The sequence below is a fragment of the Petromyzon marinus genome, chromosome 20 (assembly GCF_048934315.1).
Source record: "Petromyzon marinus isolate PM22_M1 ecotype Great Lakes invasive population chromosome 20, UKy_Petmar_22M1.pri1.0, whole genome shotgun sequence".
Lineage (NCBI taxonomy): Eukaryota > Metazoa > Chordata > Hyperoartia > Petromyzontiformes > Petromyzontidae > Petromyzon > Petromyzon marinus.
The window spans coordinates 2,497,539-2,569,627 of record NC_133686.1 but is presented as its reverse complement, the minus strand read 5'-3'; the positions used below and the strand labels follow the sequence as shown (position 1 = coordinate 2,569,627).

Genomic DNA, 72,089 nt, shown 5'->3' with positions numbered 1-72,089 from the left:
ACATCCCATTGTTTGCCCCCAGCCCCCTAAAGCGCGGCGACCGGGGCTCTCGCCCCCGATCTCGACGCAGCCAAGGGACGGCTCTGCCTATCGAGTGAGCGGTGCAGCGCGTCACCGTCTGGCCCATAGAGCTCGGAGCTTTATTCTCAACATTGGGCAACATCGCTTGGCGAATATGTAGATGGAGCTAAGTTTGAAACAGCCGCACTTGAGAGACAAAGGCGGACCGGGCGTAGTGCTGGTCACATTACGCCCCTCTGTGTACACGTTCCGGCGTTCATAGGTGCTCGCTAACATTTAACAGACTGTTGGGGCAAGTAGCTATGAAGGCGGGCACGGTACACAAAGCGACACCACGCTCGGCCGCCTTTGTCTCCCCAGTGGTGATGTTTACAGGCCACACCAGGTACCCATTTGAGGCTAAGCCGACATTAGGAGAGGCCTAATACTCGTTCAGATAATCGTCACTGGTATTGGCCATGAGCGGGATTCGAACTCGGCTCCTCGAGTTCGTAGCGCAGCGCACTAACCGCTACATTACCGCTCCCCCTAAACGCACACCCAGATATATAAACACTCTTTCCACAGTCCCCACCGCCTCCCAGCGTGCTGCATCCTAGAGTCCTGCATACATCGATCGAACGATTGAATGATTTCATTGATTGATCATCCCACCAACACCACCCTGTTAGCGGCATCACGTCTCGCGAGTAACGCCTTCGATCAACACCGCTCGTGATCCACACGTTTATCTATTTAAGTCTTACGTGCATTTAGTCAGGAGATTGAGCTCAGGGGTCCCACGTGGTGGCGCTTTGTCTGTAATGCGGCAAGCAGGGAGGCCTCACGGCAAGGATCGCCTGAGGTAGTTAGTGAGATGTCAACTACCTTGCCTGGTACGCAGGCAGTCATGGGTTCGATCCCGTCCCTTTCTCCAGTATATTTGAAGTTTGCGTGTCTCTCTCCGGGTCCTCCGGGTTTTCACTCCTCATATAGAATCAACATGCGTATGTGGCTGCTATAAATTTCCACGTGAAAAGCCACTGCGTTCAGCTATCATCTTTAAGAGCCAGGCCATTTTGGAAAAATAGCTTTATAGCTCGGTGGGCCTCACTTGGTAAAATAATAAATAGTTTTTGTTTCGTTTATAGAGAGTGAGCGGATCGCAATCGGCAGTTAAAATATCCTCGATAGGTTTGGGGGGGGGTTAACTCAGCGGATCATCCTTCCGGGGGGGGGGGGGAGGGGCCGATAAAGCGAGTACCACTGTGGGAAAACTCACCCATAGCTTGCCTTTTATAGAGAGACTCGCACCCACATCCTTCCTCGCCGCCATAAGAGTGCGGAATTCCCGTCGCTGGCTCAGGGCTGTACATGGGGAAGTAAGGAGCCCAACAGCGCTGCTTCGAGTTCCGAATCGCCGTGACACAATGCAGGATTGGGCTCTCCAGGAAGATGACATCGCTGTCAAAGCGAGACGGAACGCAGCGGAACAAAGTGGTGAGTCCGCGGGGGAAACTTCGAGGATGTTTTTTTAAGCCCTGGCTGATGTTGATGGCAAGAAAGCAACTGATGACCATTTACCGCTCGTCGGATGAATCAGAAATTGGACGAAGAAGGTTAAATGGATTTGAGGTCAATTTCCCGGCGTTTCTTGAGTGGAGATCAGATTCAATTTTTGCTCGTAATTTTTCTTTTTTTGGCAGAGACGTTTACGTGGCGGAAATTATTCCAATTGAGAAGTGGATTGGGAGATCTGTTTTCACTTCCACCCGGATATCCATGCCATCGCTCGCTCTAGAAGACAATTATTATTTGTTCAGCCGGTGAGGCCCCAGCATTGGGCTTAACAACTCTTATGAAGGCAGTCACAGCCCAGGACGGTCGCCAGCGGTGGCAGTTAATGGATATTGCAGTTACATAGAGTTTAATAGAGAGCCATAGACTAACATAGAGATCAATAGAGATCCATAGAGTTTAACAGAGAGCCATAGAGTAACATAGAGATCAATAGAGATCCATAGAGTTTAACAGAGAGTCATAGAGTAACATAGAGATCAATAGAGATCCATAGAGTTGCATAGAGAGCCACAGAGTTACACGGATATCCATAGAGTTACACAGAGATGCATAGAGTTACACGGGGAAACCGCCTCGGGCCCCGCACCCCGTGCTTTAGTGGGGGGTGCTTCGACGTCACGATGTCAGAGAGTTTGAAGGCGTCGCGGTGTGGGGGCACACACAGTTTTATTTTTTCGAAGGCCCCGAAACCCCCCCCCCCACTATGGACAGCAGTGGATTGACCATCCAGCAGTGGATTGACCATCCAGCAGTGGATTGACCATCCAGCAGTGGATTGACCATCCAGCATGCAGATTGCTGCTGCTGATGGCGTTATCTTCAAGAAAGCCTCAACCACAACACAAGGGTCGCGAGACTCGCGTGGCATTGGCAAGAGCTCACGGAGCCTTGTTAACACGACGCCGCGCGTGAGGACACGCGGCCGCTCAAGATCAAAGGGCGATGATTCAACCCCTCGACATCATCAAAGTGCTCTTACGGTACTCGCCCCCCACCCCCTCCCCCTCCACCCCGTGATTAATATTCGGTCGCACGGCGATTCCCTCGCTCGTCAGTTTCGAATGTTTATTTTTTTCGCTCTCACTTTGGCCAACATTCGTAAAGATCCATCATTAATGAGAATGAGAATGTGTGCGCACTTGTGCGTGCGCGTGTGTGTTGAACTTCTGTCGCACCTTACGTAACTAACCGTGCTCTATGGTGAACTTCTTTCGCACCGTACGTAGCCGAACGTGCTCATCGGAAGTGCCGGGGAAGGACAATAAACAAAACAACAAAAGCAGTTCTAAATAAATTATTTTTTCACTCTAGATGATGTAAAAGTGCACAGTTTCAGTGGCTTCCTAATATCGGAAGGAAAGAGCGTTCCAGACGGCCGCAGAAGCGCATCTGAAAGCACGGTGAAATGTTAAGAGCCGATGCGAGTTGCCCGGTTACCGAAACCGGCACTGGGGTTGTCTTCACGAAGAGAAGACCTACGACCGGATGGTGGGATCTTGTGAGGGCACATCTATGGATTTCTGTGTGAGCCTATGGGTCTCTGGGTCTAGAGGTATCAGTGTGAGTCTCTACGAGGATAGATGTAAGTGAGATTATGTGCGAGTCGGTGTGTCTCTGTGTGAGTCTATGGGTCTAGGGGTCTCAGTGTGAGTCTCTGCGAGGCTAGATGTAAGTGAGACTCTGTGCGAGTCGGTGTGTCTCTATGTGAGTCTATGGGTCTAGGGGTCTCAGTGTGAGTCTCTGCGAGGCTAGATGTAAGTGAGATTCTGTGCGAGTCGGTGTGTCTCTGTGTGAGTCTATGAGTCTCAATGCGAGTCTCTACCTTTCTTTCTCTATCTGCATGTACAGGTCCCCGTGAGTATGCAGGTCCCCGTGAGTATACACACAGTACTGCATGTATCAATATGAGTCTTTGTCTGAACCTAACTCTATATAGACATCGAGTAGCATCGGGAATCGAACTCAGGTTTGATCGGGTTTTTTGTTTTATTTTTACAGACGACAGCACAGTGTGTGGCTCACCAACCACTGCGCCATCCGCCGCGCAACCAAATCATGAAATGAGTGAACGCGATTCGCTACGCAGCGAAATGCAAGTTTACAACAACAACCACCACCAAAAAAATACTTTACAAAAAAAATATCTCTGCGTGACTGACGAACGTCGAGTCAGCGAGCGGCCCAATTAAAACAATCACCGGGGTTTTGCCCCCCCCCCGCAACTCCACCCCCCCCCCGGCCTTTTAATGTTGTCGCTACTTCATCCTCTTGGCTCGCGCCGCCGCCCGCTGAAACCGGCAGAACGTTGGCGAAAGCACGTCTCGAGATGCCGTCGGAGCGGTGAGAGGAGCGCGTGGAGAGGGGATGGAGAGGAGGGGAAGGATTGGGAATGGGAGGTAGTGGGGGGGGGGGTCATTGGGAGGTGGGGGGGTATAGCGAGAGGGGGGTCAGAAGGCGGATGAGAAACTCCCCAAGGGGGGGAGGGAAGGCAGGTCCCTACATTTCAAGCCTTTTAAATAGTGGCCTCATTCTATAGATTTTCTTTATTTAATGCCAGTAAAATACCAATTTTCGGGATCTCAAGGAGAGGGGGCGGAGGGGCGGGGTGGAGGGCAGCTTAGGGCCCCCGTCGCTGCACCCGCCCCCTACGTTTTGGTGAAGGGTAGTAGTTGCAGCCACGCCCGGCCGCCTTTGTATCTCCCAGTGATGGCGTTGATCATACCCGCAAAAGGTAATATTGTTTTCTTAATGGGGAGGCGATTCGGTGGTTGTGTATCATCATCACGGCCACAATCACTGCTGGATGAGGGAGGGCCTCCCCACCCCCCTACCCCCGTGCCGAGGGGAGGGGGTGTTTCGAGCATACTGCACCAAGACGCTCTGCCAGTGCGTGTTGTTAAAGGCCGGGTACTCAGCAGACTACAACAATACATGTGTGCAGGGGCGCCACGGTGGCGAGATGTTAACTCCCTCGCGTGGTACACAGGAGGTTCGTGGGTTCGATCCCGACCCTGACGCCTGCTGCTCTATATTTCGAGTTTGCGTGTCTCACTCTCCCCGCGGTCGAGTGGATTATTTCCTCCGGGTCTTCGGTCTTCCCCTCCACATTGAAAATCAACATCACGCGTTTAGAGTATTTGGGTTGCTATAGCTTTCCACGTGACGATGAGCCACTTGGTTGAGCTACCTTTGTGATAGCCAGACAGCTTCTGAAAAATTCTATACCGTATAGCTCAGTGGGCCTTACCTGGTCAATACAAAAAATTTATGAAAGTAAGAAAATTAAACCCGTTGCTTGCTGTGAACCTCGTCCGTTGCAGCCTCGAGCACCTGTCTCTCATTACGACGCAGGCACAACGCCTGCTGAGATTCCGAGATCTGCCTTAACGTGATCGGGCGGAGTCGCACGTGATTTGGTGCTCACGGGCATTGATTCTGGCCCCACAGTAAAACCGTAGAGAATCAGAAATCGTTCTCTTGGTTTTTTCCTGGAATAATCCAATGAGCTATGAAGCTCGTTTTCGCGAATGTGCAGGACTGCATAACAGATGTTATATTTCAAAGCTATTTCTCCGGCTAGCTGGGACCAATAGATGGACATATCCAAAGCACGCGTGCGTTGCTAATAATTTATATCCATATATAAATTAAACATTTGCCATTAACACTTCACAAGCACATGACGAAGGACCATTACTCGCAACGTGCCATGTTACATATTTATTTCCTATTAAAGCCACGATGCTATTGACACATATGTGAATTTTTATGTTGTTATTTGTGCTTCTGAACCACTGCTGCCAACGCAGCACCATCACCAAAACCACGAGTTGCATTGTAACAGACGGGAGACATCCCCACACTTTACCTCGCCACCAACAGCAACAACACTCCCGTTCGACTTTTAAATTTCACTCGCAACAACAACAACAACTAAAAAGTCGCCAAGGGTGGTTGATAAAGACATCGGTTGACCGAGTACCTCGCCCCGGGAGAGTGACGCAGACTCACGGCACAACAGGGGGCGATTGTAAGTCCGAGTATTTGGGGTATTTAAATTCTCTTTGCGTGTAATTCCTACAGCGCGTGGCCCGCTACTTAGATTTGGCAAGCGTGGCTTACCCCCTGGGGCAATTTCGGTTGAATCCCCAACAACGGCCTGATCTCTCTTGACGGAATCTATTTCCCAGATTTGAAATGATTTACTTCCGAGGAAAGCACTCCACCCCCACCACTCCCCTCCCCCCCTTCATCCTCCACTCCCCCCACCACTCAACCATCCACCCAGCCTTCATCCCCCTCCGCCCAATCCCCGAACAAATATTTCCAATTATTTACTGACAAGGGATGGCCACCCTGTTCCGCCTCCAATCTACCCCCACCTCACCGAGTCACTGTCACCCCCCGCCCCTTCATCCTCCACCTCCCTCCCCATCATCCGCAACCCCCTCCCCATCACCCCCTCCCCATCCCCCACCCCCTCCCACACATCCCCCACCCCCTCCCCATCATCCCCCACCCCCTCCCCATCCTCCCCCTACTGAGCCCCAGCTGTTTTTAAGGTAATGGGACATCACCGTGGTAAATAATTAATTAAACGCCGCTCTCATTAATTACCCAACCGCGTTCCTTCATCGCGACGCTCGACCGAACCTTATGGTGACCCGGCAACTCTCCTCCGATTGCCTTCGTTGGCGTTGAGGCTGCTCTGCAGAAGGCTTATTGCCCGAACCGTCAGTCGACTATGCATTCATAGGTTAAGCAAATCATGTTGGTAATGCTGCTGCGCGTGATACTGCTGCGTTGGCAGTGGTGGACACACACACCACATCTCAACACATTTGTCAATAAGATTGTGGCAAGCACAAAAATGTATCATAGGCGACGGTTCATGTAATGCCCCTTCTTCATGACACATAATAGAGGCATTTTGTTTACGTGCAATTAAGAAGGGACATAGCCTATTATATATTTATTATTTTTGCAATACATACGCAGTGTTATTGACGAGTTCGCCAAAAAAGACTTGCCCCTACATCATATGCAGGTTATACGGGGAACTTTTATCTTTGTCTCTGTTGCTCAGCGGAATCTTATAAGAAGAATATAAGTAACAGGCTCAATAAACAGACCATATACCTCCTTCATAATAAAGATTTTTGGGTTTGATCGCGTTATTTATAAATGTGTCGTAACCCTCCACCACCCGACACGGCCAAACAGTAAAAAAGTGTCACGTTTACAAGGGACAAATAGTTCACTACTTTAGCCCAACGGTGTGTGTTGACGTTTCGCTTGTAATTACATCCAGCTTAATTCATAAATAACGCCATCTAACCCAAAAACCTTTATTATGAATAATATTGGTCGCGAAAGCCTACGTGTTAAACTCATATACCTTCTTAATATATCTCTCACTCCACGTAAACAAAAAAAATAACCATTTTAATGTACACATCCCATCAGCCGTAGCGCGGCCTTCTGGGAAGCGCATAGTTTCAGCAGCATTGGTGCAGCACAAGCAAACTCTCGGTCGGTTTCAACACTCAGCGCCTCGTCAGCAGTTAGGCGTGCTCGGTTGCTTCAACTAAGGCTGCTGAACTGTCATCGAAATTCTGGTCATTGCCTGCATTCCACCAATCGCTGCTAAAAATTTCGCACTCCCAGAAGGCCGCGTGACTGATAGCACGCGTACAAGAAAAACATATATTTAAAACGTTACTTTGCATTATTGTTTATATTTAATGTGGACGAACAGCCATGCGAAGGGAGGGAGGGTGGTTGTCTATCGTCCGCTTTTTATGTTTTGCCTTCTCGCTTAATGGGCTGCCTTGGCAGCTTGGTGCGAAACATGTGCGCACCTTGCTCGACTGCCAAAGGCTCCAAAAGTCACCCCCATTAATTGACAATGCGACGTTCCCTCCCCCCGGCTCGGAGTCTAACTGACTGAGAACACCAAAGCCTCTGTTGAGTCGTTCCTTGACAAGCGCCGGCACTACGTGGATGCTCGGGGAAAAAAAAATCGATAGCCTTTGCCGAACACGGGGGGGGGGGGGGTGCGGGGGGGTTGTGGAAACGCAATGTATGGCTATGTTGTTCGACGGCCGAGCCAAAAAGCCGCTTATGCTGCTACTGCTGCTGCTGTGAGGATGACGACTTGAGCTCGCGATCAAGTCTCGTAGATGAGTCCCGTTAGCGCGTATAGGGTAGAGAGCAGAAGCAGTTCCCTTCCATTGCGGCGACAAGCGCTGTTAGCGAGCACCTGTTAGAGGTCGGAAGGGCGCACGAGGTGGCGGTGTGGCCAAGGGGACCGGGGCCTTTGCGTCGCCCGTGACGGGCGTTCAAAACAATGGACTGAGATTGTTTTGTTTGTTCAGGGCTGGGTCAACCTAAGAGTGACCCGTTCCCGGACCGGTTAAGATATCACTGATATCAGCTGTGGATGTGACAACGAACTCGGGTTCGTTGGGTTTGTAGTTCGAGGTGAAAAAACACACCGTGTCACCGCTCCCCGCACACTTACACGGACCGTACGGAGCCAACCGTGCTAATCGGAGGTGCGGGAGAGAGATGAGTGGAAGATGCACTGCCCGTGATCCTCACTGCGCCATTGTTCTGTATTTTAGTTGTCCAGCGTTCTGCTCGTTGTTGCGAGCGTCCCTCCTCCGCCCTCCGATATTTCCAACTGCTCAGTAGCGTCCATCACGAGCCTCCTCCACAGATGCCGATCATGACACCGCTGGTTCCAGTCATCGGTAAGTCAAATCAGCTCCGTCTCTTCTCTAGCCCGTGCCGCGCCCGTTTAGACCCTCGTTATCCGGCCAAACAAAAGCGGCTTGGGCATGCGGTGGCTGGGCATGCGGGCTACATGACCCAGCCAACGCTTCGTTGCGTGCCAGGGGAGCTCACTCATGGGATTTTGTCCAAATATTCCAATGATCTATGAGCTCTCCACACGATCCAATCTGGATAGACCGTTTAAAATATACAAGTTTACCCGGGCCTACATGAATTTGTACACAAAGAGAAAAATATCCTCCGTATAGCCTTAACAGACCGTTGGGGCAAGTGCTGTTCGCGAGCGAATATGAAAGCCGGCAGGACACGTGAGGGGGAAGGTGGTCAGAACCTCGCCCGGCCGCCTTTATCTCCCTAGCTGCGATGTTTACACACTGCATCAGCTACTCATTTGAGGCTGAGTAAATCCCGGGAATGCCCAGACCGGGTTCAGGTAATCATCACTGGTGTTGGTGGCCCTGAGCGGGAAATCGAACTCGGGTCGCCGGCTTCCTGGCGCAACCCGCTAACCTCTGTGCCACCGGTAATCATCAGAAAATACAAACAAAGACAAGGATCCCCCTTATAGCCTCACATACTGTTTTGGGCAAGTGCTGTTAGCGAGCACCTATGAAGGGCCGCACGGCACACGAGGGGGTGGGTGGCCAACATCACGCCCGGCCGCCGTTGTCTCCCGAGTGGCGATGTTTACACACCGCACCAGGTACTCATTTGAGGCTGAGTCGACCTAGAGGAAGCCCAGGACCGGTTCAGATTATAGTCACTGGTGTTGGCCGTGAGCGGGAATCGAACATGGGTCGCCAGGTTCGTAGCGCGGCGCGCTAACCGCTACACCACCGCTCCCCACACCACAAGAGACACACACACAGACACACACACACGAACCTCTCACCCCACCACCCGCGCACACATCCAATTGCCCCCCGGGCAAAATTCGCTGTCTATGAATCCACCATGCCCCCCCCCCCCTTTGTTTAAAACACGGAGCGGGCATTGCCCGCCAGGCATCCCCTGTAGATCGCCCCTCGCGGAGATTTACACCGGGATCAGAGGGTGCCGGAAGGGGTCGAGCAAGGGAGTTAGTTCTACCGCTGATGGGGGGTGTGGGGCACGGATTGGTCCAATGGGACCCCTACCCCCTGTCTTGCGATCATGTTTAAAATTACAGCGGCACGGGGAAGGGGGGCGGTGGTTCTGTGGGACACGCACGAGGGGCGAGGGGGGTGAGGATTGCGGGGGGGGGTAGCGACGCTCACAACAACAAGCGGAGGGCCAAGCGGATAAAACGCAACTTGGCACAGTGGGGCGCATAGGAAGTGCATCTGCCAATCATCTCAGTCAGTCAACCTTTCACAATCTCTGTGTCTGTCGCGTGACCTCCTGCAAACAATATTCCTTAAACTTGACGTGCCTTCAAGGTGCACCTAGCCTGGCACCAGGGCTATGGTTACGTTAAAATCCACTTCGTTGCGAATGACGGTTGTTGTTGTTGGTGGTGGTAGTGGTGGTAGGGGCTATCCACGAGGGAATGGGATACGCATCAGTCACAATGCAGGATTATCAGACGAAACCATCGGACACTCGAGTGGTAAAGTTGTGAACCTGTCAAAAAAATCACCGTGTTCCTTAATGGTAGTGGGCAGAGTAACTGCTTTCACTGCGGGCATAGGTGAGTACGCATCATTATTATTAAACTAAAGTATTTCTTGTTTACCAGGTAAGGCCCACTGAGCTGTGAAGCTTTGTTTCAGACGCGACCTTGCCACAGATGAGAGCTCAACAAAGTGGCTTATCACGTGGTAATCTATAGCAGCCAAATACTCTAAACGCGTGTTGATTCTAAATTGTGGGGGGAAAAACCGATGGACCTTTAGAAAAAAAATACACGCAACCACAGGGAGAGAGACACGCAAACTGCAAATATACAGGCGTCAGTCGGGATCGAACAGACGACCTTACTGTAAACTAGGCGAGGTAGTTAACATCTCACCACCGTGGTGCCACTTCGTTGAGCTATCATTTGTGGCCAGGTCTTGATTTAATGTTTAATTATTGTCGCGTAATTAATGGATAATAATAATATTTTGCATTTGGAACGCGCGTTTCATCCGTGCGTGCCGTTTATGAAGTGCAAACAATAAACAGAACCTGCAGGGTGAGCGGCCAGAACCAGGTAGGGTGTATGTGTGTGTCTCTGTGTGTATGTATGTGCGAGTCTATGTATATATGTGTGTGTGTGTGGGGGGGGGGGGGCGGTAGTATAGCGGTTAGCGCGCTGCTCTAAGAACCTGACATCCCAGATTCGATTCCCGCTCACGGCCAACACCAGTGACGATTATCTGAACCGGTCCTGCGCCTCCCCTAGGTCGACTCAGCCTCAAATTAGTACCTGGTGCGATGTGTAAACATCGCCACTGCCGGCCTTCATAGGTGCTCGCTAACAGCACTTTCCACAACAGTTCTATCACAGGCTATACGGGGGATCTCAGTTTTTGTTATTTTGTGTGCATGTTGAGATTCTAACAGTGCTCATCGAAGATGCGGGGCGGAATGACGACCAACTCAAAGCATACATTGGGCAATGAAAGCTCATTGTCGCTGGGAACTTGCGATGGGAGTCAGTGGGTCCCTTTCCAAGTCGACGCGCCTGTATTCGTCCATTGATTGGCACGTGCCGTGCGCTCGCGTACCTCTGGCGACAATTCCTTTATTCGCCCTGATCCTTGAAAAAAAAAACGGAGGCTCCCTTAACGGCCTGTGTTTGGCGGCTTGCGGCAGTTGTTATTGTTATGGATGCATACCTTGCAATGCGGTCTAACGCCCATAGATAAATCACCGCGTGACCCTCCCGACCCCTAACAACAACGACCGCCACCCCTCCCCCTCTCACCCCACAATCCACACCTCCCCCACCCCTAGACCCACCTTCCACCCCCTCCCACAACCCCCACCCCCCCTGACACACACCCTCCAATAAAACCAATATCACTCCTGCCACACCGGGGGGTGGAGCGCAAGGATCGGAGAGACACGCGCCCAGAGAGAGAGAGAGAGGGGGAGAGAGAGCGGGGAGGGAGATGCAACGGAGGTGAGGGAGGGAGGGAGTGGAAGGGAGAGAAAGGAGGACGGGGAGAGGATAGGTGAGGGAGGGCAGGTAATGAAGGGTAGGGGAGGGAGGGAGGGAGGTGAGTGAGAGAGGGAGGGAGGGGAGCACGGGAGCGCCTGGAGTCAAGTGGAGTCGAGGGAGGAAGACGAATGGGGTGGGGGGGGGGGAATCAGATGGAGGGATGAGCGGAGTGGATTAGATTACAGCTGGCTATCCGTATATCCAAAGTGAATGTTTACATTTGTCTGCTATGAAGGGGACGGTCCACTCGCAGAGATGGAGCGACGGAATGAGATCGCGTGAATGCTACGGCTTGGGCGGGACCTTCATCCAGCAGCGGATTGATCATGACGTATGCTAAATTCGCATACTGTAGCAAGACTAGCAAAGGGAGCCGTAGTTTAGCGTAGACTTACATGGAGACCCACAGACTCACACACAGATTACAGGAGGTGACCCAGAGTGTGAGTGACCGTGCAGCGGCCGTGGGGGTGACGGCCACGGCACACGAGGGGATGGAGTTAGACGAGACAAGAGGACTACACGAGGGGGGGGGGGTGGACAAGGCCAGAAAAAATAAGAGAGAGAGAAAATAATCGATCATTACTCGCCAGATTCCGTATGCATATATCGTGAGTTTAAAGAATCGATTTTAAATCGATGCGTCGTCTCTCGACCATTGTTTGTATGTATAGACGTTCAACTTCCTTCGCGCCGTACGAAGTCAACCATGCTAACCGGAGATGCCGGAGGAAGTACAACAAACTTAAACACAAAAAGCAGTTCTAAAGAAACTAGATTTCAATATAGACAATTTAAAAGTGCATAGCTGAAGTGGCTTCCTAATGTCGGAAGGAACAGCGCTTTATTGGCACGAATCTTAATTCGCCCCGAGCGAGCGACGCGAAGACGCGTGGTGATCAGGGCAGGGAAGGAAGGGGGCAGTGGGGTGGAGTGGGGTTAGAGAGTAGAGGGAGGTGGTGGGGAGGGGGTGGGTTGGGTTGGGAGGTGGTGAGTGGGGGGAAGTTGTGGGTGGGTGCAGTGCAGGGAAGTGAGAGCAATACGAGATGGAGCCAAGAGTGCAAATCGTAAGGCCAGACTGCACAATGACCAAGGCCAGGGCCATGGAATGAGGCACTGGCTATACAGACACGGAGTATCCCCGTGTCTCCGTGTTCCCTGCATCTCGATTGCACTGCCCCCCCCCCCCCCCCATTAATGTCCCGATGTCCCGGCATCGCAGTGACTCTGCGTTTCGTTTCTCTCTCCACGTCCTCGTGTCCCCGTGTCCCCACTGCCCCCGTGTTATCCGTCTCCTTTCGTCACCGCGTCCTTCTGTGTCCCATGTCCCTGTGTCCGTGTGTCTCCCTTGTCTCAGTGTCCCCAATGTTTCACGAACGTCGCCTCGTGTCTCCATCCCCCTCCTCCCCCCCCAGCGTCCCTGTGTCCCCACGTCCATTGAGGGTGGAATGGGCCAGCTCGCTTCGCCGGACTTTCAACGCAGAGATGCCATCTACTTTCGACTTGATTCTCCCGGCCGCGCCCCACTCTTCCCACGACGTCTGGTGAACGTTGGAAGAGCAGGCCAAATGCGTTTCGCGCTAGAGCTCGCCTCTAGTGGCGTCGGCGAGCAATCGCAGGGCCGCAATCTTTAATGCTTGCACGGTATCATGCAAACAGTATGCTGATACTCCCGAAAGGCTGAATTTGAATGGCCGCATGAATATTAATAAGCGTCGCTCTGTGACGTCACAAGCGCGTGGAGTGGACGGCGTTGGGGGAGGGGAAATCGATTAATCGGTCCACCAAGAGAGGAGTAAAAAAAATCGAGGCGGTTATCAGTTTTGCGCGATTGAAAAAAAGTATTTTTTGTTATTTAAAAAAAAAATGTGCAAGCCTCTGTTAATAAATTTCCACTAATTAAATTTTCTGGCTGAGCTATAGAAACCTCGTGCTGGGCTAATTTTTTGTTAATCACGAATGACACTTAATTATTTGCTTTCACCGATCTCCCCCCAATCCCACGCTCCCCCCCCCGGTTCTATTAGGAGATTAATTTAAAGGCGTCCATCTGTGCCACGGGTCCATCCGATTTGTGGTAGAGGAAAACATTTAGTTGCTTCCCATATCGCTGTAATTGTACAGCCTTCTTTGGATTATAAGGCTATCCAGAAAGTAAGACGCACCCCCCGATTTACCCCAGCCCCCCATAAATAAATATATAAACCCGTGTGTTCGGCGTTAATAAACTTATACAAGTACAAGTCTGGTCTGTCACACACACACACAGCGACATGGAAACCGGATTATAAGACGCCCCCCCCCCCCCCCCCCACAGATTTTGCTTTCAAAACACATGGGAGGGGGCGTGGTTATTCTGACGTTAAGCGTGGGCCAATAGCGCCTTCAAAACAATACAAACGAGACGAGATAGATATTGAAAAACGAAACAACGCGAGACAGAAACATCGATCGCAACCCCACACCAATTGTCGAACCCCAATGAACAGCCACATCGGCAAGTCGCCAGATCTCGTCAAGCCTCGGAAGCCAAGCAGGCTGGACTCTGGTTAGTCCGTGCCCATCAGCGCCTCGCGGCTGCGACAGACGTGCGGCTGTCACGTGGCCAGGTGATGACGACGGAGGATGACCCCCTCGTTTAATGCCCGGTGGGTTTCTCTCTCTGGGTTCTTGAATATCTCGCGTGCTGCGTATCATAAAGCGTTTGCTTCGAACTACGGCTCATATTTCACATGGGGGGCGAGGGGGGGGGCTAGACTATCAGCATCCAGCAGTTCACTAGCAATGCTTCAAGCAAGCCAATCGATCTGCTGCTGAGCTATCAGCAAACTACTCTGGACTTCATGCGACACTAAATGTCGAAACCGCGACCAGAGGGTTGTTTTCTTCTTCTTCTCCTGTTGTTGTTGTTGTTGCACCAAACGCTGCTGAAATTGCGCCCTTCCGCATAAAGTCGGCCGTGCGGCTGACGGGATGTGTCTATTTTTTGTGTACGTTGAGTTACAGACACGCGAACGAATCCAATGGTGTGCTTAGTGAAGCGTGTCGCTCGTGTCCTCTGCATCGAGCCGCTAACAACTCCTTGGTGTGCAGTCCTGCAGTAGCTTCTGCATCGCCCCACCCGCCGTCATCCCATCCCACAAGGTGGTGCACGTGTCGCTGCGAACGCAAATCCCTTCGTCTTAATGATACAACGGCAACAACGCCACGAAATAACAGCAGCAGCAGCAACAACGACAACGACTACGCGCAACAGTGCAGCAGAGGCGCAATGGGAATACAATTAGGGCGAGATGGACAAAACACACACACACACAGCCAGAGCCACGAGTGTGCCATGTGTCAGACGCTGTGACACCGTCCGTCTCACTTGGCCCATCGTCGACTCGTGATTAATGCAACCATTAGTGCCTTCTCAGCTCCCCAGGGATAGCGGGCCCGGAGGGGGGAGGGGAGGGTGGGGGGAGGGGCGAGAAGGGGGCAAGCGAGGGGAGGGTGTGGGGCTGTGTGGAAAGCTGTTGAGGAAAGTGGAGTTGGAGGAGCTTTAACGCATCCACCCCCCCCACATCATAATTCCCCCATTCGGAAGCAACCCCTCTCTCTGTAGCGTCTTAATTGGACGTGCAGAAGCGAACCCTGACAATCCAATTAACGCGGCGAGATCGTTATTTAATTAATCACTCCACCGTTTCTGTCGTGTTTTGCCGCTGTCGTGAAAGTAACCTCGCCGTGCCGTGAGGGGAAGACGGCTGTTGGCGTCGCAGGTTCGCGCGGCTCCATGCCCGCGGTGCAAGCGTCAAAATCTCGGAACGGACGTTGTGTTGGACCAACAGGTACAATGCTACGACCGACACGGCGCTGGGGAGGCCTTCGTCGGGCGGTGGAGACATCGTGGTTGATTTTACGATGATGCCGATGGTGGTGGTTTCAAGAGCCTACGCGCGAGTGGCAGCGTGTAGCAGTCAGTGGCTGCACAATACGAACGCAGGTCGATTCGGTGGTTGTCTATGGGGTTGGAGAGTCACGCGCGCGTCGAATGGGCCGCGTTGGCAGCTGGTTATGTTGACGATGCTGTCGCTGCAATCAGGGCCGGATCAAGGCGTGGGGGGCTTTAGGGGCTGCAGCTCAGGGGGCCTCGGCCAGCTGGAGGGCCTCCAGAGATGAAGTGAAAAGTTTGTGAATGCTGACTTTTATTTGTTGTTAGCCTTGTTAAAAAATACATTTAAATGTTCTTTAACTTTGTTTTCCTTTTGAAAATATTCCTAGGGGCCTCACATGACCTGTAACTCGGGGGCCTGCACAATCTTATTCCGTCCCTGGCTGCAAACAGCAACAACTCAACACGTTCCGTGTCAATGTATGTTGTCTACAGCAACACGATGGGCGTGGCCTTACAAGGCAAGATGTAATAGGCGACGTTTCGAGCAATGACCCCCCCCCCCATCCCAACCCCCCGCCTTCTTAACGGCACACAAATAGATAGGCTTGAGAGATAGGGTGGATAAGGGCGGAGACTTTACTCAACACCAAGTGTGGATCGAACCATCAGTCGCGCGGCATGAGTGCGCAATTTCAGCAGCATTGGTTCAATACAAGACAAACTCCGGGGCAGGTTTCGACATTCAGTGTCTGATCATGAGAGTCGGGATTGCTGGAACCGCGTGAAGAATTTTTTTTTGGGGGGGAGGGGGTTAGAGATCGCGTAAGTTAATTTGTGTCGTGCATCCACCTACACCGACACAACCAATTAGTAAGGGTTATCACGTGAACAAAGCGGGCCAATGCGTGATTACTTAAGCACTCCTGTTACGTTTGAGAGCAAACAACTGTTTGGGGAGGCCTTCATCCAGCAGTGGATTGATCATGGCTGCTGCTAATGCTGGTGATGATTAGGCTACTGCGAATTCTATGTTGAACCGGTGTGCTGTTGATTAGAGGCGCAGAGCAATGCATCTCGCTGTGTGTTGGGGTAGGGGAAGGAAGTGTGGAGAGGTGTGCGGGGGGATGGTGGTGATGGTAGCAGGTGGTGGTGGTGATGGTAATGGTAGTTGGTGGTCGTTATGATGGAAATGGTACTTGGTGGTGGTGCTTGTGGTTGAGCCACTTATGATGCTTGTAGTGGGGGTGATGCTGATTGTGGTTTAGATAGATAGATTGGACATCAATACAATCCCCACACACAAACGATACATCTCAGACAAAGACAACAAACCCCGTATAGCCTTAACAGACTGTTGGAGCAAGTGCTGTTAGCGAGCACCTGTGAAGGCCGGATCGGCGCACGAGGGGGGGGGGTGGGTGGCCAGCACCACGCCCGTCCGCATTTGTCTCCCCAGTGGCGATGTTTACACACCGCACCAGGCATTCATACCTCGGCCGAGTCGACCTAGGGGAGGCCCAGGACCAGTTCAGATAATCGTCACTGGCGTTGTCCGCGAGTGTGAAACGAACTAGCGTCGGCGGGTTCGTAGCACAGCGCGCTCACCGCTGCACCACCGCTCTCCGATGCGCCTCGCATTACCACACACACTCTCTGGCCAAAGGATGAGATATCAACTAATTACCCAGGGTATTAGTGGCGACACAATTGCAACAACACCAATAACACCACCAACAATAATATCCCGAAGGGAATTCCTCGAGTCGCGCAGGGTTTTAGTTACACGATGACTTTATTTGATTCACACCTTTGTATCTCTCTCTCTCTCAGAGTCTCACACACGCATCGCAGCATCGTCATCATCATCATCTCGAATTACGCCGTGAGAACACTTTAGACCACAACTTTTGCTTCGCGGTTCTTCACGCGGCGCGAGGTTTCCATGCACTTCTGCACCCTTCTCGTGGTAGGGGGGTGAGGATGGGTCGAGGGAGGCGGTTACGACAATTACCGCATTCTCCGGATATAATGAGACTCTCCGGGGACGAAAAAAACGAGTCGCATAATATGACTTTTGTAACGATCTCCCGCTGTACACGCGAGCAATGGGGGCGCCTCGTGCCCTCGTTCACAAGCCCTGCAGAGACAGTGGTGGAAATTCCACATTCCTATGGCGGGGTGAGAATAGCGGAGGTGGGTCAGTCACTCAATAACACAACCACTGTTTGGCTTCCCCCATATAGTGGTACTCATTTTATCCACCCCCCCCATCTAGGGGAATGATGGGCCGAGTCAACCCACAACCACTCTCTCAACCTTTTTCGATTGCAAGCCGCTCGCTCGAACAGCGGATCCCACGTTGCCCGCTGGTAAGTAAGACGCACCTCCACAACTTGTGCCCGGCGTCAATAAAGTTACACAACTCTGATCTCACACAGACACACAGAGACACGCTGGATTATGAGACGCACCACCAGCTTCTCCTTGAACAAAAAAAAAGGAGAGGGGGTACCACTGCGTCTTATATTCCGGAGAACACGGCAGATGTATTTAATTGCGTTTAATAGTAATTATTTCGAAGCGAGAACCCCTTTCTCTGCAAGGGACAATGAGACAGCTGTCATCGTGCCCATGCTTTTTTTCTCAAAATGCTCATTGTGCTCGGAGCAATAAACCTCAACTGTTCTATACCTAATATATTTAGGGATGGTTTTATTTACATAGTTTTTTTAGGATGTATATAATAGCATGGCGAAATAATAAGGACATTAACAGGAGCACAACTAGGAACGCTGGAGAACGTTTACATGAGCAGCGGGCAGTCTCCTGTGTTCGTCAAGCCCACTTCTTCCATATCGCTATCGATCATCATCATCATCATTAGTATTACAGTATTATGATTAGACGTCTTCCGAACGTCTTCTACCGCCGTTTCACTTCAACTTAATGCTCATTTGTGACACGGGGAATCACGCGTAGCCAGTTACCCAGCTATAAGTTCGGTGTCAATGGCACGCAGCAGCGACTAACTACGACAACGAAGTTAGTGATGGGGTGGTGGACAGGAGCCCAGCCGGGAAACTCGAGGCGTAGATTATTTATCCGCAATTATTATTTCAATCGTAATGATTATTTAAATCACGTAGATTGTTTAAACGGTAGTGATGTCCCCACATGCCGGGAGACTTGAGGCACAGATTAGTTATCGGTCATTACTTTTTTATCATAATGATTACTTAAATCATTGATTACTTACATCATTATGTAAATGATGCAGAGCATCAGACGATGCTTTACCTTGGTGATTATTTTACAATCACGCTATCCGCGTGATTGTACAGCCTCGTGTGTCAATCCACTGCTGGATGAGCGCCTCCCACTTACCCCCTTTCAATGCCGTGGTGGGGGGGGGGGGGGTTGTTTTTACCATACTTCACCATGCTGGACAGTGGCCGGTTAATGGCAGTCGGGGAGCAATTGCCGTGGCAACATAGAAGTAGCGTACAACAGCAGCACTTGCCCTCTGACTGTCCACACATAGTCTGGCGCCAACATCGCGAGTTATCATCGACTGTCTCACACACACCATTCTTGTTTACATCGAGAAGAGATTTATCAATGCGCGGGTTACATCCTCCGGTAGTTATGTCAAGAACATTGAGCCCACGCTGCTTTGATCAGCCACGGCAAACACCACGCGTAATGATTGCTCCGAAATGCTGCCTCGTCAAGACCCTCTACCACCCGGCACGGCAGCTTCGAATTGAATCGATGCTAGTGACACAAATGTGGCGAGATCATCACGTAGCCTTACTCGCAAATTAGCAATGAGCCGCCTTAATATTGACTGCGCAAACTTAGCACGCGGCTTAAGTGAATCACCACCACTCCCGTTGCTGCATTCAGCTGTGATCCACTTTCACCACTACCCCCAGAGCCCCCCCCCCCGAACTCGCATTCACACCACCCCCCTCACCTCCACCCCCTCGGGGGTTAAAGTTTACCTTGGTGGAAATAACCGCGGCGTGGAATGAATAAAGCGAGCGTACTTATTGAAATGATTCTTCCCGCAAAGGGAGAAGCGACAGAGAGAGAGAGAGAGCGCGCACGCTATATACAGAGATGGGGCAGCCACGTGGTCGCTATCCACCCCGTCTCTCTACCCCCCCCACCCAACCCCTAGAAGTCCACCCCCCGCCCCTCCTCCCACGGGGTCCGCACACGTGCGATGAAGGTGCGCGCGACGAAATCGCAAACCGCTTTGTCCACCTCTGAGCGCGCCGTTGCGCAATCCGAATCGCCGTTTGAAATCGCGCGCGACTCAATGCGCCCCCAAATCCGTCCCGACCGCACCCGTGCGAAAGGTTTGCTCGAGAACAGAAACTCAAACAGCGCCGCTTTCAGGAGTCTAACAACCGAAGCATAGTTGCGCAAATGTTGCACGTGATGAAACGCGTCGCCATAAACCGTTGAACATACCGCTGGTTGCAGGTCTCCACCAAACCGCGAGCAACCGGTTGTGCAACTGGCCGCAACTGGAATTGCAGAGACATCCGCGTACATTTTAAGCGATTCAGTTGCTTGCAACCAAGTTGAATGCGAGTGATCGCTCAGGTGTGAACTCTTTGGAGGACATCGAACCCTAACCCTTGCTCGTACGAGTCATGAACAGAAGATCCACGTCCGGTAAGCCACCGATTGCGCAACTGCTCGCATCGATTTGCAGAAGAACGTCCACTGGATTGTCGACCGAGTTGAAATAAATGTCCATTGGCTGAGATGTGCACCACCACGCCATACCAGTGGCACACACTCGCACACAACAACACTGAGCTGTTGCCTGTTCATCACTTGTCGCGTTTTGTGTTGTGTATCCGTGTACAGCTGCGTTATATAGCGGTGTGGGGAGCGGTGGTGCAGCGGTTAGCGCACTGCTCTACGAATCCGTGTTCGATTGCTGCTCACGGTTAATAGGAGTGGTGACGTTTTGAGCCAGTCCTGGACCCTCCCACTAGGGAGACTCAGCCTTAAATGTGTACCTGGTGCGTAAACATCAGCACCGGTGAGACAAAAGCAGCCGCGCTGTCGGAGCTCGCTAACAACACTTGCACAACCAGTCTGTTGAAGGTTATACGGGGGATCCTTTGTATTTGTTCCACAGCTGTGTGCTGTGTTCACATGTTAATTAATCCACATTCACCCCTTCCAAATAATAAAACGCGACTATAAGAGACTATTGTTGTACTTACGAAGGAAGAAGTAGCTACAAATTATCCGAGCAGATCGATGCTTGAGCGTCTCTCCTTTAAGTGTCAAAGAACACGCCTACGCGCAGCATGCGAATAAAAGAATTCACCACCAACAGGTGCTGATGAACTGCATAGCGTTCTGTCTTGTCTTGACTTAGGAGGTCACCGAAAAATGAAAGTGAAGCACGTGTCACCGACTGGAAGCAGCAGGGATGAAGACGCAGACACCCGTGGCCCGGTTCCGTTCCTCTTGGGAGTCATCGGCACGGTACGGTCACAGATGCTCGCTGCTGTACAGACGGCCACTTGGAACTGCGCGGACGGAGTCCCCTCTGACACGCTAATGGGACCCATGGTTTTTTGTTTCGGTTACCCAACCAGTTCCGCAGACGGTGACTCTACTGATGACGCAACCAGTCGCTCAGGCGCAGAAGGGAGGAGGCGACGGTAACTTACAACTACGACACAACTTTAGAGTCTTTATTTTTTTTTGCGTGCGTAAAGTAACCATTTAGGAAGCTTGAAAACTCATCCAGCAGTGGATCTGGCAAACCGCGCCGAACATGTTTCACAACAAACAAACAAAAAACTTCGAGGACTTGCTGGGACGGACAGCCCTCTTTAGTGATGGGATTGCCTCTTGTTTTTAATTAGTTAATTTAAAGTGCGAATATCACGCTCTAGGTTGGTTCTGCGATGCTGGGACATCTTGAACAACACGGGAGGATAAATCGTGTACTCCCCGTGCAGCGAGTACATCTATCGCTATCAAAGGAACCAAAATTCCCTTCAATAATGGATTACATATTCGGTATTGTTTTTTTTTTAAACGCGTAAGCTGTCGCTGATTATGCATGATGTATCTGCCGGCGAAACGTCGGACTACCGGATTGTTAAGCATTGGCCAAGTTTGTTCACCACGTGAAAGCTTTATGAATTGGCTGTGTCAGGTGGTGGAGGGTTTACGACACAACAACAATTTAACTTGCCCGATGCGACCCCAAAAATGCGCAATTTTAATTGAACAATTATTAATCGATTCCTTTGCAACTTTGCGACGAAAGTAGCGGTGTCTGGCGGCTGCGGGGATCACGCAACAACAAGAACAAGAACCGGTCATGGTCGGAATCCGCCTCATGCGCCACGATCGGCCCACTGCTGGATGAAGATTTTCGCGAGTCGCAGATGAATTTTAAGTTATTGATAATTACGCACGCGCGCACGACGAGCTTAATACGTCGATATTATTTCGATGATTTCGACGCTTTTTGTTGCACCACCCCTTGCGGTTCATCGTCAGCAGGGCGCGGCTGAATGTCACCTCCAGTGTTAAGCACTGCACAGGTCACTGAGCGATGAGCGTAGTGGATTGCATGTGTGTCTGTGTGTCTGTGTCCGCGCGAGTGTTGGTGCGATGTGCAAACATCGCCACAGGAGAGACAAAGGCGGCCGGGCGTGGTGTTGGCCACCTCAACCCCTCGTGTGCCGTGCCGGTCTTCATAGGTGCTCGCTAACAGCACTTGCCCCCAACAGTCTCTTAAAGGCTATACGGGGGATCTTTGTATTGATGTATATATGTAAACTGTATAACGTTGTAAGGGAGCGGTGGTGCCGTGTTTAGCGCACCGCGCTACGAACGCGGAAAATCCGAGTCACACCTCTAGGGTCGACTCAGCCATAAATTAGTTACCGGTTGCTCCGCATGATTAACATGAGCAGTAGGGGGAAGACAAAGGCGGCGTGGTTCCGCCCACACCCCCACCCCACCCCCTCGTATGTGTATGTCTCTCGTGCCTGCATACATAGGTGCTTTCCGCGAGCAGCATTTGCCCCAACAGCCTGTTAGAGGCCACACGGGGGAGGTCAGGGCCGTCGATCGGGGTGTGGTGCGTAGCCTCGGGCAAGTCGCACACCGTGTGCCCCTCCCACCCCCCAAGCGCAGGACCTGGGGCGATCGCCCAGATCCGCCGGCGTACCCTTCGGAGCGGCTCCGCGGGGTACCTTTGTTTCTCCGTGTGAATTTGCGTGAGAATCCTTGCGCACGGTATGCGGGTCAGGAAGGAACAACGTGGAGACGAAGCTTTCACGACAAACGCGCGCGCGGGGAAAGGGGGCTGATTAAGGAGGTCGCAAGCATCAGTGTACAGATACGGCATAGCATCCTATTGACATAGCCTCACTACAATTGGACGCCTATGGTTAGTTATTCATAGCTACTGACATTATGGAAATACTTATGTTCCATAACGCGCTTGCGTTCAGCTTGTATGTGTGTGTGTGTGTCTTTGCGTGTGTTTCAGGCCGTGGTGCTGGCCACCCATCCCCTCGTGTGCCGTTCCGGCCTTCATAGGTGTTCCCTAACAGTTATTTGCCCCAAAAGTAAATTGAGGCTGTACGGGGGATCTTTGTCTTTGTGTTTTTCTGTGTGTGTGTGTGTGGTATCGTAGTGATTAGCCGCATGGCTCTACGAACCTGGAAACGTCGGCTTCAGTTCCCAGCACACGACCAACAACAGTAGCGAATGTTTGAACCGATCCCGGGGCCTCCGGAAGGTCGACTTTAAACGAGCACCTGGCGTGGTGTATAAACGTCAGCACTGGGGGGGGGGGGGGGTCGAGGAGACAAAGGAGACCGGGCGTGGTGCTGGCCACCCACACCCCCACTCATGTGCCGTATCAAACCTTCAATGCTGCAATGCGCTAACAGCACTTGCCCCCAAAGCATATATGAGGCTATACAGTTGGGGTGTCTTTATCTGTGTGTGTGTATGCCATGCATATGTGCTTTTTAAAATGTATTTAATCCATGTGCATACGAGTGCCAGCGCGCGCGTGTGTGTGTATGTATATATTCCCAATGTGTATTTCAGTCTCTTGCGCGCACACACACACACACGTGTGCGCGCGCGCAAACACGTCTGTCGCCACGTCTTCGCCGTGCGCGCCTTCAAGACAACTTGGTCCGAAATAGTCGTCTTCGAGCAGAGTTCCCGCTCAGAAAGAGAGCAGCGATGAATCATCAACAGTCTTCTCGTCGGCGGAGGAACAACAAAAAAACAAAAAAACATTCGCTACGATAATCGCAATTAATTACATCCAAAAACGACAGTAATTGCTTTTTTTTTCTTCGCTCGCAATCACCCACCCCCTCCTGTTTATGATTTAAGAAAAAATGCAATGTAATCATAGCAAAAATAATTAAATACATATATCTCGCCGTTCGCGCGTGCGGGGAGAGGATTGGAGGCAACTGATGGGCATGGAGTTGATTTGAAAATAGTGTGGCATGCGTGCGTGTGAGTGTGCGTGTGAGTGTGTGTCCGTGTGCATGTGTGGGTAAGTGTGCGTGTGCATGTGTGAGTGTGTGTGTGTGCGCGTACGTGCCGTGCTGGCCACCCACCCCGTCCTGTGCCACGGTGCCGGCCTTCATAGGTGCTCGGCGACAACACTTGCCCCAACAGTCCGTTGGGGGATCTTAGTCTTGTGTCCCTTCGTTCAAATTGTCCAAATGTGAAAACAAATTACTCGCAAATTACTCAATGTGTAAACACGCAGCAAACCCCCCTGTTTGTGAAGCTATAGCTGACTATACCCACGCCATAGCATTGCCCTATAAGAAGGGCGCAAGCATCCAAATATAATGAGTTGTTTCAAACTCAACGATGCAAGTGATTGCGTCTAACTATACATTATCACAGTGTCACTTTCCGTCGAAGCCCGATATCGTAAAGTGACAGCGCGTGCTTGCCTAGAAACGTCTGCCAGTTCACCAGCATCGATTGAAGCAAGCGAGTCTGATTACTGCTGCTGACGAGACACCGCGTGTTGAAACCGGTCCAGAGTGTTTTTGTTTTCTCGTCTTGAAAGGCCGCGTGGCCGGCTGATGGGATGGGTAAGAAACGCTTTGATATTTGGCACTGCGTCGAGAGGCGGGATCGGCGAGATGGAGATATTAGTGTCCGCTTATGTAATGTGTTATTTACATACCCCACTACGACGCGAATTATTAATTTGAGTCGAGGTCGGAATTTACCTGCCCTCTGTGTGTGTGTGAGAACGTGTGCAATCTGTGTGCGTGCACGTCGTGTGAATGTAGCGGTGAACGCGCTCGCTACGAACCTAGCTACGCCGAGTTCGATTCCAGCTAACGACTGTATATGTGGTGTTTTAATAAACACGTATGAGAATAGGTGCATCATTGTACACGCGTGTCTGTGTATGGGAGTACGCACACACACGCGCACATAGATCTGCGTACATTCATGGCTTGCCACTTCACGTGGCTCGCAAGCGCACTTAGCCTGGCACGGGCGAACGGGCGGCTGTTGTTGTTGTTGCTTCTGCTGTTGTCGTTGTCATCATTGTTGTGCATACTTACGCACGTGTGTGTACGTGTGTATGTGTAGACGTGTGTGTGTGTGTACGTGGGTGTGTGTGTGCGCGTGTTTAAACCATTCACAAATCTGCGAACACAATGCGACTCGACTCAGTCCCACAGCCAGCGCCAATCCCCATCGCAATGCCGCTGGATCCACCCTTGCCCCCCCCCCACCGTCCTCCAATAGAGCCCCCCCCCCCACGGCTCTTCTTGCCCCCCCCCCCGTCTCCGCCACCCCTCCACCACCCCCTCTGCCTTCGGATCTCCCACGGGCTCCGGCGGGTGGTGGGTCGGGGGGGGGTAGAGAAGAGGAGGCGGTAGGAGGCTGGCGGTAGGGACTAGCAGATGATGGTGAAGTATGGTTAAAGACGAGAAGGACGAGCAGGCGACGAGTGGAGTAATGGGGGGGGGGGGCAGTGGTGAGGGTGGAAGGGGCGGTCGAGTGGTGAGTGACCTCCCCAGGGGCGGGGTCGAGTAGTTGAGCGACCTCCTGTCGATTAGAAGGGGAACACCATGAATCCAGAGAAGGTGGAGTATTTCCACCCGCCCATGAGGTTCCCACGCTCCAGCTTGAGGTTCACGCGATCCCCCTTCTCCATGAGCAGCAGCACCCCGTTGCTGGCCGCTTCTCGCGTCACGTCCTGGTCGCCCGCGAAGGCGGAGATCACGGCCCAGCTGTTGAGCATCAGGCTCACCTGTGGACGAAGGGCGCCACGGTGGTGAGATGTTAACTACCTCGCCTGGTACACAGGAGGTCGTGGGTTCGATGTCGACCGTGACGCCTGCTGCTGCTGTATATTTGGAGTTTGCGTGTCTCTCTCTCTCATCATCATCATCGCGGTGGCTAGGAGATGTTAACTACCTCGCCTGGTATACAGGAGGTTCGTGGGTTCGATCCCGACCCTGACGCCTACTGCTGTATATTTGGAGTTTGCGGACTCTTTCCCTCTCCCCGTGGTCGCGTCTATTTGTTTTTTCCCTCCGGGTTTTCCCTGTACATTTAGAAACTTGCGTTGAGAGTATTTGGCTGCTATACATTTCCACGTGATAAGCCACTTAGTTGCGCTATCATTTGTGGCCAGGTCGCTTCTGAAAAATAGCTAAATAGCTCAGTGGGCCTTACCTGATAAAAAAAATAAAAAAATATTGAGTTTATAAAGCCACCAAGAGTTTCACGTTTTCGATTAATTACGTCACTGAAAGACCTACACCTGATTACTCATTGTTTTTTTCGGTAAAGCCACGTAGAAATAAGTAATAATAATAAAATTACATAATAGAATACGACGTTTCGATTGCAACGCAAGCAATCATCATCAGGCATAGAAGAGCTAAATTTAAGAGAGAGAGGAAACACAGAACCGCAGATATATATACAGAGCACGGAGAGTCGGTCAAAACACAATTAACGCATGGTGCTCTATCACTCTTAACCTATAATTTAGCAATCTTTTAAATAGCGTAATCAGCCAGACCATGCGTTAATTGTGTTTTGACCGACCCTCTGTGCTGCATTATATTGTTTCCAAATTTTACTAAATCTTGTTCGATTTGATGTGCTTCTCCATCTCTCTTTGTCCCCCCTACATGCTAAGGCCTTAGCACGGAGACCCTATCTCTCTGTGCTCCGTGCAGTTGTGTCTCTGTGTGAACTCCCTCTGCTTAGGTGTCTGTATATATATCTGCGGTTCTGTTTCCTGTCTCTCTTAAATTTAGCTCTTCTATGCCTGATGATGATTTGCTTGCGTTGCAATCGAAACGTCGTATTCTATTATGTAATTGTATTATTACTTCTTATTTCTACGTGACTTTACCGAAAAAAACCAAAGAGTAATTCCTGCAGTCACGAAAGCACCGAATCAAGTTTTATACACCTGATTCTCAAGACTCGAAGTTTTTTTTTGTATTGATACTGATTGTATCGACCTCGGAAGGATGATAGGCTGAGTCAACCGCCCCCATGGGTATTTGAACTGCCGACTGCGAGCGTCTCGCTCGACCGCTGAGCCACCTGGCCGGTGATTGGGAGGTCAGAGGTGAAAATCAATGCGTATCCAAAACCCCAACATTGATGCACATTTGTATTGAGAAGAGACTCAGTGGCAGAGGGAGCGGGCCCGCAACGTTGGCAAAGGTTGCGACTTCAAATCCTCGTTGGGGATGTTGCTTCAGCTCATCATCTTTTCAGGGGGGTAGAGGGGGGATTGCTGGTAAAATTGGTACCACTTCGTGGAGAAGTTCAAAACAGCGATTGTTCTGCGGATTCACTCGTCTCCCGCCATAGGAATGTGGAATGCCACCTACTGGCTCAGGCAATGATCGCCACCTCAATGCTAATTTGAACAGGAAAATAATTCTGTGACTAAGTGGTGAGGAGGAGGGGGGTTAACCTCCCCCTCCCCCCCCATCCCCCCTCCTGAACTCCCACACAATTAGATACCAGGCTCAGTACCTGCTGAGCCTCCGCGATTCGACGAGACGGGGGGAGGGTGATGCGATGTGACCCCAACGTGCATGGCTATTTGGAAGACGTACATCGTAATGTCGACTCTGGATCAGCGCTTAAGCCTCTGAGCGTCGCTCCGGGGTGCAATTTGTCCTATCGATTGCCCGTAAATATAATTCAGAATCGCTTGTCAGTGAGTCAGCAACCTCCTCCTCCTCGTCGTCGTAAATGACACGTGCATGTGTGTGTGTGTAGATTACATGGCACTTACGTAAGGATTATGCAATGATAACATTGTAATGTACGGCGCTCTAGTTTCGCTTGTCACAGGCTCACACGAAGACCGATAGAGCCTGACAGAGACCCACAGAGACCAATATATAATAACCACATAGAGACCCATATACCTATATTGTTGGACCCAAATGCTTTCAAAGATCCGGAGTCACAAGCACATGGATACCCACAGTCGCATAGTGGCCGATACACTTCTATAGGGATCTAAATAGTACTTACACAGAGGTCCATGGTCACATGAAGACAAGTGAACTCACATAGAGACCCGTGACATCACAATGAGGCCCATAGACTCATAGACACCCCTGGTCGTATGGAGAGAGTTGCAGTACAGTATGCAGTACTCAAATTTGGACCTATAGACTCGCGCACAAATCCATAGACTGACATTGAGATCCATAGTCACACAGAAACCCATTAACTCAGAGACCAATATAGTTATATACAGACCCATAACCTCACGTTGTAACCCATAGTTAGATGGAAACAAAACAGACTCAAATAAATACCCATAGGCACACATAAGAGACCCATCGATTCACACAGAGACCCAGAATCAAATAATAGACCAATATACTCACATAGAGACCCATAGACCCACATAGAGAACCGCAGTTTCTCAATTCAATGGGGGTGCCCACCAATAAAACAACTCTGCTTTGTCCCCCCACCCCCAATGACCCAGCCCCCCCTCACCTGAATGGTCTGTCTGTTGTACACTTTGACCACGTGGAAACTGAAACTGTAGACGCCCTTGCGAGGAGCGATGAAGGTGCTCGATTCCACGTCGAAGTTGTTCCCCACATTCACCAGCGTCTGTGCATAACGAAGGGCACCAAACGCAGACCAACATCGTCATCGTTATCAACATTGCTATCGTCATCATCATCATCATCGTCGTCGTCACGAACATCATCATTGTCATGGTCGAGGTCACAGTCATCAACGTCGGCATCATCATCATCATCAATCATCGTCACCACCATCGTGGTCGTCGTCATTAACGTTTACATCATCAATACCGTCACCTTCATCATCGGGTACTAATTTTGAGGTCGAGTCGACCTAGGGGAAGGAGGCGCTGTGTAGGTATGCTGAACTTCTTTCGCACCGTACGTAGCCACGCATGCTAATCGGTTGGCTACGTCCGGTGCACTGAGTAATTTAGCCATTGCCGGGAGTTCAACACAAATCGCATGGTTAAAAATAATGACCCCACCGCCCCCCATAGCCTTAACAGACAGTGATGGCAAGTGCTGTTAGCGAGCACCTATGAAGGCCGGCACGGCACACGAGGGAGTGGGTGGCCAGCACCACGCTCGGCCGCCTTTGTCTCCCCAGTGACGATGTTTACACATAGCACTAGGTACTCATTCGAGGCTGAGTTGACCTACGGGAGGCCCAAGAACAATTCAGATATTCGTCACTGCTGTCTGTGGCCGTGAGCGGGAGTCGAACTCGGGTGGCCGGGGTTCATAGCGCGGCGCGCTAACCGCTACACGACCGCACACACGCCAGCGTGCTTACCTCCAAAAACCACATCTATAAATATCCTGTCCATCACGCCAATGTCAAATATAAACCACAGCGTTGGGAGGTTTACGCGTAATTGACACAGCTGGCACGTCCACGGCATTACTCGCAAAAAAACCGACTCGGAACATTCCACGTGGCTTACCTTCGCCTGATTCGCACGTTTGTAAAACAAAATGATACGGAAACAAACTTAAGGCTGCATCGTCTATCGAGATAAACCACCGAATGGTCCTTTGCACGGTAAACGTCTCGACACAACCAAACAGCCGGGTCACGTTTGCAAAAAAAAAAAATGGGAAGTGCTTCGTGCGTTTTTTGTCATTTTTCTAGTTGCCACTTTCTGTTCACGCCCTTGCCGAGATGACACGCTCAAAGGGCAGAAACGTGAAGCGGCCAGCGACAAACGGCACGGTCAAAGTTGCAATCGATGAGAGTCATGGGCAGTGTTCCTTCGATTGAGCGAGGCGATATGAACTTAGGAGCGGAGATGGCAATGGTGCTGATGATGGTAGAGGGGGTTCCAAAGTGGAGCAGTGTGAGCGAAGAAGCAGGGAGAGCAGAGGTGACCTACAGCGTGTGGTGAGTGAGTGGGTGAGTGTGTGAGTGAGTTCGTGGGTGTTTGGGTGAGTAGGTGAGTGGTTCAGTGAGTTAGTGGGTGGTTGAGTGAGTAGGTGAGTGGGTGGGTGTGTGAGTGAGTGAGTTAGTGGGTGTTTGGGTGAGTAGGTGAGTGGTTGAGTGAGTTCGTGGGTGTTTGGGTGAGTAGGTGAGTGGTTGAGTGAGTTAGTGGGTGTTTGCGTGAGTAGGTGAGTGGTTGCGTAAGTTCGTGGGTGTTTGAGTGAGTAGGTGAGTGGGTGTGGGTGTGAGTGAGTGAGTTAGTGGGTGTTTGAGTGAGCTGGTAAGTGGTTGAGTGAGTTAGTAGGTGTTTGAGTGAGTAGGTGAGTGGGTGAGTGTATGAGTGAGTTAGTGGGTGTTTTGAGTGAGTGGGTGAGTGTGTGAGTGAGTTAGTGGGTGACATATTGGGTGAGTGAGTGGTGCATCTGCCAGTCATCTCAACAAAACCATGGCACCGAAGTCTGTCCCGTGATCACTCGCACGCACAGACACGCATAGACGTGCCCACACACATACACGCATACACACGCATGCACGCGCTTGCACGCACACGCATACATACACGCATACACGCACGCACACACAATCACACACACGCACACACATGGCGACGAGGTTGTTACACCTCCACCAATTAAGGGTGAACAATGATACGAGACTCAGTGCGCGCAACCCACACGACAACACGAGAGAGAGCGAGGAGTAGTAATAATTATATTATATAATTACATTAAACACAAAGGGGGCGGTGTGGCACAATCACACCGACACGCGCAATTATTTCTACCTAACAAGCACTAATTAGTGAAAAAAATGGCCTCGACATAGCATTAACAAAATTAATGGCGTGTGTGGGGGGGGGAGATGGGATGGGAGTGTAACGGGGTGTGTGGGAAAGGGGGCGCTGTTATTCCCGTTTATTATGACTCCCTTCTGCGTCCGTAATTAGCTAGGGACACAAACTAACTTTGTTGATGGTGACGTCAGTATCGTGTGTCTGTTTGTAGAGTGGTTTGTGTCTGTGTGTGTGTAGAGTGGTTTGTGTCTGTGTGTGTGTAGAGTGGTTTGTGGCTGTGTGTATATAGTGGTTTGTGTCTGTGTGTGTAGAGTGGTTTGTGTCTCTGTGTGTAGAGTGGTTTGTGTCTGTGTGTGTGTAGAGTGGTTTGTGTCTGTGTGTGTGTAGAGTGGTTTGTGTCTGTGTGTGTAGAGTGGTTTGTGTCTATGTGTGTGTAGAGTGGTTTGTGTCTCTGTGTGTGTAGAGTGGTTTGTGTCTCTGTGTGTAGAGTGGTTTGTGTCTCTGTGTGTATAGTGGTTTGTGTCTGTGTGTAGAGTGGTTTGTGTCTCTGTGTGTGTATATAGTGGTTTGTGTCTATGTGTGTGTAGAGTGGTTTGTGTCTCTGTGTGTAGAGTGGTTTGTGTCTATGTGTGTGTAGAGTGGTTTGTGTCTCTGTGTGTGTAGAGTGGTTTGTGTCTCTGTGTGTAGAGTGGTTTGTGTGTCTGTGTGTATAGTGGTTTGTGTCTGTGTGTGTCGAGTGGTTTGTGTCTATGTGTGTATCGTGGTTTGTGTCTATGTGTGTGTATAGTGGTTTGTGTCTCTGTGTATATAGTGGTTTGTGTCTGTGTGTGTGTAGAGTGGTTTGTGTCTGTGTGTGTGTAGAGTGGTTTGTGTCTCTGTGTGTATCGTGGTTTGTGTCTGTGTGTGTGTGCTTAGTGGATGGGGAGTGGAAGCGTAAGTGCACCGCACTACAAACTTGGCCACCCGAGTTCGATTCCCGCTCACGGTCAGCACCAGTGACGATTATCTGAAACGGTCCTGGACCTTCCCTAGGTCGACTCAGCCTCAAATTAGTACCTGGTGCGGTCTGTAAACGTCGCCACTCGGGAGACAAAGGCGGCTGGACGGGCGTGGTGGTGGCCACGCATCCCTCTCGTGTGCCGTGCCGACCCTATCGAGGTGCTCTCGCTAACAGCACTTTCTCCAGCAGCCTGTTAAGCCTCTACGGGGGACCTTTGCCTTATTTTGAAGGTGAACGATGCCCCTCCACCCACCACTCACACAGTGCTCCACGGAGGCTTACACGCTGCCAGGGAGTGGACAACATGTTCTCTGTCCAACCGTGACCACGTCATCTCGACTCGAGTCACCTCGACTCTAGTCCCGATCCTCCCACCCCCCCCCCTCCCCTAGGCGGACTCAACCTCTAATGAGGAAACCTGGTGCGGTGTAAAAACATTATCGCCACGAGGGAGACACAGGCAGCCGGGCGTGATTTCTGGCCACCCATCCGCTCGTGTGATGCGCCGGCCCCTTAATAGGTGCGAATCGTTATCAGCGCTTGCTCCGAGAGTCTGTTGATGCTATCTGGGAGATCTTCGTCTTGGGAGGCGATAGCGTGGCGGTTAGCGCACTGCACTGTGCACGCGACCCAACTCCCGATCCCCATTCTTGGGTCGCTCTACTGCTGCTGCTGTCGCCATCCTAGAATCTCACCCACATCGGGAAGAACGCTGCTGCTGTTAAAGCAGCGTCTAACAACGTGGAATTCCCGAATGAACCCCTTCGCTCGAGACGCCGAACATCATCGCGCGTCCTCCTGGCATTGACAGTTTCCCTTCTCCTCCCATTCGAAGAATCCGGTGCTGTGACCGCCAACCGCATGGCTACATCAACAGCAGGACCGACGCGCACGACATCTCGTACGTAAAGTCAAAAAATAAATGCGCAAGTCACGGTCAGTCGTGCGATTGTGGCACGTGCGGCCTCCCGAACTATGCGTCGTAGAGGAAACCCACGGAAAGACACAGAGAGAGAGAATGGATACCCTGAGAGACAAACAGAAATCCACAGACTCACAGAGACGATACATCAAATACAAAACCGCAGTGGCGCCACGGTGGCCATGCAAACGCTCGAACTATAGACCGTAGTGAACCCACAGAGACACGCAGAGATAGTAGGTACCCTTAGAGACGCGCGTAGATCCGTATAGACTCATAGGGACGTGTATACATCCACAGAGACACGGAGAGATAGTAGATACCCTTAGAGACTCGCATAGATCCATATAGACTCATAGGGACATGTATACATCCACAGAGACACGGAGAGATAGTAGATACCCTTAGAGACGCGCATAGATCCATATAGACTCATAGGGACGTGTATACATCCACAGAGACACGGGGAGATAGTAGATACCCTTAGAGACGCGCAGAGATCCGTATAGACTCATAGGGACGTGTATACATCCACAGAGACACGGAGAGATAGTAGATACCCTTAAAGACGCACATAGATCTGTATAGACTCATAGGGACGTGTATACATCCACAGAGACACGGAGAGATAGTAGGTACCATGAGAGACGCGCATAGATCCATATAGACTCATAGGGACGTGTATACATCCACAGAGACACGGAGAGATAGTAGATACCCTTAGAGACGCGCATAGATCCGTATAGACTCATAGGGACGTGTATACATCCACAGAGACGCGGAGAGATAGTAGGTACCCTGAGAGACGCGCATAGATCCATATAGACTCATAGGGACATGTATACATCCACAGAGACACGGGGAGATAGTAGATACCCTTAGAGACGCGCGTAGATCCATATAGACTCATAGGGACGTGTATACATCCACAGAGACACGGTGAGATACATCAAAGACAAACCACGACAGTACCCATTGAGGGTCTGTGCAACCCAAACTAGGGGCCGTGTAGTAAACCCGCTGTGGTGTCTGCGCTCACTTCTACGGAGGAGCTGGAGGAGAAACAGCGACACTCCGCGAACAATCTCTGTGCTGAAGACCTCTCGTCGTGGCGAGCAGCACCAAGACCTCGACATTGTTCATCGAGCTCCTGAACCACATTGCTGCTGCTGCTGTTATCACCATGCACACCGATAGATGAGTCTCGTGCCCACTTACATATAGACGCGGGCATTCGGTTCCAGCTAAAATTAGCCGATGAAATATAATGTGTCCCTTTGAGTGGATTCAAGACAAAGCCGGCGTCGGCAGTGGCGGAAATGTACAGAGGAAGTTACCGCAACTACTAGGGTCTCTCTTTCACTCTATTTCCGTGCGTCTCTGTTGAGTTTCATTTATTTTAGTGTCGTGATTAAACGCACGACCTCCTGTATACCAGGCGACGTAGTTAGCATCTCGCCACCGTGGCGCTTGTCCGCTCCAACACCGACGAACTTCCGTTAAATTATCTTACATGACAGAGGTGTTTTGAGTGAAACTAAAGTAAAATATCTTAGTCCACCTCCGCTCGGTGTGGGAGGTCGCTTGTTCTCGGCTGCCGCTCCTCTAGTCCGCCTTGCTGAGACCCCTTTCCTAACCTTCAAATTAGGGTCGTTAAAATCCTTTTATGTGCATCAACGGGAACCGCATGAAAAAGCACCAATCCAGAATCAGTTACAAACCGGTTAGCACTTCGTTGTACAAATATAAATGTTTGAAAATAAACAACACACGTTATTTACGTTTAAACAGGTGCCCCTTTCGTCAGGACTGGCACGAGCAAACCAATTGCAAGGTCTCTGCGCCTTTACATTTAACTGAGAAACGATGTAACAAAAAAGTGTAACCACTCGGTGACCTTAGGCAGCCGTACCGTTTTGTACGTTCGCGCGCGCGCCAAATCAGCGCATTCATATACTCCAGAGTCTCGTCCGTCTTAACCTGTTATCATTTAAACAACCCAGGCTCGAATCGGGGCTGAGTATCGCCCCCCTCCTCCACTGACCGTGACTTGTCCGTGTCACCTATTCCAGCGTTCAACACATAGCAGACATCCCTTTCCTGATAAACGCATCGCATATAGTGCACGCACACAGCTCCGTTGTCAATCCACTGCTGGATGAATGCCTCGCAAGTTGCACACCGAAAGCGATTCCGGTGGTCGTTTTCGGCCATACTCCAGCGCGCTGGACTGTGGCTGGTTCGCGCAGGGCGGAGAGCATAGATTCCAGAGCGGCTGTGAATGGTTGCTGCGATGCCCTTTGCCTTGCGCAGCGTAGCACAGCAGCAGCGGCGGCAGCAGCAGCCCATAGGAGCAACTCTGTCGTGCACGACGGGTGGCCGTCCAAGCGCTCCTGCAGAGTCGAAGCCTGCAGCCTGCTGAGCTTGCGAGAGCGGACGAGCTCAGATGAGGTCGAGTTTTCGTGGGCGATGTTTTAATTGCACAGTGAGTTCGTCCGTTGGAATTACACGTAGCAGCAATTATGCCCCACACACACACACACCCTACTAAAAATAACTTGGCATGACCCTCCTGAAGAAGAGCCATGAGCCTCAGAGACCCTGTCCTCGCATAAACATGCGTAAAAAAATAAAATGTTAAAGTGCATTGCTAAGGTTATTGATGCATCACTCTGTTCACCCTCCAACCATCTCCGCTCTCACCTCCTCCCCCTCTACGCTTCATCACCACCTCTAATCTTAGGCACTGCTCGAGGGAGAACGTGGGCGATTTTTGTTTAAATGAAAAAAATACAGTTGTGTGTTCCACAATCGCGTTGCAGGTTTACGATTAGCATCGTGTCACGCGCAGGGAAATTCGAGAGAGATGATGAGGGAGGCAGGGGAGGGTGTGGAGGGGACGAGAGTGAAATGAGAGGGGAGAAGCAGGAAAGTGCGGTGGAGGTTAGAAGAGAGTGATGAGAGAGTCGAGGTAGGAGTTCATTTTCTTGGTTATTTCGCTAAAGTCACGTAGATATTTTTTTTTTTAAATAAATAAAAAATGAAAGGAAAAAGCCCACGACGTTTCGATCGCAACAAAAGCGGTCTTCATCAGGCTGAGAGAAAATAGCATGAATTCCTGCAGTCACGGAAGTTTTAAGTCAAGAGAGCTAGGAGATTGCGTGGAGGAGATTATAAATATTTGCGCGCGTTATTAAGTTCCTGGGGAGCAGTGGAGGAGTGGTTTTCCGCACCGCGCTATAAACCCGGCGCCCTGATATTCGCATCCGGGCCCCAGCTGACATGAGTGGCAAGTAATGAGTGAATCGGCCGTGGAACCCAACAGACCACTGCCTCCCTGTCACCACACTGCCCGGCGCGGTGAGGTGTGGTGAGCGACGCTTGTTATTCAGAGTTGATGACAGTTTTACAGGGACAGCCACGTGCAGCGAAGTGTCGGCACTCCGTTCATCTACACTCCCAGCATCTCTCAAGGACTGATGTTTGTGATGACGTGTTAATCATTGCTGGTGACCGACTGATGATGATGATGATGTTGATAGCGATGGCGGTGATGTTGATGACGGTGACGATGGTAGTGATTTCATGTGGATGTTAATAATAATAAAAAAAATATTGATGTTTATGATTATAATTGTAATGATGATGGTGGTGGTTATAATGTTGACGTGTGTTTTCACATTCGTCGAGGATGTCTTACAGTTAATTACTCACCACTTCAGTCATTGCGCCAAATAATTGGAAGAGACACGAGAGTTATATTGGACCCTAAGCTTTCTGTCGATATCAGTTCAAGCCTCCCGTAAACCACGTGACTTATATGCGTGGCCACCCCCACTCTGAACCCCTCCCCTTTCCCCTCTCCCCGCCCGCTGTGAAAACAGACGCCGTTCCTCCTCACAGCAGCAGCAGCTTGGAGGCCCTGACGCAGCCTCTCCCTCCTCCCTCTTCTTGTCTCCCCTGATCCCCCATGCTCCCGTTTCTCCACTCCTTCTCCATCCTTCACCTCTCGACTCCCATTTCCCATCTTGCCTTCTTCTCTCTTCCATCTCCCCTTCCCTTCTCTTTCCCTCCACGCATCGCATCCTTGACTCCCTCGACTCCGCCTACCGTGCTATGTATCCATGGGTAGACAGCGTTGGTAGTAGTCGTCCAAAACAAGCACAAAGACAAAGATCCCCCGTATAGCCTCAACAGACTGTTGGAACAAGTGATGTTAACGCAGCCCGTAGGATAATCAACACGGCACACAGGGGGTGGTATGCATGTACGTTGAACTTCCTTTGCACCGTACGTAACCAACCGTGCTAATCGGAGGTACGGGGGAAGGACAACAAACTAAACACAAAAAGCAGTTCTCAAGAAATTAGTTTTTATTCTAGATTTTAACGTGCATAGCGCCATTGGCTTCCTAATATCAGAAGGAAGAGCGTTCCAGACGGCCGCAGAAGTGCATCTAAAAGCGCGCAATGCAGTGAACGTCTTCATTCGATGGTTATCGAGAAGCCGCTGCGATGATGACCGGAATTCGCTTCATGGCTTAAGCTCCTTGACGAGATCGGCAGGTTATTGTGGTGTGCGGAGCACCTCGCACGGCCGCCTTTGTCTTCGCGGTTGGTGATTTTTTTTCTTCCCACATCACACCACAGGTATACCTACTCGCTCAAGGCTGAATCGACCCAGCAGAGGCACGAGACTTCGTCAAATATTCGCCGCTGATGTTGCACGCACCCGTGGGTGAGAAATATAACTCGGGTGGCCAGATTCAAGGGCATTGCCGTTACGCATCGCGCCAATTAGTTTTAATTAACCTCGTAATTATATATATACACAAATAACCTTAAATGTCTATTTAAATAATGGTAATTGTTACTACGCGATTGTGGTCTCCAGGGTCGTCATTCTGTAATTAAAAACGGAGACACTACCACGGCACAAAGGGATTCTTGCCACGCTCGAATTAAAGGGCGCTGTATACGAAAGGGGTGAGTGGGGATGGAAGGGGTGGGGAGGGGGGGTCGTGTGGGGGGCGGAAGGGGGGAGGAGCGGGGGGAGCGGGGGAAGCCATCGTCCATTGGTGAGCAAAGGTCACGGCCAATTCCCCCTCGAACACCAACGACTACGGTCCACGCTGTACAATTCCGAACGTTCGCCAGTGGAACAACCACGTGCAGTACCCCCCCCCCCTGCCATCCTACCCACCCACCCTGAAAAAATAAATAAACAACCGCGATAAAAAAAAATCCAATTAAGGCCAAGCCACCCCGGAGTCAATCCACTTAGCACTGCGGCGACGCGCGCGTCTGTGTCTCTCAGACTAAAAACGGAGAGGAGCGAGCGAGGCGGAGCGGTGGCGCAGCGGTTAGAGCACGCTGCGTTATGAAGCCCGGCGACACGTGTGAGTGGTCGATTCCACGCGTGGCTGATTGCCGGCGGCGGTTTCACCGATAAACCGATTCGGGATTTACGGCCGTAGGATCACGCGGCTCGGGCTTTAAAATAAGTAATCTACCTCCCGCGGTGAGTAAACATCAGCGCCGAGGAGACAAAGGCGGCCGGGCGCGGGGCTAGCTAGCTAGCTCGCGGGAGGACGGATATGGGTTAGGGGGGAGTGTCAGAAACGTGGCCGTCGTTTAAATTCCCACGCCGAGAGGTCGCAATGGTACCGGCGACCTCTGTGTTGTCTCTGCGACTGACCATTCCACACTCGGCCGCAGCAGCAGCAGCAGCATCCATGCGCTCGGCCGCCTTTGTCTCTCCGCGGCGCTGATGGACATCTGCGAACAAGAGCTTTCACGGCTCTTCGGTTTCCTCCAGCATAAATGCATATTCTGATGGTGCTGTGTTACACATCCACAAAGACAAAGCTCCCCCCGTATTGGCATGTGGCACGTCGGGGAACGTGCTGTCGGATTGTTACAATTTACCACGCGATAATGTGAACCGACAGTCCTACTTTGAAGTACACGAACAGAAAATTTAATGTCAGGAATTAATTTGCCTATTTTCGTGGGGCCCTCTAGAGTTTAGTTGTGGGCTCTGGATCAATGACCCCATTTGCCCAGGTCAATCTGCTCTCTCCCTCCCCTCGTCACCCCCCAGTTACCCCCCAACATCCGCCACGCTCTCTCCCCCCACTACATCCCGGCCTGGTAAGGAGCTGTACGATATTAACGGAAGTACAGATGCACCTGCGAACGCGTCAAATATTCATCGCGTTCCGCCGTTGTCGCGTCTTTGCCAAGCTATCCCCCCCCCCCCCACCACCACAAGGGTCTGCGGGAGTCCGCGTGCCAAACGAAACGCGGTGCCGTCCGCAGGTTTTTGGTTTGTCTCGCGCGCGAGCCCGCTACGAGCCGCCCGAGCGTCGATCGTACGAGCGGCAGCGTCGCCGATGATCGCCAGTCGTCACGTACAACTCGCGGGCGCGGTGTCGCTGCCGTGGATGTCCGCTCTCTCGCGCTCGTAGGCGAGCGGAGCGATGGGAGGATGACTCGGAGGCGCCAGGGTGCGGCAGCAGCAGCAGTCACTCGGCGATGAGGTGCCGTTGCTACCAACAACTGCAGCGGCTTTTGGCTCAGCCATCGAACAGAGACGGTCACTTGCATCGCGCGCTTTCAGACGCGCTTCTGCGGCCGTCTGGAACGCTCTTCCCTCCGATATCAGGAAGCCACTGGGCACTGCTTTTTGTGTTTAGTTTGCTGACTTTCCCCCGTGCCTGCTATAAGCACGGTTGGCTACGTACGGTGCGGAAGAAGTTCAACAAACGTACAATTGCCCATGCTCTGCGATCCTCTTACTATGAAGGTGTTTTTTTCATTGCCAATCAATGAAGAGTTGTGTTTATTATTCAACTGCGGAGGAAACCGGAGCACCCAGAGAAAACCCATAACGTGCGCGAGGGAGAAACACTCGATCCCCATGCAGACGGAACGGGTAGAGTTCACATATTGTTGCTGTACTGATGTCTCCTGGCGAGCCAGGGTACGGCTCCTCCTCGACGCGCACGGGAAAATGGAGTTTCGAAACCGTCTGTATGTGATCCCCCATCCCGAGTGACATAGTCTGCTGGGGAGTGCGTCATGTCAACAGCATTGGTTTCAATGAAAGCGAACTCGGAACTGACAAGACACTGCATGTCGAAACCAGCCAGTTAGGGCTTTGCCTCAGAGCGAAGAACATTGAAGTGGGAACACAGAAGTGCGGTACAGTACAACAACAAAAAACATATGGTAGGTTTTTTTTTTGTACACATCCCATCAGCCAAGATGGTCAATTAACTTCTCACAACCCACACGAATCGTTCTGTTTTAATAAATTCGTGACCGCAGGGAAGTCCAGGCTATAACAAGGGCAAAGATCCCCGGTGTAGCTTTGACAGACTGTGGGGGCAAGTGCAGTTTGGAAGCACCTGTGAAGGCGGGCACGACACACGAGGGGGTGGGTGGCCAACACCACGCCCGTCCGCCTTTGTCTCCCTAGTGGCGATTTTAAACACACCGCACCAGGTACAAATTTGAGGCTGAGCCGACCTAGGGGAGGCCCAGGACCTGTTCAGATAATCGTCACTGGTGTTGGTGGCCGTGAGCGGGAATCGAACTCGGGTCGCCGGGTTCGTAACGCAGCGAAGCGCCAACCACTGCGACACCGCTCCGCACCCACCCGCCTATAACTGGGAACAACCACGGTCAGTCGAGCGGCAGTGGCGTGACATTCAAGGTCAACATGTTTTGTTGACTACGCTTGAACTTGCGTGAGAACGCACCACCCTCACCACCCTCACCACCCTCACCTCGTCACCACCCTCACCACCCTCACCACCATTCCCCCTTCACAGCCTGGACTGCACTGACCAGCCAGTGCTGAAATATGGTAAGAGAAGAAAATCAAATTTCCAAGACTGACAAATGGCTGTCAATGATGACTACTAGGGCTCTGTAGATTATAATCATGATACGATCCATCTCCTGGATGGATGGGTCTAATACTTTGCTCTAAATAATACATCTAAGCGTCTATTTCATCGCATGGTGATAACACGTCGATACGTGTGGACATGTAGATTTAGACGTGTATTTTTACGTGCCAAAAACAAACAAAAAAACGAAGATCCCCCGTGTAGCTTTTTAACGGACTGTTGGGGCGAGTGCTGTTAGCGAGCGCCTATTCAGACCGAAACGGCGCACGAGGAGGTCGTGACCTAAACTTAGACTAAAATATGTTTACATTTTACCAGGTCAGGCCGACTTAGCTATGTAGCGTCCTTTTCAGAAGCGACCTGACCACAAATAACAGCTCAAAAAAGTGGATTATCACGTGGGAATGTACAGCAGCCAAACACTCTAAACGCACCTTCCTAAATATGGAGGGAAAAAACCGGAGGACATTTCAGGCGACCACGGGGAGAGAGGCATGCGAACTCCAAATATAGAACAGGCTTCAGGCTCGGGATCGAACCTACGACTTCCTGTATATCAGGCGAGGTAGTTAACAACTCGTCACCGCACCAGACAAGTAGGCACCAACAGGCGTCTCTGTGAACCTCTTAAGCGTCTCTCCGTTATTATGTGTTTTATATATAAGTCTCTACGTAAATCGATGCGTCTCTATGTGAGTCAATGCGTCTCGATATAAGACTGAAAATCTCCATAAAGCCTCCCATCCATCAGTCCATCTATTCCCTCGCCCGCTTTCTCTCTCCTCCTTCATTCTATCTCTCGTCAATCTCTCTCCAATCATCTCTCGTCAATCTCTCTCCATCCCCCCCCCTCCCGCCCCACCCGCCATCCGCTCACCTGATCAAAGTAGATGATCATGGAGCGGTTGCTCATCTCGGATGGCTCGTGGTTGGTGCTCCGCACCACAGAGAACGCCACTTTGGCCGTGCCCGAGCGCACCGTGAAGCCCAGCGAGGAGGCACCGCTCGCCGGGTCCGCCGTGGGGTTGGAGTCGCACACCACCAGGCACTTGCCCTCGAGCACGATCGGCTCCGTCTCGTTCTGAGCCCACCCGGGGCCCGGCAGGGGCAGCGCCAGGGCCAGCACCAGGGGCAGCAGCAGGGCAGCAGCGGGCACGGCTCCCCCCTTGGATGAGCCTTGGTGAGCCGAAGCGCTACGTCCAAGGACGCCCATGGCTGGCTCGCTGGCTGGGGAGAGAGGACCGACGGGAGTCGTGGATGCGGTTGCGGGCTCCTTCCCTTTGGGTGGTGGTGGCGGTTGTTGTTGTTGTCGTTGCTGGTGGAGGTGGTTGTTCAGTTGGTGGTGGTGGTGGTGGTTTTGGTTCTTTCCTTGTTCTTGCACTTGTAGTGCTGAGGAATTGTATTGGTGGTGGTGGCGGTGGTGGTGGTTGTTGCTCCGTTGGTGGTGGCGGTTGTTGCTTGTTTGCTTTCGTTGGTGTTGATTATTTTTGGTGGTGGTGATGGATATTCCGTAGGTGATGGGGGTTGTTGGTGGTGATGGTGGCTATTGTTGTTTCTAGTGGTTGTGTGTTAATATTGTTGGTGATGGTGGCAGTTGTGGCCGTTCCGTGTGACGGTGTTTGTTGTTGTCGGTCGTGGTGGTTGTTCCGCTGGTTGTTGTTGTTGTTGGTGGTGGTGGTGGTGCTAACGTCTTCTTTCCGTTCCTCTGCTCCCGTTATCAGATGCCGAAGCGCTGCGGGTGAAACAAGCATCAGACATCAGAAAATAGAGAATGGCGATGATGATGAATATGGCGGCGGTGATGATAATGATGAGAGTTGGACTGATCCGCCCACATAGGTCAAACCACCGTTGAACTCCTCACAACCTGGTACCAATTTTATCTGCCCCACGAAGATGATGGGTCGGCCGGTTTAACCTGGCGACCACTCGTTGATCTCAGGGTCTACTCCTTGTCAGTCTGGAGCACTGCCCAATAAAGACAACAACAAAGTTCCCCCCTATAGCCTTAACAGACTGTTGGGACAAGTGCTTACAGTCTGTTCAAGAGCAGCACACCTATGAAGGCCGAAACGGCACACGAGGGGGGGGGGGGGTCGCCAGCACAACGCCCGGCCGCCTTTGTCTCCCCAGTGACGATGGTTACACATTTGAGGCAGAGTCGACCTAGGGGAGGCGCACGACCGGTTCAGTTAATTGGTCACTGGCCGTGGCCGTGAGCGGGGAATCGAACTTGAGCTGCCGGGTTCATAGCGCAGCGCACTAACCACTACGCCACCGCTCCCCAGCACTGACCAGGTTCAAGGTCGAGATCAAGATGTATATATGTAAGTATGCGTGTCGAACTTTATTTTCGAAACCGGACGTAGCCAACCGTGTCGATCCGAGGTGCTGGGGATGAACAACAAACTAAACACGAAAAGCCGTTCATTGCCAACGCGTTCTGCCTTCTGCCAGATCATGCAGCCGCTGCAAAGTAGAGAGACGGTGACCTCTAAGATTTGGTCTGACGGTCTCCCATCACCTGCCCTTAGATACTCACCACGTATCCACCGACCCACACGGAGGCCCACAGACTCACGCGGAGACCCACAGCATCACACAGGGACACACAGGGTCACACAGAGACTCACACAGGGACCCACAGAGTCACACAGGGATCCACAGACTCACACAGGGACCCACAGACTCGCACGGGGACCCACAGACTCACGCGGAGACCCACAGCATCACACAGGGACACACAGACTCCCACAGGGACCCACAGACTCACACAGAAACACGGAGTCACACAGGGGCCCACATACTCACACGGGGACCCACCGACTCACACGGGGACCCACCGACTCACAGAGACCCACAGACTCACGCAGGGCCCCACCGACTCACAGAGATCCACAGACTCACACGGAGACCCACAGACTCACACGGGAACCCACAGAATCACACAAAATCACAGAGTCACACAGGGACCCACAGACTCACACAGGGACCCACCGACTCACACGGAGACCCACAGAATCACACGGGAACCCACAGAGTCACACAAAATCACAGGGTCACACAGGGACCCACAGACTCACACAGGGACCCAGAAAATTCACACAGAACCACAGAGTCACACAGGAACTCACAGACTCACACAGGGACCCACAGACTCACAGAGAACCACAGACTCACGCAGAGTCCCACAGAGTCACACAGACCCACAGGCTCACACAGAAACGCAGACTTTCACGGACCCACACAGAAACACCGACGGACACAGAGACCCGAAGGCTCACACAGATACCCAGACTCACACACAGATACCCATTGTCGTAATGTGTCATCATCAGCTAGGTTCAATATCGAACACCACCACCACCAACAACAGCAACAGCAATAAAAAAACAACAACAAAGAAAGAAAGATGAGGGTTTGAAGGAACTGGGTGGTACACCACCAACATCACTCATTTGTCTTTTACGATTCAGGCTTTTCCAGGCGCCTCCACGTGGACGCACAGGCGGCGTTCACAAAAGCACCGGCTGAGCGGGAGCCGTAATTGGACGGCCTGGGATTTGCTTGGCAACAAGAGCAACGCGGCCCCGGTGAGGAAATCGATCGGTATAGTCGTGCCTTCTATGAAGATGCCCGCTCGAGTCGTTCTTAGACTCCCCTCGTTCGTTCGTTGGTTCGTATTTGTTGGATGGGGCTCAGCCGTTCGCGCAGTGTTGTCACATCGCTGCCCCGTTTTTCCTTCGCATCATCGTCGTGATCATTAACAACGTCTGGAAGTGTACCTTGCTTTTACACATGTTCGTATAACTTACGTCGCACCGGACGTAGTGCTAATCAGGCGACGGACAATAAACTAGAACACAGAGAGCAGTTGTAAATAAATGTGTTTTAATTCCAAAATGTTTAAGTGCATCGCGCCCAGTGGTTTCCTAATATCGGAGGGAAGAGCGTTCCAGACGGCCGCAGAAGCGAACCTGAAAACGCCGCGCGATGATGCAGTGGCCGGGGCCTTTGTTCGATGGCCGAGACAATATTTAAGCTGCTGCTGCTGCGAGGATGACCGGGAGTTCGCGTGACGGTTTTACGATGAGCAAACTAATCAACGACGAATCGTGTTTGTTATCATTATCCACGTGGGAGGAGGAAACCGGAGCGCCCGGAGAAAACCTCACGCCTTGCGCGACGGGGCAACGCGCTATCCCCGTTCAGATGGAAACAGATGACGATCATGCCAACTTGCTGTACTGCCTTCTCATGGCGAGCCAGGGGTGTGCCACCGCCTCGACGTCCACTCACGGGGAAGGGAGTGTCACACAGCATCTGCGTGCGTGGTGATCCACCGACCCCTCGCTCGCGGCCGCCTCCACAGCAGCGCTGGATCGCAGGCAGCCACGTGCAGCAGCAGCAGCAGCACCCTGGCCAACACTGCCCAGCCACGATCGATCCACTGTTGGATGAAGGACGCCACGAACCGTCGCCATCCCTCGTGGTCGCCCGATTGAAGACGTTCATCAACCGCTCGCTCCATATCCGTGGTGGACGTCCTCGCCAGCGTCTTACTTCGGTTTGCCCGCACGTGCCGCGTTTATTCTCGACCTTAATTCCACCTTGCGGTACTTTTCCTGTTTTTTTTTCGTCATGTTCAGTGATCCAGGGGTCACTGCTGCAAATGAGACTCGACTGCTGGCCTCTTAAGTGCCTCACCTCGGTCAAAACGAGGACGCTGGTACCGTGTCAAGCGACACGTCCGGCCCGCTCACTTTCTTTTGTTTCCGAAAGTTCCACACGACGATGTCTCAAACCCGCCTCGTATGTTCTCTCACCCGCGTGGCTCCTCAATCGCGTGGCTCCTCAACCGCGTGGCTCCTCAACCGCGCCGCTCCTCTCCCTGGCTCTCAGTGTAACTTCCAGCGCGCACCTCTCCGTCCCTGTCTGCGCACTGCTCATCCTCTGTTGTTCCACTCGACGAAACCCGACGGCAACTGTCCACGCTGCTAATGGGCAACATTTTTGGCCGACTTCAATCGGCCCGCCTGGAACCCCCCGATCTGCCAAAACTCTGCTCCGAGCGCGGTCGTTCACCGCGCATCGCCGCTGGCTATGGTCAAGCCACTGGTGGATGACTGCGTGCCCCCTGCCCCGAGGCCGTCGTTCCGCGGTGGCGCGTTCGCCGCTTGTTTACAGAAGTTCTCCGGGTTCGAATCCAGCGGCCGCCCCGATCAATTACTGCGGCGGCGTTGTTGCATTAACCGTCTGTTTTTATTCTTGTTCGGAGTGGACTATTACGCATCCGCCGACGTAATCACGAGAGGAAGCCATTGTGTGCCGGGGGCTGCATTCACATTTGGCAAGATTCGAAAAAAAAAGATGTATCGCACAATTGAGATGATGTACAAGGACAAAGATCCTCCGTATAGCTGTTAGCGAGCGCCTATGAAGGCCAGAACGGCACACGAGGAGGTGTGTGGCCAGCACCACGCTCAGCCGCAATTGTCTCCCTTGTGGCGATGTTTTTACGCACCACACCAGGTACTGATTTGAGGCTGAGTTAACCTAGAGGAGGCCCAGGCCCGGTTAAGGTCATAGTCACTGGTGTTGGCCGTGAGCGGGATCGAACCCGGGGCGCCAGATTCGTAGCGTAGCGCGCTAACCGCTACACTACCGCTCTCTCTCTCACACACACACAGCAACAGCAATAATCGCCCCCTACTGGCAAAGTAACGCCCGCTTGCAGGCCACGTGCCCAGTCGACACGTGCCGCATAGCGACCGCTGCCACTCATCTGGGTTGGGGCGCTACTGAGATGTTGAAGGGCTGTGAGACGCCCCGGCGAACAGGAGGGCGCTATGTGATCCGAGTCATCATTGATCCCCCACAATCTCTCGAGCGATGTAATAATGTAATCCATCTGGTATCCGCACGCGAGCTGGATACTCGCTCGGACTGCGCGAATATTACATTGCAGTGTTCTTATTTTGCACGTACAGAGACAATGACAAGGATACCCCGACCCTTCTGAACCCCCCCCCCCCCCCCCAGTGTAGCCTCCATAGACTGTTGGGGCAAGTGCTGTTAGCGAGCACCTATTACGTTAATCACCAGCGCAAGAGGGAGTGTGGTGTGGTCAGTACGCTACGCCCGGCCGCTTCTGTCTCTTCCTCCCTCCTTCCGTTTGTTGACGATCACCACAGCACACGGAACTTATTTCAGGCTGAGCCGACCTTCGGGAAGCGCGGGGACCGGTTCAGACTTTCGTCAGTGATGTTAGCCTTGAGCGGGAATCGGCCTTCGTTGGATTCATAACGTCGTGCGCTAACCACCGCACCACCGCTCACCATACACAAAGACAAAGACCCCCCTATAGCCTTAAAATACATTTGGGGCAAGTGCTGTTAACGAGTAGCCCCAATGAAGGCCAGCACCATGCCCTGCCGCCTTAGTCTCCCAGTGGAGATGTTCACACACCGCACCAGGTACTCTTTTGAGGTTAAAGCGACCTACTGAAGGCCCGGAACCGCTGTTATTTTGGGCGTGAGCGGGAATCTAACTCGGCTCGCCCCGTTCGTACCGCAGTGCGCTAACCACTGCGCCACCGCTCCCCAGACACGCACACACACACAGAGACGTGCGTACCAACAAGTGTACCTGTGTGTGTGTACCCGTGTGTGTGTGCCCGTGTGTGTGTGTGTACCCGTGTGTGTGTGTGTCCGTGTGTGTGCCCGTGTGTGTGTACCCGTTTGTGTGTGTGCCCGTGTGTGTGTACCCGTGTGTGTGTACCTGTGTGTGTGTGTACCCGTGTGTGTGTGTACCCCTGTGTGTGTGTGTGCCCGTGTGTGTGTGTGTACCCGTGTGTGTGTGCCCGTGTGTGTGTACCCGTGTGTGTGTGAACCCGTGTGTGTGTGTACCCGTGTGTGTGTGTGTACCCGTGTGTGTGTGTGTGTACCCCTGTGTGCGTACCCGTGTGTGTGTGTGTACCCCTGTGTGTGTACCCGTGTGTGTGTGTACCCCTGTGTGTGTACCCGTGTGTGTGTGTACCCCTGTGTGTGTACCCGTGTGTGTGTGTGTACCCCTGTGTGTGTACCCGTGTGTGCTCTTCAGACCTTGAGCACCGAGCAGACAACCCTGCCCGCTGTTGTCCTTGTTCGGAACTCCAAACGTAGCATTTTTACGAGGATCCTTTTTATTTATTTTACTGCGGCGAGCCGGAGGTTCAATTCCTGGATGCAACTCGAGTGCGCGATTCATAGTGACGGCGATGGAACGACGGCGTGGAAAGGCACTTCCTCCGCGGAGACGGAGCGACGAAACCAGCTCGTGCGCTCGGTGACAGGTGGATCGTTACATCGCAGGAGCCGGGAGTCGTTCGTACAGCGGTGGTGCAGCCTCAAACAGACTATTGGGGCAAGTGCTGTTCACGAGTGGCACCTATGAAGGCCGGCACGGCGCACGGTGGGCATGGGTGACCCGTCCGGCCGTCTTTGTTTCCCCAGTGGCCATGTTTACGAACCGCACCGAGTACTCATTTGAGGCTGAGTCTACTGAGATGTGGCCCACGACCAATTCAGATAATCGTCACTGGTGGTAACCATGAGCGGGAATCGAACTTGGGTCGCCAGGTTCGTAACAGCAGCGTGATAACCGTTGCACTACCGCTCCCCACGTAACTCACCACCACCATCAGCAGCAGCAGCAGCATGTGCCATGGTAAATCCACTGCTGGATGAAGGCCTATCCCCGCCATCACCTTCTCTCACGGTCCTGCGATGCCACTATCCGTCCAGCCGGTCATTTCGCTGCCGCGAATGAAATTGATCGGATCGCTCCATCTCCGGTTCACGTTTGTCCGCAATCAACATCCCCGTCTGGCCGGGTGCTGCTCGTGGCGGTGGTGGTTGTGGTGGTTGTGGTGGTTGTGGTGGTGGTGGTGGCTATGCACGTGGCCTGTTCGGGTTTATTAGTCTCACCCCCCCCTCCTCCCGGCCTCCAACTGGAACAAAGCGCAAAGAATCCCTGCGGGGAACCGCGCGCGTCAAGAGCGGAACTCGAACTCGACACGCGGTGGTGCTGGGGACATACGTGGCCCCTCCCCCCCCCCCCCGTGTCGTGTCCCCTGCCCCCCCCCTTGTCGTGTCCCCTGCCCCCCCCCCCCTTGTCCCCTATCCCCCCCGTGTCGTGTCCCCTGCCCCCCCCCCTTGTCCCCTATCCCCCCTGTGTCGTATCCCCTGTTTCCCCGTGTCGCAGGTTTTTGCTCAAACGAGCTTTGATGTGCTGGTGCTCATGGCATGTTGACAGCCTTGATTGAACCAGTCGTGGAAATTCCACATTCCTACAGCTGGGTCGCATATCTCCATCGGACAACCAATGTTGACTTCTTCACAAAGTGGTACCATTTGTACACACCCCGTAGAGATGATGGGCTGAGTCAACACCCCCCACCCCCCCCCCCCCCCCCACTCCTTCGCTAACTAAGATTTGAACTTTACCAACCACTCTACACCAACCACTTTACACCAACCACTCTACAACAACCACTCTACACTAACCACTCTACACCAACCACTCTACACCAACCACTCTACACCAACCACCCTACACCAACCACTCTACACCAACCACTCTACACCAACCACCAAACACCAATTACTCTACACCAACCACTTTACACCAACCACCCTACACCAACCACTCTACACCAACAACCCTACACCAACCACTCTACACCAACCACTCTACACCAACCACTCTACACCAACCACCCTACACCAACCACTCTACACCAACCACCCAACACCAACCACCCTACACCAACTGCTCTACACCAACCACTCTACACCAACCACCCAACACCAACCACTTTACACCAACCACTCTACACCAACCACCCTACACCAACCACTCTACACCAACCACCCTACACCAACCACTCTACACCAACCACTCTACACCAACCACCCTACACCAACCACCCTACACCAACCACTCAACATCAACCACTCTACACCAACCACTCTACACCAACCACTCTACACCAACCACTCTACACCAACCACTCTACACCAACCACTCTACACCAACCACTCTACACCAACCACTCTACACCAACCACCCTACACCAACCACCCAACACCAACCACTCTACACCAACCACTTTACACCAACCACCCTACACCAACCACCCAACACCAACCACTCTACACCAACCACCCAACACCAACAACCCTACACCAACCACTCTACACCAATTACTCTACACTAACCACTCTACACCAACCACTTTACACCAACCACTCTACACCAACCACCCTACACCAACAACCCTACACCAACCACTTTACACCAACCACTCGACAACAACCACTCTACACTAACCACTCTACACCAACCACTTTACACCAACCACTCTACACCAACCACTCTACACCAACCACTTTACACCAACCACTCTACACCAACAACTCTGCACCAACCACTCTACAAAAACCACTCTACACAAACAACTCTGCACCAACCACTCTACACCAATTACTCTATTCTGCTCACTCCAAACCGCTCGCTTATTTCACGTTCGCATTGACACCAGTCGCTCTATTCGCCCATTTGTTGGGCTGTGTGTAACACAAAATAGAAAAATAAAAGCAACGTGTGTGTGTGTGTGTATATAGACACGAGGGAGGCTCTCTGTCATTTGGCGATGCGGGAGACACGGATTCGGGGCAGCGCATTCACTTCTCGTTACATTATTGAGTGTCCGCGACAGACGGCCGCGCCGAATCCGCGAGAAAATGAACGGCGAATCGACTAGTGGCGAGCGGGTGGTGGCGGTCAGCTGTGTGAGACCGCGTGTCAGCTGTGTGGCACCGCGTGCCAGCTGTGTGACACCGCGTACCAGCTGTGTGAGACCGCGTGTCAGCTGTGTGAGACCGCGTGTCAGCTGTGTGGCACCGCGTGTCAGCTGTGTGGCACCGCGTGTCAGCTGTGTGGCACCTCGTGTCAGCTGTGTGGCACCGCGTGTCAGCTGTGTGGCACCGCGTGCCAGCTGTGTGAGACCGCGTGTCAGCTGTGTGGCACCGCGTGTCAGCTGTGTGACACTGCGTGTCAGCTGTGTGGCACCGCGTGTCAGCTGTGTGAGACCGCGTGTCAGCTGTGTGGCACCGCGTGTCAGCTGTGTGGCACCGCGTGCCAGCTGTGTGAGACCGCGTGTCAGCTGTGTGGCACCGCGTGCCAGCTGTGTGAGACCGCGTGTCAGCTGTGTGGCACCACGTGTCAGCTGTGTGGCACCACGTGTCAGCTGTGTGGCACCACGTGTCAGCTGTGTGGCACCGCGTGTCAGCTGTGTGAGACCGTGTGTCAGCTGTGTGAGACCGTGTGTCAACTGTGTGACACCGCGTGTCAGCTGTGTGGCACCGCGTGTCAGCTGTGTGGCACAGCGTGTCAGCTGTGTGACACCACGTGTCAGCTGTGTGACACCACGTGTCAGCTGTGTGAGACCGCGTGTCAGCTGTGTGGCACCGCATGTCAGCTGTGTGACACCACGTGTCAGCTGTGTGGCACCACGTGTCAGCTGTGTGACACCGCGTGTCAAATGTGTGGCACCCCGTGTCAGCTGTGTGGCACCTCGTGCCAGCTGTGTGGCACCACGTGTCAGCTGTGTGACACCACGTGTCAGCTGTGTGGCACCCCGTGTCAGCTGTGTGACACCTCGTGTCAGCTGTGTGACACCACGTGTCAGCTGTGTGACACCACGTGTCAGCTGTGTGGCACCCCGTGTCAGCTGTGTGGCACCTCGTGCCAGATGTGTGACACCGCGTGCCAGCTGTGTGACACCGCGTGTCAGCTGTGTGAGACCGCGTGTCAGCTGTGTGACACCACGTGTCAGCTGTGTGGCACCACGTGTCAGCTGTGTGACACCACGTGTCAGCTGTGTGACACCCCGTGTCAGCTGTGTGACACCACGTGTCAGCTGTGTGGCACCCCGTGTCAGCTGTGTGACACCACGTGTCAGCTGTGTGGCACCCCGTGTCAGCTGTGTGGCACCTCGTGCCAGCTGTGTGACACCGCGTGCCAGCTGTGTGACACCGCGTGTCAGCTGTGTGAGACCGCGTGTCAGCTGTGTGACACCACGTGTCAGCTGTGTGGCACCACGTGTCAGCTGAGTGACACCACGTGTCAGCTGTGTGACACCACGTGTCAGCTGTGTGACACCGCGTGTCAGCTGTGTGAGACCGCGTGTCAGCTGTGTGGCACCGCATGTCAGCTGTGTGACACCACGTGTCAGCTGTGTGGCACCACGTGTCAGCTGTGTGACACCGCGTGTCAAATGTGTGGCACCCCGTGTCAGCTGTGTGGCACCTCGTGCCAGCTGTGTGGCACCACGTGTCAGCTGTGTGACACCACGTGTCAGCTGTGTGGCACCCCGTGTCAGCTGTGTGACACCTCGTGTCAGCTGTGTGACACCACGTGTCAGCTGTGTGGCACCCCGTGTCAGCTGTGTGGCACCTCGTGCCAGATGTGTGACACCGCGTGCCAGCTGTGTGACACCGCGTGTCAGCTGTGTGAGACCGCGTGTCAGCTGTGTGACACCACGTGTCAGCTGTGTGGCACCACGTGTCAGCTGAGTGACACCACGTGTCAGCTGTGTGACACCACGTGTCAGCTGTGTGGCACCCCGTGTCAGCTGTGTGGCACCTCGTGTCAGCTGTGTGACACCACGTGTCAGCTGTGTGACACCACGTGTCAGCTGTGTGGCACCCCGTGTCAGCTGTGTGGCACCTCGTGCCAGCTGTGTGACACCTCGTGCCAGCTGTGTGAGACCACGTGTCAGCTGTGTGAGACCGCGTGTCAGCTGTGTGGCACCGCGTGTCAGCTGTGTGACACCGCGTGTCAGCTGTGTGAGACCGCGTGTCAGCTGTGTGAGACCACGTGTCAGCTGTGTGAGACTACGTGTCAGCTGTGTGACACCTCGTGCTAGCTGTGTGAGACCACGTGTCAGCTGTGTGAGACCGCGTGTCAGCTGTGTGGCACCGCGTGTCAGCTGTGTGACACCGCGTGTCAGCTGTGTGAAACCGCGTGTCAGCTGTGTGAGACCGCGTGTCAGCTGTGTGAGACCGCCTGTCAGCTGTGTGACACCGCGTGTCAGCTGTGTGAGACCGCGTGTCAGCTGTGTGAGACCACGTGTCAGCTGTGTGAGACCACGTGTCAGCTGTGTGACACCTCGTGCCAGCTGTGTGAGACCACGTGTCAGCTGTGTGAGACCGCGTGTCAGCTGTGTGGCACCGCGTGTCAGCTGTGTGACACCGCGTGTCAGCTGTGTGAGACAGCGTGTCAGCTGTGTGGCACCTCGTGTCAGCTGTGTGAGACCGCGTGTCAGCTGTGTGACACCGCGTGTCAGCTGTGTGAGACCGCGTGTCAGCTGTGTGAGACCACGTGTCAGCTGTGTGAGACCACGTGTCAGCTGTGTGACACCTCGTGCCAGCTGTGTGAGACCACGTGTCAGCTGTGTGAGACCGCGTGTCAGCTGTGTGGCACCGCGTGTCAGCTGTGTGACACCGCGTGTCAGCTGTGTGAGACCGCGTGTCAGCTGTGTGAGACCGCGTGTCAGCTGTGTGAGACCGCGTGTCAGCTGTGTGGCACCGCGTGTCAACTGTGTGGCACCGCGTGCCAGCTGTGTGAGACCGCGTGTCAGCTGTGTGACACCACGTGCCAGCTGTGTGAGACCGCGTGGCAGCTGTGTGGCACCGCGTGTCAGCTGTGTGAGACCGCGTGTCACCTGTGTGTATTCCAGACCACGGCTTTACATTTGGTGGCGATTGATATCTGAACCAATGCTTGGTTACCCCTAGGTTGACTCAACCTCAAAGCAGTACCTGTTGCGGTGTGTACATATCACCACTGGGGAGACAAAGGCGGCCTGGCGAGGTGATAGTCGCGTGTTTCCCTTCATCGGCGTTCGCTAACAGCACTTGCCCCGAACGGTATGTGAATTCTATGAGGCGGGTGTTTGTCTCCGTCTGTGTGCTCCTGTGCGTGTGTGGGTGCGGTCGCGTCGCTATGAATCCGACGACCCGAGTTTGATTCCCGCTCACGGCCAAAGATCGGTGACAATAATCTGAACCGGTCCTGGACGGATCGGCTTCAAATTATTATCTGGTACGATGTGGAAAGATTCCCACGATGTGGAAAGATTCCACGGGCGTGGTGCTGGCTAATCACCACCACGTGTGCCGTCCCGGCCTTCATAAGTGCTCACTAACAGCACTTGCCAGAACAGTCTGTGAAGGCTATACATAGGGGGAATCTTTGTCTATGTGTGCGTCCGTGTGGCTGTGTGTTACCCATCGGGGCGGCGCGTTTCCGTGTGTTCATGAGTAAGACCGAGACGCATCCCGGCCGCCTTTGTTTCCCCAATTCTGATGTTCACACACCACACTAAGTACTCATTTAAGGCCGAGTCGACCTAGGTGAGACCCAATATCGGTTCAGATATTCGTCATCGACTTCGCGCTGTGAGCGGGAATCAAAGTCGTTCGCTGGGGTTCGTAGCGCTAACCGCGACACTACCGTTCCTCGCAATACGAGACGTAGACAAAGATCCCCCGCATTGGCTTAACAGACTGTTGGGGCAAGTGCTGTTAGCGAGTAGCTATGAAGGCCGGCACGGCACACGAGGGGTTGAGTGGCCAGCACCACGCCCGGCCGCCTTTGTCTCCCCAGTGGCGATGTTTGCACAGCGCACCTGCTACTCATTTGAGGCTGAGTCGACCTACGAGAAGACACACACACACACAAGCGTAACTGCCAGATGACGAGATGCGCTGTTGCTCACAGATGCGCGCACTGCCGAGACACCGCTACTGCCCGACTCGTGGTGCCTGTCCCTCGGAAACTGCACGCATGCAGAACTTCATTAGCGCCGTGCACGTCCAGCCGTCATGATCGGAGGTGCAGGGGAAGGGCGACGAACTAAACACGACAAACTAAACACAACGTCGTTACTCGGATTGTAAATGTTGGGGCTTGGCTCTCCAACCCACCGGTGTGCTGTACTCGTGACGAATTGGCCACGTTCTGTTACGTGACAACCCTTGCGAGTTGGCTGTGTCGGGTGGTGGCGGGTTTAACGACACATTTCCATATTGACGCGATTCTCACCCAAAAAAACCTCTGTTATGGATGATATTGATCGCGAAAGCACTACGTGTTAAACTAAACACAAAAGGCCAGTACTAACGAAATGAGTTTCCAATCTAGATGACGATTTAATGGTTGGACAGGTCCCAGTGGCTTCCTAATATCGGAGGGAAAGAGCGTTCCAGACGGCCGCAGAAGCGCATCTGAAAGCGGTGGCCGTCTTTGTCCGATGGCTCCGCGTTGCTGCCACAGCCGCGATGGCTTACGCTCCTTGAGCGAGATCAGCGAGGAACCGCAGTTCATTCGCGGCAAGCAACTTGATAACGAGTGCGACCTTCATAACAAGTGCGACCTTTATATATATGAAAAACTGGAAGATGTTTGGACTCTGACCGGTTCGAGTCGTTTCTGACAACAACAACAACAACATCAATGTTTTGGGGAATGGGGGAAAGACAACAACCCGCATGCATTTCTGGAACACGCTTTCCAACACGCGCGCATCTTCGGATGCCCGCATCTCATCAATGTGTAATTAATCAGCGCTCCCACCACCACCACTACCGCTGCTATCCCTAGCCGCACAACAGTGCAACAGCTCGCTCGGGCGAACCGATCCCACTGGGATTGGTCGGCGAACTGCGGATGAATTAGTACCGTGGCATGGCCACGTTCGTTTGGGTCTTTGCAGTCTACGACCACCACTACCACCACAATCATCGTCATGATGATAATAATCACCACTATGATCACCACCACTATCACCATCACCGCCACCACCACCACGATCTTCATCACAATTACCATTGTTACCACCAAAACCGCTATCACCCACCACCATCATCATGATAAGCATTGCCTTCATCACTACCAGCATCATCACAACTACCACCACCACTATCACCACCACTATAGCTACCAGCATCATCATCACCACCACCAACACCACTATCACCATGATAACCACAATTATCGTGACTAATAACCACCACCATTATCACTACCACAACGACCATCACGATAATCGCGTCCACACTCATCATCAGAAAGATGAACCACCACTACCACCACGATCGATGGTAATGAGACTCCTCATCATCGCCAGCAGCAGCACCGTCGTCAAGATGAAGACTGCGGGCTACAGCTCATCCGTGCGTGGTCGCAACGGCAGAAGTCGAGAACATGAGAGCACAGGGGCACGTGTGTGGCAATGGACGATTACCAACGCGTGTGCCCTGGTCGAGACCACGAGGGAGTGGGATTTGAGAGTAGCGGTTGAGCGGAGAGTAGTGGTGAGTGGTGAGTAGTGGTGAGTGGAGTGTAGTGGTGAGTGGAGTGTAGCGGTGAGTGGAGTGTAGTGGTGAGTGGAGAGTAGTGGTGAGTGGAGAGTAGTGGTGAGTGGAGTGTAGCGGTGAGTGGAGTGTAGCGGTGAGTGGTGAGTAGTGGTGAGTGGAGTGTAGTGGTGAGTGGAGAGTAGTGGTGAGTGGTGAGTAGTGGTGAGTGGAGTGTAGCGGTCAGTGGAGAGTAGTGGTGAGTGGTGAGTAGTGGTGAGTGGATAGTTGAGGTGAGTGGAGAGTAGGGGAGAGTGGTGAGTAGTGGTGAGTGGAGAGTAGTGGTGAGTGGTGAGTAGTGGTGAGTGGAGTGTAGCGGTCAGTGGAGAGTAGGGGAGAGTGGTGAGTAGTGGTGAGTGGAGAGTAGCGGTGAGTGGTGAGTAGCGGTGAGTGGAGAGTAGCGGTGAGTGGCGAGTAGGGGAGAGGGGGTGAGTAGTGGTGAGCGGGTGAGTAGTGGTGAGCGGGTCACTAGCGATGAACCGGATGAACGGATGCTGAGTTTGGGTGAGCAGAGCAGCATCGGCGAGTTGAGCGCGCGAGGTGGCTGGGCGGGTGATGACCGGGGCAGCGAATCTGAGATGGGCAACGGTGAGTTGTGGTGTGGGTGGTGAGTAGCGGACGGCAATCACTGCTCACCGACAGGGGTGAGGAGGGTGAGGCGGGCCGATTCTGCTCGGACGGTGGCATCGTCAGGGAAGCCGGGCGGGTGTCGGTGACTTTGTGTACGACTCCTCGTCACGGCGCCCGGGAGCTATCGCAGCATCGGCAGCGGCATCGGCATGCGAGGAGGGCAAAGCCGACAGAAGCGTCTACACCTCTCGCGTGTCCGACAGCGAGGGAGGGGGGGGGGATGAGGGGACAGGGATGGCGGAGGAGGAGGAAGGAGGGGGATGCAACCCGATTCGACCGTCATTCTGTGGAAACGCCCTCTTGGTTTAACCCCAAAGATAAAGATCCCCCTTATGGCTTTGACAGACTGCTGGGGCAAGTGCTGTTAGCGAGCACCTATGAAGGCCGGCACGGCACACGAGGGAGTGGGTGGCCAACACCACGCCCGGCCGCCTTTGTCTCCCCAGTGACGATGTTTGCACACCGCGCCAGATACTCATTTGATGCTGAGTCGACCTAGCGGAGGCCCAGAACCGGTTCGAATAATCGTCCCTGGTGTTGGCCGTTAGCGGGAATCGAACCAAGGTCGCCAGGTTCGTACCACAGCGCGCTAACCGCTACACTACCGCTCCCCATAATCCCACACACACAACCACTTCGCCATCCACCCACCTGACCACCCTCCCAACTAATCACTCACCTATCAAGCCGCATAGCAAATGAACCACTCACTCAACTAACCGTCCGCCCTGCTAAATTCCCACCCCACTAATCACCCACCCAACTAACCACCCACCCAACTAATTGCCTACCCAACTTAACCACCGACCCAACTAACCACCCAACTAACCACGCAACTAACCACCCATCCAACCACCTAACTAAACACCCACCCAACTAACCACCCATCTAACCACCTAACTAAACACCCACCCAACTAACCACCCAAATAACCACCCAACTAAACACCCACCCAACTAACCACCCATCTAACCACCTAACTAAACACCCACCCAACTAACCACCCAAATAACCACCCAACTAAACACCCACCCAACTAACCACCCATCTAACCACCTAACTAAACACCCACCCAACTAACCACCCACCCAACTTACCGCCTACCCAACTAACCACCCAACTAAACAGCCACCCAACAAACCATCTACCCAACGAACCCGCCACCCAATTAACCGCCCACCCAACGCATCACCCACCTAACTAGCCACATAGCCAATGAACCACCCACTCAACAAACCACCCACCGAGAAACTCAACCATCCGTCCCACGACAGGACCAACCCCCTACCCAATTAAAAAACCCCCACCCCCATCCAGCCCCGAAAGCACCAACCCAACCTCCTAAACATCGACCAATCCGCACGACCATCCGCTTGTCAAACTACCTCTGAATCAAACCGCACGCCGAAGCGACGAACAAACCCACCACACGCATAGCCGCTCACGCGCCCGAACCACGCGAATCCACCCAATCCATGTCACTCACCCAGCATTCACCTACCCATGCGTCCCCCCCACCCTCGTCCTCACCCTCCCCCCCATTGTCTGCCCAGCCCGGCTACGTGCCCCCCCCCATCCCCCGCCCCCAACCCCCGCCTCCATTGTCTGCCCTGCCCCACCCCTCACTTAATTAGTCCCCAAAGGGCTGTGTCCGTGGAGACGGAGCTATTAAATCAGCTCGCATGCTGGCTGGATTGTTGCTATCTCAGGATCGCGAGGAGTGGCGGTAGCCGCTTTAACGGAAGACCTTCATCCAGCAGTGGATTGACCAAGGCTGCTGCTACTGCTACTACTGCTGATGATGATAATATTGCAAATCAAATTTCCACACACGCACACAAAGACGAAGATCGCCTCCCACATCCTTCAAAGGCTATCGGAGTAAGTGCTGTTGGCGAACACCTATTAGATCAAAATCAGAATATGTATTTACACTGGAGGAATCCGATGAGCTATAAAGCTCTTTTTTTTCACAGACGTCCAGATAAGACCGGCACGGCGTAACAAGGGCGATGGTGGCGGTGTAGCGTAGCCAGCACCACTCCGCGCCGCATTTGTCTGTACACATTTAATTCGTCCAGCCCTTGCCCATCCAGCAGTGGACAGACCATGGATGATACTGATATCCGTCTGTTGGGTGGAGAAGCGCGTCCTACAAGAGGGGAGGGGTAGGGATGGGGCTGGTTCTAAGAGGCGGGAGGATGAGCGGGAGGTGGAGGGGAGGGGGAGGTGGAGGGGAGGGGGAGGTGGAGGGGGAGGGGAGGGGGAGGGGAGGGGGAGGGGGAGGGGAGGGGGAGGGGGAGGGGAGGGGAGGGGGAGGGGGAGGGGGAGGGGGAGGGGAGGGGAGGGGGAGGGGGAGGGGGAGGGGAGGGGGAGGGGAGGGGGAGGTAGGGGGAGGTGAATCTCCGGGGAGAGACCGCCGCTCATAGCGACACGGGAGCGCCGCCTGCTGTCAGTCAACGAAGCGTGCACACGCGCGCTCTGCAATCATTTTGCTGCTGTCAAAGGGATTCCAAGTCGACTTTGCGTGGGCAGATGAGATCGCGAGAGGCCCGGGTATAGTCTCACTCGCAAGAGTCACCTGGGTGAGTGAGTGAGTGGGCGGGTCGGTGAATGGATGAACGAGTTGAGTGGGTGAGGTTTCTCGAGTGAGTGAATGAGTGGGACCTCTGAGTGAGCGAGTGAGTGGCTGAGTGAGTTGGTGAATGGGTGGGTGTGTGAGTGGGTGGGTGAATGGGCGAACGAGTGAGACAATGAATGGAAGAACGAGAGGGTGAATGGGTAAATGAAGTGCGTGAGTTATGAGTGAGTGAATGAGTGGCTGAGTGAGTTGGTGAATGAGCAATTGAGTGGCTGCGTGAGTTGGCGTGTGGGTGAATTCGGGTCTCAAGTATATTTTGAGGAAGCAGGTGAGAACGCGTGAGACAACGATGAGTATCATTCACAAGGTTGACCGGGGCGGGGGGTTAATTTGCCAGTATTAGGGGGCGATAATTGATGCTCTGTACAGTTCCAACTGAGTAATTTTGGGTGCAATTTTCTAATTTGACAAATTTTGATTGTGTTATATTGATATATTAAAGGGGGGGGGGGGGTTCTCCTCCCTGTAGTATACATTTTTCTTTTTTTATATTGAGTATTAATGTGGTGATGATGATGACACTTTGAGTGGCAGGTTGTGTGCCAGAAAGACTCCGGCATGTGTACACCACACATCGGCCTGCTCGTGCGAACGACATCGCGGTAGTGTTCCTGTGAACGCGGTTCAATACCGCACCGCGGTGTTAACCAGGGCGGCCGCGAGAGTCGAACCGCGAACCTGTGCGGCAACTACCGCGGGGGCCTCCTGCCGGCTGTGAAGCTTCGACGCGTCAGGGCGCACCTAGCCTGGCACAGGCGCTGTGGCGAACGGCGGTTGTTGTTGTGATACAATGGGATGGTCTCTACGTAGCGAACGACGTTTCACGATTTGGGATGTTTGTTGTGGTCGTACTATGCATGACCGTGATATGTTAGCCTCATCGCAACGATGTTAGATGGGGGTCGCTACCGGGGTCCTGATTAAAACTTTTTTAAGGTCCAACATAAATGTTTAATAATGACCCACCCCCTGCTACTCACTATGAATCAGAATGTACGTACGTATGTGCACAGGAATGTCTGCATATACTCACAGTATATACACATCTTGTGCCGCGTTAGATTTCATCGGTTTCTTTCTTTACAGCACTTACCCAAACAGTCTGTTAAAGGCTATGTGGGGGATCGTTGTCTTTTGCTGTGATCATATGAACCGGTCCTGGGCCTCACCTAGGTCGACTCAGCCTAAAATGTGTGCCTGGATGCGGTTTGTAAACATCGCCACTCGGGAGACAAAGGCGGCCGGGCGTGATGCTGGGCACCCACCCCCTCGTGTGCCGTGCCGACCTTCACAGGTGCTCGTCGCTAACAGCACTTGCCCCGAAAGTATTTAAGACTGTACGGGGAGTCTTTGTCTTCGCATGTGTGTGTCTCTCGATCACACACATACACACAGACCGCGCCATGAACACTATTACTCGGTATTGATCACACACGCGGCTGACCTTTGCTGCTAAACGTATTTGCGCATTGTACTCGGCGTGGTAATATTCGGCAGAAAGGGTTCCATCGTTACACCCCCCAGCCCCGCCTCCCTAATCTCCAGCCCCCCCCCCTCTCACTCTTCTCCCCGTCAACTCTCTCCACCTACACAGATTGTCCTTTCGGGCGAGAAATAATTAAATTTACCAAATCGATTAATGATGGAGTCTGCCGAGAATTTGTTTTTGAAACAGCGAGCAACTGCTGAGGCCGCCACGCACACGAGGGAGTCGGTGGGTGGCTAGCACCACCCATGCCCGACCGCCTTTGTCTCACCGGTGGCATAGACTCGCACAGAGACCGTGCCAAGTGCTCATTTGAGGCTCATTCAACCTGGGGGCAGCCCAGGACCGGTTCAGATAATCGCCGTCACCGGTGTTGATGCCGTGAGAGGGAATCAAATTCGGGTCGTAGCGCAGCGCGCTACTACACCAAAGACAAAGATCCCTCCCCTCCGTATAGCCTTAGCAGACTGTTGGGGCAAGTGCTGTTCGCCAGTAGCACCTATGAAGGCCGGCATGGCACACGAAGTTTTGGGTGGCCAGCACCACGCCCGGCCGCCTTTGTCTCGCTCGTGGCGATGTTTGGAATATAAGACGCACCCTCAACTTCATTTTTTATTTCAAAATTTATACAGGAGGTTGGGTGGAAGATTCGGGTGCGTCCTATAACACGGATTATCCGTGACAATGATTTAAGGACGGGACAGCCTCACTGAGTCTCAAGGTGCCTTTGTCGAGAAGGGGTGCCACTCCATTTGGGACGTTTGGCCAGTGAGTTCCACGTGGGAGGAAAACGGGAGAACCCGGAGAAAACCCATCGCTCAAACGCGAGGGGATATAACACGCAGCAGTGATGACGACAGTTCGGGAACAACGTGCACACGTTACGTTTTATTGAAGCACGTGGGGTTACAACTTCTTATACTTACAACAACAGCAAGCCCTGCATACGTTGAGAACAATACAGCACCCGTGTATCCATGGAGCTATCTTTCATGAATGAAATAAATAACGTCTTCTCCGCATCATAAGATGATTCGTGAAGTAAGACGCACCCCATAACTTGTGGCCAGGTGTAAATCTGGTTAAATCAATCTTGTCTCATACACAAACCAATACCAACACAGCCGCCATTCGCCACAAAGTGACCGTGACATCACCACAGCGCCTGTGCCAGGCTAGGTGCACTTTGGCGCCACGTGAAGTGTCGATGGCTCGCTGACAGGTCTTGCGACAAACCCAGGTGCCCATAGGTTGGCTGACTGAGATGACTGGTAGATGCACCAGCTGTACCCCCTACTATTTTATACGCCAGGCTCTCCGCTCGTTGTTGTGAGCGTCCGTCCCCTGCCCTCCGTTGTTGCTGGAGGGCGACTGCCTCCAACTGCCCACACACGACTACCTACCGGACTAAAAGACCCACCTGCCCACCAACATTCACTTTTGAAAATAGGGTATGGCAAATGTACCGCCTAACAATCTGGATAAAACGGCTTAATCACCAACTAAGTTGTCAGTCTGAACTGTGTGGTCGTAGCGTCGGCCTATCGGTGCTACTACAGTGAGCGGGTTGCGATCCATTCTTTAAAAGTCATACAACGGATCGGCATGCGTCATTGAGGTGCTGAATATTGTGTGAATGGGCCGGGTGGCTAAAACACAGCAAGTTGGCACAGGTGGTGCATCGGACAGTCCTCTCAGTCAGTCGACCGATTGCACCTGCTGGGTCTGTCCCGTGACCTCCTGCCAGCGGGCGTTCGACACTTCACGTTGCCCTTAACGTATACGTAGCCTGGCACAAGCGCCGTGGTGACGTCACCGCCACTCAGTGGCTGTTGTAGGAGGCGGCACCGCTAAAGATCGCTCCGTGCCGTAGAGCGGTCTGCCAGATAGTTCTTAAATAAAGGATGCTGTTGTATTGATGTCAATCACAATCTGACGTTGCATCTTCACAGCTATGAACAAGTAAAAAGATTACTCCCTCCACCGCCCTACAGTCTTAGCAGACTGTTGGGGCAAGTGCTGTTTAGCGAGTAGCACCTGCAAAGGCCAACACGGAACACGAGGGGGGTGGGTGGATGGCCGGCACTGTACCCGGCCGCCTTTGTCTCCCCAATGCTGATTTTCACACACTGCACCATGCGCAAGTTTTAGGGCTGATTCGACCACGGGGAGGCCGGGGAGCGGTACAAATATTCGATTCTGTTATTGGTCGTGAGAAGGAATCGAACCCGGGTCGCCGGATTCACCGAGCAGCACGTTAACCGCCACTCACACACACAACGAGAGTGAACACTCATTTCTTTGGGACTGCTCTTTGTGTTTAGTTTGTCGTCCTCCTGCACCTCCGATTAACACGGTTAGGTGTGTGATGGGTGATTGGGTGGGTGGGTGGTTGGGTGGGTGGGTGATTGGGTGGGTGGGTAGTTGGGTGGGTGGTTGGGTGGGTGTGTGGTTAGGTGTGTGATGGGTGGGTGGGTGGTTTGGTGGGTGGGTGGGTGGTTTGGTGGGTGATTGGGTGGTTGGGTGGGTGGGTGGGTGGTTGGGTGGGTGGGTGAGTGGTTGGGTGGGTGGTTGGGTTGGCGGCTACGTACGGTGCCCAAGAAGAAGTTCAACATACACACCAAAAACATTATTGCTGCTCACGCAAAAAACCTGAATTCGGGAGACCTCACAGTAGTGCACACAGCCCCCCCCCCCTTTTCCTGTACCAGCCCCTGCCCCCCATCACTCCACCCCCTGTATTCCCCCCCTGAAACCCACACCATTGAGTTCTGACCTCCCGCACACACACAAACACAAAGAGTGCGCGTCTCATCGCAGCGTCTCTCGACCAGCAGCAGCAGCAGCAGCTTCTTGCCTGGCACCTCCTCCCCAGACACCCCCCATCTCCCCACCCACCCTCCGAGTCATTCGCTCAAAGTCGCGAATCTGAAAACGACAACAACAACAACAACCAACAACGAAAAGCAACAGCTTTTGGAACAATAAGATTAAGTTCTACCCTTAGCCTCCAACAGACTGTTGGGGCAAAGAGTTGTTAAGCGAGGGGCACCATGTCTTATAGTTGTTATTGTTTGACTTGCATCCCACTGGGATTATTTCGCACAGCGTTGAAATGCGGTGTCTTTTCTGGAAGGCTTTGCTGTTTTTTCCAGGATTTTTCTGTTGCGTGTAGTCACTTTAAGATGTTTCTTCTTGTTCATGTTTTTGTTTTGTCGCGGTTGCACCCGAGTCAAGAGCCGCATGGCTCACAGGGTTATACCTAATAAATGAAATTGAAACTGAAAGGCCGGCGTGCTGACCTTAGCTAACCTTAGCTGACCTTAGCTGACCTTAGCTGACCTTAGCACCGACGCGGCAGCATCCCAAGTTATTTTTACGCAATGCATTAATAATGCGGGGAGGGGGGGGGTATGAACATGAAGAAAATGTTTTACACTTTCTGGCAATACAACTGGGAGGTTTTGAGATATCTCAACACCAAATTGATAAAATGTTCAAGGCATCAAGTACTGCATTAACCACACAAAGTACACGCAAACGACCATGCTCTGATCATGTATGCGTTGTCTTTGAAGCTGATTGGCCTACACCAGAGCTGCGTCATTGTCCCACCACCAGTGTTAGACCAGAGAACAACGCCAAAAGTTGAATAGTACAACGACAAAGCAAGATCATTTAATCATCTAAACATCTTCACATGTTCTGTTTTATTGTCAGTAAGGGTAAAACATTATTATTGTTCATGCTTTGATACTGGCACAAAATGTTCCCAAAGCAGCAACAGCTCAGTGCACAGTTTTCATTCAACTCCCCACTCAACATTTTACATGGCTCCATGGACTGGTAGCGTACGGACAAAACGAGAAGTGGCGGATACTCGATGTGGTGTGCAGGGTTCGGGGAGGGAGCATCCAAAAGGAAGGTGTGCAAGCCAACTTCCTTGACACGCAGGATAAGTATTGTTTTTTTTTACTTTTAGTTACATCTGTGTGGATTTGTAAATATATATTTGTCCTGTAACGTGATTTGTTCTGGTGCCGATTTCGATTTAGTTCCTTTTGATCTCAATAGTATTTGCTTGATTAGTGATTGCGGTTGATTAAGAGCCACAGCCATAGCCAGGTGTTTACTGGATGTGGTGTTCCGGGTGCCTAAATATACCAGGCCGATAATTATTTTCTGGATGAACTCAAAGTGATGGCTGGTGCTGCGGTTGTGCTCCTGTGGAGCGACTGGGCGTGGTTGCTGGACACCCATCCCGACCTTCACAGGTGCTCCTCGCTAACAGCAGCACTTGCCCCCGACGGTCTGTTAAAGCTATACGGGTGATCTTTATCTTTGTTGGTGTGGTGTGTGTCTGTGTGTGTGTGCGTGGTGCTGTCCACCCATCCCGACCTTCACAGGTGCTCCTCGCTAACAGCAGCACTTGCCCCCGACGGTCTGTTAAAGCTATACGGGTGATCTTTGTCTTTGTTGGTGTGGTGTGTGTCTGTGTGTGTGTGCGTGGTGCTGTCCACCCATCCCGACCTTCACAGGTGCTCCTCGCTAACAGCAGCACTTGCCCCCGACGGTCTGTTAAAGCTATACGGGTGATCTTTGTCTTTGTTGGTGTGGTGTGTGTCTGTGTGTGTGTGCGTGGTGCTGTCCACCCATCCCGACCTTCACAGGTGCTGCTCGCTAACAGCAGCACTTGCCCCCCAACAATCTGTTGAGCTATACCCGCCGGATCTTTGTCTTTGTCTGAGTGATGTGGGCTCCTTTCGCCATTCCCACGCTAATGAGACCGCTGGCGTTTACAATACGAGGCGGGGGGGGGGAGGTGTAGTGTGGTTGGCACCACTCCCGGCCGCCTTTGTATCCCTCAGTCCATTTAAATATTTCGCGTCTAATGTCACGTTGTATCTCCCCGCCCCCGCCCCATCAAGCAAAGAGGTAAACATCGTTGGATGAGTGGAGGGAGGGAGGTGGATAGGGGGGATGGGCCCCCCGCTTAATTATCTGCATTAGTCACGTGCCAGCAATTAACGTGCTCAGCTCCCTCGTGAACCATGAACGATGATGAACGATGCAGCCAAACGGGGAGAAGCGCCCAGCTGGGGATAGGCGGTGGTGGGGGGGGGGTGGCGGCACCGGGTGGGAGCGGTGGCGCAGCGGTTAGCGCACTGCATTACGAATCTGCCAACCTGAGTTCGATTCCCGGCCGTGGCTTTGCATCGGTGGTGAGCGATATAAAACTATGAACTAAAGTATTTTTTTTTATTTCATCAGGTAAGGCTCACTGGGATATATAGCTTTTATTCAGAAACGACCTGACCACAAATGATAGCCCAATGAATTGGCTTATCATGTGGACATTTATAGAAGCCAAATGCTCTAAACGCGTGTTTCTAAACATGGAGGGAAAATCCGGAGGTTCCGGAGAAAAATCCACACAACCATGCGGAGAGAGACACGCAAACTCCAAATAGCCGGACGTCAGGGTCGGGATTGAACCCACGACCTGCTGTATACTCGGCGAGGTAGTTAACATCTCGCCACCGTGGTTCGCAGTCTGAACCCATCCTGAGCCACTTCAATGCAATGCGCTGGCAGTGGCTTCATCAGGACTTTCCCACATAGAGACCCATACGGTTCGCACAGAGACCCATAGACTCACGGAAACCCAACGATTATCTATTCTCAGCGGGAGGTCGCTCCTTCTACTCTGCTGCCCTCACTTGTCTGGAACTCCCTTGTCCACACGGTGCATGGTGCTGGGTGCTGGGTTATGGGCGCGGGGTGCTGAGTGCACGGTGCTGGGTGCAGGGTGCAGGGTGCAGGGTGCTGGGTGCAGGTTGCAGGGTGCTGGGTGCAGGGTGCAGGGTGCTGGGTGCAGGGTGCAGGGTGCTGGGTGCAGGTTGCAGGGTGCTGGGTGCAGGGTGCAGGGTGCAGGGTGCAGGGTGCAGGGTGCAGGGTGCTGGGTGCAGGGTGCTGGGTGCTGGGTTATGGGCGCGGGGTGCTGAGTGCACGGTGCTGGGTGCAGGGTGCTGGGTGCAGGGTGCAGGGTGCAGGGTGCTGGGTGCAGGGTGCAGGGTGCTGGGTGCAGGGTGCTGGGTGCAGGGTGCAGGGTGCTGGGTGCAGGGTGCAGGGTGCTGGGTGCAGGGTGCTGGGTGCAGGGTGCAGGGTGCTGGGTGCAGGGTCCTGGGTGCTGGGTGCAGGGTGCTGGGTGCAGGGTGCTGGGTGCAGGGTGCTGGGTGCTGGGTGCAGGGTGCAGGGTGCTGGGTGCAGGGTGCTGGGTGCAGGGTGCAGGGTGCTGGGTGCAGGGTGCTGGGTGCAGGGTGCAGGGTGCTGGGTGCAGGGTGCTGGGTGCAGGGTGCAGGGTGCAGGGTGCTGGGTGCAGGGTGCAGGGTGCAGGGTGCGCCTCACCTTGCCTCCCCCGGGAGCGTCTCGTGCCCCACTCTCTCGAGGAGCTCCCCCACGCTCCTCTCGATCAGCCCCAGCTCCACGTTGGCCGCTCCCAGTGCCACGGCGTTAAGGTCGTCCGCATCATCACCATCAGCATCATCAACATCATCATCAAGAGCAGCATCAGCAGCATCACCAACAACAGCAATATGACCATTACCAGCAGCAGCATCAGTGGCAGATGTTCAGTGTAACCTCATTGGGGCAAGTGCTATGGACGAACTTGTTGAGTTTATATTTACGGTTAATAAATACACCCACCAGTATTTACCAGAGTGGCTGACGATTACGAACTGCAACCCTCTGCTACGATCAGGGGTGACGTAGCCTGGTGGTAGCGACGTTCGTCGCCTCTTGTTGCGGAGGTTCACGGTTTGAAACCAGCGGGCCGCCCTGATTAACACTGCGGGCGGGCGTATGAGTCATAATAACAAATAAGCAAGACAATAATACGCACGGTCTGCTTCACTTGCCGGGACCATCCTGAAAATTGAGTCATGATTAATTAAGCACCATGAGCCTCGGCGAGATTTCCCCCGTGTATTCCAGCGTAATGAGAAGACGAAGAAGAAGCCTCGGCATGGTCGAGCAAAGAAGGATATGCCTCTCCATCGCTCGCTCCGACACCGCGTGGATTTTCTCCTGCAGTTGCTGCAGCTGGAGATTGGCCTGCACGCGCGCATACCGCACACAGACGGAGCGTGCCGACGATGTAGTTTTAATCTTGATTTGAAGCTTTCGTGACTGCAGGAATCCATACCCTTTGGTTATTTCGGTAAAGTCACAAATAAAATAAAACAAATCACGACGTTTCGATCGCAATACAAGCGGCCGTCATCACAGCACAAGCGGCCGTCATCATGATGTTGTGGCTTTGCTCTCCAACACACCGGCGTGCTGTACTAGTAACGAATTGGCACGTTCTGTTTACGTGACAACCCTTACTAATTGTGCTGTGTCGGGTGGTGGCGGGTTTAACGACACAAGCGGTCGTCATCATGATCGAAACGTCGTGATTTGTTTGATTTTATTTGTGACTTTACCGAAAGAACCAAAGAGGATGTAGTTTTAGTTGCGTCTAACCTAGGTGAGAATCTCAAGAGAGACCGGGATAAGAGGAGTCTCATCGGCGAGAAAGCCATCTGGGTTGTCACCAACATGACAAAAGAATTTGAAATAAATGACATATGTACATCAATGTAGGATTTTTTTGTATCGGTTACCTGTGAATTTTTTTTTATGAAAAATGCGCCGATTGCCATAGCTTATCAGTTCTATGTATCTATGTTGAATTGCTTTCGAGCCATACGTGATGATATTATTTAGATAATTTTGCTGCGAAAATTTTCCAAACGATAAGCCACTTTCTTGAGTGGCTACCATTTGTGGCCAGCTCGCTTCTGAAAAATTAGTTAACAGCTCATTGGGCTTTGCCTGGTAGGATGGGAATGTTTTAGTTGTATCTGTATGGGGAGTATGTCTGTATGGGGAGATTTGTTTACCTTTCATGTACATTGCACTACTATTGTGGTTTTGTATTGTCTGTTGTTGTAACCTTCTTACAAGCTCCGACTGGAAATCTGTAAAAAAGAGCTTTATAGCTCATCGGATTCCTCCTGCAGTACAAATAAATATTCAAATTCTGAGATCAAGGCGCAGCGCTTGCAATAGCTCGCTCACGACAATACTGGCAGAACGGTTCTTTACCCGAGGGGGGGCTCTAGAGGGTATTGGGTCTACGACTCCACGCTGCTTAGACGTCCTGGAGGTGGTGGAAGCTACCCCCACTTTACTCCATGGACTTGTCACCGGTGATGTAGCCCATGTATACTCTGCTGGGTGTACAGAGAGGTCAGGCGGGTGGGGGAGATTGAAACAGACGAAACGTTCCCATATCGTTTCAACTGCCGGTAATGGCTTTGGCCAACCATCCCAATGTATGTATGTTGAGCTTCTTTCGCAACCGTACGTAGCCACCCACTCAGCTAACCATCCACCCACCTTAACGCGCTCATCGGAGGTGCGGGTGTAAGGACAGCAAACTAAACTCGCAAAAAAACAGTTCTAAAGAAATTCTATTTTCAATCTCGATTTAAAAGCGTACAGCTCCCAGCGGCTTCCTAACGTGTTGAGGAAACGCAACAGAACGATGTTGAGAAAAAAAATATGCAGACTGAGATTCTTGTGAGCGAGCGAGCGAGTCGAGTCTTTCCTCGGTAAATAATTACCATTGCCAGGAAACGCGCGGTCAATTTAACACGTAGGCTTTCGCGACGAATATCATCCATTACACGTGTTTTTTTGGGGTGTTATATCGAGTTAATAGATAAATGTGTCGTTAAATCCGCCACCACCCGACAGGCATTAGTAAGGTTCGTCACGTAAACAGAACGTGGCCAATTCGTTGCCAGTACAGCACGCCCGTGTGTTGGAGAGCAAAGCCACAACATTTACAATCCGAGTGCGATGTTTCGCCAATAATTGCAGCTAGCTTCATCAGGTGACACCCAAATTTGTGGAGAAATCCTCCTTTTGCATGTGCATAATGCACATGCATAATAAACGTTGATTACCATATGAATTACCCAACCGGTTACCCATTGCAATTAATAAGCATTAATCTCCCCCAATTCGTCAAGAAGGGCCCACAAGTGATGTCATCACATCTAGCCCTCTATTTAAGGAACAAAACAGGAGGATTTATCCGCAAATCTGGCTGTCGCCTGATGAAGCTGGTTGTAATTACTGGCGAAACGTCGGACTCAGGTTGTAAATGTTGGGGATTTGCTCTCCAACACACTGGTTAGTGCTGTACTCGTGACGAACCCGGTACGTTCTGTTTACGTGACAACCCTTACTAGTTGGCTGTGTCGGGTGGTGGCGGGCTTAACGACACATTTATATATTTACGCGATCTAACCCAAACCCCCACCCCCCTATATTATGGAAACCAAACGGTAACAATTCGCGTGGCTGTGGACGATATGCGTCTAGCGCTCCCTCTCTGTCCGTGCCACGTCCTTAATCAGAATATTTCGAGAATCAGAATATTTCACAATCGGAGTATCAATTGAGACTGGAGGAATCCGATGAGCTATGAAGCTTTTCCTTTTTTTCGGCGATTTTGGCCTTCCTACCGTGTAGCTCTGTCCGTGATATTTTACTCACCAGCTTTGGAATTGGATAGCCCCTCCCAATTGCGTCCAATTGTACGAAAAAAAATGCTTAAGGTGTAACTTCATTCGCTAACTATCGTGTATCTAAATTTTCCCCAGTCAAAACACATTCACATTTAGTAAATGTTCGTGTTGTGTACCCTGCTGCTCTCCGTAATACGTTCATGTTAAATTAACTGCGTCTGTCCGTGAAATATCTAACGTTCATTCTTATAAATCACAATCGTAAGGATGCGAGTCACAACAGGAATAATGATATGCAGTAGCGCCCCATTTACGTTATATGTTACAGCTACACCATTGAATCTCAGCATAATCGAAGTATACAACTGTGATCGTCGTCAGACATGATCTATTCACTGCTGGATGAAGGCCTTCTCTCCGCCGAGCTTCCGTAGCCACCTCTCGCGATCCTGAAATGCAACGATCCGTTTGGTAACCCCCACACGAACTGAACTGAACCAAGCGCGCTCCATCTCCTCCTCCACGGTGGAGGTTTCATTCATTCCATGGCTGTCAAACTGTGAAATTATAATATCTGTGTGCGTGCGAGATTTTGCGGGAGTGTGTCGGCTAAGCGCGCTGCGCTACGAACCTAGCGACCCGAGTTCGATTCCCGCTCACGGCCAACACGACTGACGATTATCTGAACCCGAACCCGTCCTCGGCCTCCCCTAAGTCGATTCGGCCTCAATTGAGTACCTGCTGCTGAGGAGACAAAGGCGACCGGGCGTGGTACTGGCCACCCACCCCCTTGTGTGATGTGCCGGTCTTCATATGTGCTGGCTAACAGCACTTGCCGCAAAAGTCTGTTAAGGCTACACGGGGGATGTATATTTGTTTCTAGATCTAGATCAGGAATCGTTAGGCATCTGATGCCATCTCTTCTCTAGCCCGAGCCCAAGCTAGAGAAGAGATGGACTGCTGCGGTACAGAAGGATGTGCAGCGGTGTCAAAATCGCTCTCTGTGGAGGAGGCTCGTGAAGGACGCTGCTCCTGAGCTGGTCGGAGAGCAGAAGCGCAACTTCTTTCGCACCGTACGTAGGCGGATCAACTGCAGTAAGTTGGCATAGGGGGACACAGGTGGTGCATCTACCTGTGATCTCAGTCAGTCAACCGATGGCCCCTGCTGGGTCTCTCCCACAACCTCCTGCACTGGGAACAGCCCGTGCCTCTTTCCCGCGACCTCCTTTTTTCCCAGCAGCGGAGCTTTCCACACTTCGCCTGATAAGCCGCAAGGTACACCTAGCCTGGCACAAAGCGCCGTGGTGGTAACGGCGTTTGGCGGCCGTTTGTTGTAGCTGTTGACCAGACAAATGCACACTAGACGGCGATAGAGGGACGCGGATCCGCTCGGAGGCGTTGGAAAGGGGGCGATGCTGAACCCATGGAAACGGCAGTTTGGGAGTTGCGATTACTTCGTCAGCCACGCTCCGGTGACCGTGACCCGGCTTGGCAGTTGACTCTGTTAAGAGTACAAAGACAAAGATCCCCCGTATAGCCTCGAATGCTATCGCCAATAAACTGCAAATTGGATCGCTACCTGTGAGATCTTCACTCAAAACTGCTCTAGAGGATTCATCTTCTTTGGTTCTTTCGGTAAAGTCACGTAGAATGAGAATAAAATAATAAATTGATAAAATTAAATAACGTAATAAAATTTTATCAATTTCTTATTTTATTCTCATTCTACGTGACTTTACCGAAAG

The 72,089-nt window shown here is 52.5% G+C and overlaps 1 protein-coding gene across 1 annotated transcript; it reads right to left on the bottom strand.

The window, feature by feature from the left end:
* Window positions 1-17,159: 17,159 nt before the first annotated feature.
* On the bottom strand, window positions 17,160-56,948 carry LOC116944238 (cerebellin-1-like). Its single transcript, XM_032957752.2, has 4 exons — window positions 56,637-56,948; window positions 41,417-42,271; window positions 28,452-28,571; window positions 17,160-25,707 (listed from the first exon to the last, which is right to left on the bottom strand). Exons 2-4 carry the CDS (start codon window positions 41,750-41,752, stop codon window positions 25,510-25,512), a joined length of 654 nt encoding a protein of 217 aa, XP_032813643.1. The 5' UTR covers window positions 41,753-42,271; window positions 56,637-56,948; the 3' UTR covers window positions 17,160-25,509.
* Between the last annotated feature and the right edge of the window lie 15,141 nt (window positions 56,949-72,089).

Excerpts from the sequence above, each read along its gene's own strand:
- LOC116944238 (XM_032957752.2), bottom strand. The coding sequence starts at position 41,752 with ATGGGCGTCCTTGGACGTAGCGCTTCGGCTCACCAAGGCTCATCCAAG. Across the intron at positions 28,572-41,416 it reads TGATCATCTACTTTGATCAG|ACGCTGGTGAATGTGGGGAA; the intron begins GTGAGCGGATGG and ends CGTTATGCACAG. Across the intron at positions 25,708-28,451 it reads ACAACAGACAGACCATTCAG|GTGAGCCTGATGCTCAACAG; the intron begins GTGAGGGGGGGC and ends CTTCGTCCACAG.